At 47.1% G+C, this 69,433-nt stretch overlaps 6 protein-coding genes and 1 non-coding gene across 7 annotated transcripts in view; 6 read left to right on the forward strand and 1 right to left on the reverse strand.

The window, feature by feature from the left end:
* Nucleotides 1-25,403: 25,403 nt before the first annotated feature.
* samsn1b (SAM domain, SH3 domain and nuclear localisation signals 1b) lies at nt 25,404-30,707 on the forward strand. Its single transcript, XM_068744252.1, has 7 exons — nt 25,404-25,709; nt 26,654-26,764; nt 28,242-28,335; nt 29,578-29,729; nt 29,849-30,049; nt 30,138-30,288; nt 30,532-30,707. The coding sequence occupies exons 1-7, from the start codon at nt 25,404-25,406 to the stop codon at nt 30,705-30,707; spliced, it is 1,191 nt and encodes a 396-aa protein (XP_068600353.1).
* A 1,599-nt stretch (nt 30,708-32,306) lies between these two features.
* gdpd5a (glycerophosphodiester phosphodiesterase domain containing 5a) lies at nt 32,307-41,018 on the reverse strand. The gene is made up of 16 exons (XM_068744769.1): nt 40,902-41,018; nt 37,896-37,999; nt 37,704-37,797; nt 37,572-37,631; nt 37,376-37,474; nt 37,156-37,249; nt 36,925-37,070; nt 35,962-36,044; nt 35,674-35,824; nt 35,207-35,428; nt 34,707-34,852; nt 34,358-34,505; nt 34,085-34,167; nt 33,513-33,527; nt 33,231-33,343; nt 32,307-32,398 (listed from the first exon to the last, which is right to left on the reverse strand). Exons 1-16 carry the CDS (start codon nt 41,016-41,018, stop codon nt 32,307-32,309), a joined length of 1,767 nt encoding a protein of 588 aa, XP_068600870.1.
* A 7,994-nt stretch (nt 41,019-49,012) lies between these two features.
* LOC137900456 (serpin H1-like) lies at nt 49,013-51,130 on the forward strand. The gene is made up of 4 exons (XM_068744546.1): nt 49,013-49,610; nt 49,692-49,790; nt 50,515-50,747; nt 50,828-51,130. The coding sequence occupies exons 1-4, from the start codon at nt 49,013-49,015 to the stop codon at nt 51,128-51,130; spliced, it is 1,233 nt and encodes a 410-aa protein (XP_068600647.1).
* Nucleotides 51,131-52,548: 1,418 nt separating this feature from the next.
* On the forward strand, nt 52,549-55,934 carry acer3 (alkaline ceramidase 3). Its single transcript, XM_068744900.1, has 11 exons — nt 52,549-52,651; nt 53,897-54,007; nt 54,199-54,251; nt 54,447-54,499; nt 54,591-54,672; nt 54,757-54,792; nt 55,230-55,288; nt 55,382-55,483; nt 55,565-55,669; nt 55,742-55,787; nt 55,881-55,934. The coding sequence occupies exons 1-11, from the start codon at nt 52,549-52,551 to the stop codon at nt 55,932-55,934; spliced, it is 804 nt and encodes a 267-aa protein (XP_068601001.1).
* Nucleotides 55,935-58,307: 2,373 nt separating this feature from the next.
* Nucleotides 58,308-58,389, forward strand: trnas-uga (transfer RNA serine (anticodon UGA)). Its single transcript has one exon. It is a non-coding gene; the product is annotated as a tRNA-Ser (tRNA).
* A 2,273-nt stretch (nt 58,390-60,662) lies between these two features.
* Nucleotides 60,663-67,631, forward strand: LOC137900192 (collagenase 3). The gene is made up of 11 exons (XM_068744255.1): nt 60,663-60,666; nt 60,770-60,792; nt 64,572-64,831; nt 64,933-65,081; nt 65,181-65,306; nt 65,731-65,896; nt 66,581-66,703; nt 66,788-66,924; nt 67,031-67,199; nt 67,278-67,372; nt 67,513-67,631. Exons 1-11 carry the CDS (start codon nt 60,663-60,665, stop codon nt 67,629-67,631), a joined length of 1,371 nt encoding a protein of 456 aa, XP_068600356.1.
* Nucleotides 67,632-69,409: 1,778 nt separating this feature from the next.
* mmp13a (matrix metallopeptidase 13a) overlaps nt 69,410-69,433 on the forward strand; it is a 3,036-nt gene continuing 3,012 nt past the window's right edge. Inside the window, exon 1 of the mRNA XM_068744485.1 lies at nt 69,410-69,433. This exon is cut by the window's right edge and continues 75 nt beyond it. Within this exon, the coding sequence (XP_068600586.1) occupies nt 69,410-69,433 (24 nt within the window).

The raw sequence follows: 69,433 nt of genomic DNA on the forward strand, positions 1-69,433 counted from the left end.
TGGGCCCTTTCTGAAGGCGTCCTGTCACGATTTAATGGATGTGTTCTTGTGATTTAACACCTTCAAAAGCCGTTTCGCTGGAGGTTTAACCAAGAGGCCGGTCGCAGTATTTGTCTTCATGCAGCTGTGGTTGGTAATAAAAGAGATGAAGAAGCGTGTGTCGCGCCATGAAAGGGAGGCTAACGGGCATTTTGCCCACTGGGAAGTGGACTTTGCTGTTTTGTAAAAAGGTGGGCTTTGTAAACTCTTGTAAATGCAACATATTGCAGGTGTGTAAAAGAGCTGGAAAGCACAGCAGTAATGAGAATCCCAAGTGCTGCTTCTGTAGCGCCCTTTGCTGTGGCGTGCACGAGGAGGGAGCCGTCGTTGCTTTTCAAAAACCAGCATCATTGAATAAAAAAGGAACTGATCCGTCCTCCCATCCAGTTACAGAATAACCTGACCAGCGCCCTCTTTGAAAGTATTTTTCATAGTATGAAGTATTTCAAGGCAAAAGATTACCCTGCGGTGGTGGTGATCTCATAGCTCAACAGCCCCAACAGAAGAGTTGGGACGCAGACGCCTTGTTGTCTCAGAGGGAGGGAACAGGAGTGTCACCAGACATTAACCCTCCACCTTTGACCCCTAACTCCCCTAATTTCTGCAGCGTCTCCCAATGTTCGGAGTGACGGAAGGTCCTGTCGGGGAGGAGGCAGGTGCAAGCTGCAGGAGGAGGAGCCTGCGAGAAGTCACGCCATGCTGTAACCTTTGACCTGGAACAAGTAAGGGATGGCTGTGACATTCCTCACATACATACAGCTGCAGGGAAGGTCGTACTAAGACGACATGATGCTGCACACCCGGCCCGGAGAGGGACGGATGAGACGATCCGTCGACTGCTTGAGTTTGAGTCAAAACCCGGCCGAGGCCGCGTGATCAATTTAGCAAAGGCGGTACGAAGCGAGGCGGTAAATCTAAATGCATGTCTGCGCTTGGGGAGTGCTTGTGAGCGTGAATCTTTACGGGCTCGGCTGCGGCCTTGTGATGAATTGATTACTCATTAACAGGTGGAACCGTCTTTATTGGCGCAACAAACTACGGAAGGGGAGAAAAATGCACGAGCCCTGTTCAAAATAAACAGATGAGAGTGATTAGGGCCGGATTACGGCCGACATGCTAAACAGCCAGCTCAGCTAGCTCGGCAAAAATATTCCACTTTTGTCCTTGAAGTGTGTTAGAGAGATGAAACTGCGTCTGATAGACAAGACTGATAATTCCAGGACAACGACTCCACGCTAATGGATGAGATAGAAGAAAGCCGCGGCCGCCGCTGTCAGGAGACGGCGTGCCGAACCCCTGATTCGGTTTGATGACCCCATCACTCCTGTTCCACGTGATCTTTCCATCAGACTCGCTGTGAGTTATTTATGTTTGGGAAAGCTCCGGGAAATCAACGTTATATTTGACCGAGGCCATCGGGGGGGGGGGAACCCAAGAAATGTCTTCTGGGGGTATTGACGCTCTGACAGCTGATACCACGATCACTGCCCCGGTATGTCGGTGTTATTTAGTGCAGCATCAACGTGTTGGGTTTCCCCAACGGGAGCCGGCGAGCGGACTGAAAGGATCCGCACGCAGAGCCAACGGATATCATGACGTTGTCTCACAATAGGGACGGTGTCCGCTTCCCCCCCATTCAAGTTTCTGGAGTCCCGCTCCTGGCAAGGAGAAGAATAGACTCCATGAACGCCCATGCTTTCAAAAAAAAGAAAAAGAAAAAGAAGCTCCAGAACCACGCAAGCCCGGGGGTGATTTGTTAAGACGTGAAAACGGAGAAGGGATATTCAATAGGCTGGATGACCCGACAGCGCACGGCGGCGAGCGCTGAGAGGCCTAACGACGAGGTCGCCTCCAAAAAAAAAAAGGAGATAAAAATGGACACCCTCATTCTTCATCGTTTCATCGTTTCGCTTTTATTTTAACCTGACGAAGCAAATGTTCTGCCAGGGAGCTAAATGTGAGGCTGCTGACAGCGGTGGGAGCACTAACGCCCCCCCCCCCCCACGCCCGTCCTCACATCTGATGCTTAACCCGAACCCACTTGCTATACGAAATGGAAAAATCAAGAGGAATTTTGGAGTTGTTTTTGGATGTCTGTCAAAGTAAGAGGAAAGCAGGTCACTGCATAAGCGAGGCCGCCTCCATGTGAGAGCACAACATTGGGTTCTTCGGAGCGACGGTTCACCCGTGTGAATAGTCAGGACTAGGTCGACTCCTGTGTGGGCGAGGCAGCCTCGCGTCCCATCCGTGCACTGGCCCCCGCATCTTGTTGACCTACTTGGTGCTGTTTGACTAATCCCTGACGGTTCTGCGGGTGGTCTGGGAGGAGTTCTCCTCCAGTTTCCTCCGCATTTGAATATCAGATGGCAAAGGCGGGGCTTGTTTCAAAAAAAAGAAAAAATCTCTGAACCGCCAAGGGATTTGACTGGAGCGCCTGCCAACACAACACAGATTTAGCTTTTCTTTTTCTTTTTTTTTTTACATCTCTGTACCTCCTCTCTCCAGCGCCATCGTGGCTCTTCTATTTTGTCAGACATTAGAGGCATCCATGTGTGTGTGTGTGTGTGTGTGTGTGTGTGGTTTCCTGCCCGAGGCCTGATCGTGTAGCCATCGGTGCTCCTCTCTCACATGTAGCAGGAGTAACAGGAGTTTTCTCATGGCTTGACATGATGCCTTCTTGTATGAGGTTTTATTACTTATGTTTGTGCGATCCAATTACTCTTTCACCTTGTGGTTTATAGCTCCTCTAACTCCCCCCCCCCCCTTTTTTTATTTTGGCTATTTGCAAGCGTGATGAGTGCTGCACTGTCATTTTTCTTTAAAGGACAAGTTCCAGCTAATGTTTTGATGCAATTGAGCACATACCTTATTTGAGTTTGAGTTTATTTAAACAGGGACAATACATATTCATGAACGTTTACACGTAAATATGTAAGATTGTAGCCAATGGCTAATTTCCATCTTTAGTCCCTTTTACATATTTAAATTGCATATTTGTTTTGTCATGTGTGCGACGGATGAGGCAGCAGAGCGACGACTCATCCGTCGAGGCGACTGCATTGATGTTAATTTTACACTGAATGAGCTGCTTTAGTATTTTAGTATTTTAGTATTTGTTTAAACTGGGACTTTACTGGGAGGGGGCTGAGCTAAAGAGTCAAATATCAGGGACGGAGACACCTTACTGTCTCTGCTACACGCACACACACACACACACACGCGCGCCCTCGTAGAGATGGTGGTTAGTGAGGACAGTGAAATCCGCTCAGCCCCTGGGCCCATTTCTGCCCTCCACCCATCCACCAACAGCCGTTCCCACGGGGCCGTTAACATCCTATTGACCCCGTTCACTCATTATCAGATCAGCATGGAACACACTGGGGCAGTTAAACCTACTCTGTATGCACGCACACACACACACACACACACACACACATCCTCCCACTCCCCGGTAGCAATGGTTGCGGATTACTCAGTTCTCAGAATGGTATTTTGGCCTGCTGGTAACCCTCCCCTCAAAACCACAGTGGAAGCACGAAGCTCGCTCCCCGCGACTCATCCAGGAGCGCCGCACCTCCACAGATGCTGGCGGGCCTCGTGGGATGGCCGTGGCTTCCCAGCATGCCCTGCCGATTAGACGCAAAGCGTGTCAACACGAATGCGGCGGCGCTCCTAATGAGCTGTCAACTGGCAACCGCTGCCAACGCGAGACAGTCGGTGATTTTAGCTTATTACTCCCAAGATGTCCAACAGTCGATTAAAGCAGGACGCACGGGACGGTTCATTCACATGGCGGACTGTCTCACAGACGCCAGGCTGCAGCACGGACAAGTCGCTGGCGTGACAGCCCCTCGCAGCAATTGAAATTCACGGCAGGTTCGACATAGTGCGATGCCCGTGTAGGCACGAAGCCTGCACCTCTAATGTTTATTGATAGCAAAGCCTACATAGGCTGTTATTATTTCAGGGCAGTATGGGAAGGCTTAGCTTCAGCGCCCGCACGTATGTGCGTGCACGTCCCGCCCGCCCGTGTGCACGTGTGCACGGCCTCAGTGTTTGTTTGTGTCACACAGAAAACAGATTAGTGAAAACACTGAGGTAAAATAAGCAGCCTGACCTTGCTCTGAAACTGAAAGGCAATCCTCTGAATGATCCGCGGGTCAGTAGCTTCGTCCTTCAGACAGTTAAAGTCTATCCTTCTCACCCCCCCCCCCCCCCCCCCCGGCTGTCTCACCGCTCCCTCCTTCTAGCTCCCTCTCATTTTGCTTTTCTTCTGCAGTAGTTTCACATTAAATTGCTGCATTTAATGTGAAACTTATTCTCCTCTATTCTCCATCGACTGCAAACTGTCTGGATGAGGCGCGCACGTGCACACGAGCACACACACACACACACACACACACACTCAGAACTCTTGATTAAGCATGCCATCTTTTCATGTCGGGTCTTTGAACACGGCTGTTTGTGTTATTTCAAGGCTTGATTGTTCTGGTGACAAGCTGCGATGGCGTTGATGGGCCTGATCCGGCGCTACGCCTGAAAGGCGAGACGAGCAAAGACGCACGCGAAGACGGCGGCAGATACCTCCAGCCATATAAAAGACTTCCCCCGCAAAGTCTTTCAGCTGTGAGACGTTTGGCGCTTTAAGTGCATAACCAAAGCAGGTTGCCAGGTGAGCGCTGGCAACCCCCTCTTCCTTTTCCATCGCTTCATGTATAGGATGCCTCGAGAGTTTCAGCAAGTTTCAGATGTCAGTTGTGCAACGACTATTTACAGCGAGAAGCGCCGCTGGTTGTGTTACTTAGAAAGCATTCGAGCTTCTCAGAGTGCGTCATGGTACACTTGTGTGTACGTCATTGTACACTTTTAGGTTTCAGTTGATGCTTTAAATTGACAGGCTTGTGTTATTGATTTCCATTTGTTGTCCTGTACTGTTGTGAATGACATGAAAGTTAAAGAAAAGAGGACCAACCAATCCCCCCCCCCCCCCCCCCCCCCGACTGAGATGATGAATATCCGGACTGGGGCCGAACCCACAGGATACAGGAATCACCGCAACATCTGGGGTCAACCTGGTCGAACAAATCAATAAAGGCTTAATCTGCAAATTAGAGTGACCGAACCAACATCTGACTCCGGATTAACATGTGATAAGACCTGCTAGAGATGGACAGATAAGACGAGACGGATAGCATCGCCACTTAGCGTCATGTACAGGTACTATCCGAGGTGCGACTTGTGCGATTTACGACCACCCGGACTTACCTATGGTACCGGTCCGTGAGACATTTCTTAACGGGCCGCACAGAAAGGAGAAATAATTTGCATGAGTTCCATTATATCGATTACTAGTGAGAATGAGTAAAAAAAAAAAAAAGAAAAAAAAAGTGTATGGCGAGCTTCTTTACCAAGGGGAAAAGTCAAACTGAGGAGGAAGAAGAGGAGCCGACGACCTCCAAGAAAAAAAAAAGCTTCCTTTAACAGACAAACCTGGTGTCATACTTAACCCCCCCCCCCCCCCCCCCTCATGACACTGGTCCTTGGTAGGAAACAGGTTGTAGACCGCTGATGTACAGTAAAGTATATCCCTCATGTCGGCCATTTTGCTTGTATTTGCTTGTGTTTTTTTTGGCCGGAACCGATCTCGGTCGTAACTCCGATAGTACCTGTACTTTATAATAAAATAATCTGGTCATTCATTTCTAGCTATATGCTCATGACAGGTGCGTCATGGCTATAAACACGTCCCAACTCAGGATCAGATTATAAACATGGTAAACATTAACACAACAGGTAGTCTTGGAATTAAGATTTCTTTGATTAAAAAAGAAAGAAAGAAACTGATGGAACATATTTCCAGTCGTTGGGGACGGACAGCCGTGACTTAGCCGTCCCTCCTGTGCCGGGCTGACAGAGGCAGACGCTTTCTCTTCTAACTGTGACCTTTAGCTTCAGCCCGTCTGCCTCCCGCCCGCAACACTAACCACGACAAACAGGCGGCATCCATCACTGCGAAACGCCAGCGACAAAAACAGGCGCATATAAAGCAGGCATGTAACGCGCACGGGAGGAAAACCTGGGCTGGAGCTTCATGTGCCTACGAATACAGCCATGGTTGTTATGCTAAAAGCGGCTATAATGTTACGAGAGCCCCCCCCTCTCTCTCTCTCTCTCTCTCTCTCCAATCCTGGCAGACCCCCACCACCTCCACCTCTGCCACGGAATGCCGGATCGATTGGAGAGCGACAGCGGCGAGGAAATAGAGATTCAGGATTTACATCGTCCTTTGACACACTCATATACCCCCCCCCCTCATGATAAAGAGAAGACACTCTGACAAGGACACCAGTCCTCGTTTAGCCGCTCACAAGTTAAAAGATTTGCCATCTCCCCTCCCTTTTCCACTCACTTTCTGCCCGCCTCTTTTTCTTTGAGCCCATTTCGGCGTGGAGCGCATAACCTTTGTGAATTATTTAGTTTATTGACCTCTGCAGGGATTTAACGTGAAGGTCGTTTCCTGCTGGCAGAGCGAGCGAGCGAGCGCCGACGGGGTCCTCAGGTGACACGGCCAAGGTCGCCCGTCTCCCTCCGGTTAATAATATATTTGTCAGACGCAGCGTGTTGGCCCCGGCGCGGCGCTCCTGCCTTCCACTTGATTAGTGCAACAAATAAGGACTGCCAAAGATAATAAAGTAGACGTTGGCTTAAGGAGATGTGTCAAATGTCCACAGCATCCTTTCTATCTCCCCCTGCACAGATACTCTGTGCACGAACACACACAAATTCACACCCTCACCCCCCCCCCCCCCCCACCTCCTCCTCCTCCTCCTCTCTGTTCTTGTTTTATTGTTTCACAGATGAAGGTTAAAGGGAGATGCTGAACACACAGAACAGCCTGAGGGCCAAGGAGGGTCTGGATGCCCGGCTGAGGGAGGCGGCAGCCAGCCTTCGAAGCCCCCCCCCCCGCCATCCCTCCATGCAAGTCCATGCAGTGTAGTGGCATGTCACAGGGGCAAGAGGGTATGTCAGCCTGAGCCACAGGGGCAAGTGGCTTAGAGCGTAGCGGCGGTGGGGAAGGGGCAGGAGAGAGCTGCTGGGCCCTGACCGGGCCTGTCACTGATAATAATCCCAGAGAACTATGGGGCCTTATTAGCGCTGCCGTTTGGTGTCGACAAAATGGCGCCCCGTAGGTGAAACCCAGGTGAAATATGTCGGGGGGCGACATTACAGCCAGGGTGGCAAATAGATCGTCGCACACGGCTGTAAAGAAGTTGGTGGAGCCGGCGTGGAAGTAGAGCCGGTTGGTTTAAATCTTTAGAGGCCTTCAAGCCTTAAGTGCAACATTATTGATTTGATTATGTGAGCACTGGTGATAATGGAGCTGCAGGAGGCCCGGCGATGGCAGGAGGAGGAGGAGGAGGAGGGGGGGGGGGTGGGGGAGAAAGGTGTGGAAGTCAGCGCCGAGCTGCAGTCGGACCCCTCTTTGCCCTTTTATTGTGATAGACTGCAGCAGCATTAGGTTGTACATGCCGGCAGTATGCGTTAGAAATAACAATAATACGTACAGTAATACGTAAATCAGAAAGTAATAACTGAATACTTTGGGGGGTTAATGGTAAATAAGCGCTGCCTTATTTGTAGTAAAAGCTCTCGGCTATTAGCGGCCCTGCAGCCTCAGCGCTCCATACGTTAGTTACTCCGTGATGTCGCTGTTGCCCCACCCATGAGCCCAGAGCGGAGGCAGTAACAGCGCAGAATCGATGCCCAGAGGAGTCAGCTGGTGGATCAAACGTCTGTATTTTGTGCAGAGTCAAAAAAACTGAAGTCCAGTGGCTCCTGAATTCAGGAACTTGTTGGCCCGGTGCTCGGAGCGTTCGTTTAAAGCAAGAATTGTCCCCACAGGGATTTTAAATATGTCTAAATGTGAGGGGTTGGGGTGGGGGGGCAGCTGCACGGTGTCTTTGGAACACAGATATTACAGAAAGATCTTAAATGTGAAGCGGTGACCCCATTTTTTTTTTGTGTGTGTAAGTTCCTCCGGTAATTTCCTGCAAACCAAGACAGAAAGAAATCGTCTTTGAAATCTCCGGGATCAAACTAAAGAGCGGAGCGCGAGTGGAGACGGGAGGTGAAACGTGCCACAGCATTTAGCATGATCTATAATTTGCCTGGAGAAGGGCCACAGCACATTCTCACAGAATGAATGGATTTGGTGAGTCTATTAATGGCCTTCTATTCTGGACCCTTTTCCTCTATTATCTGAACCCAGCGCATCCCTAACTCGGCCGAGTCCGACCTGACACATCAGCGGTTCACGTCCTCATCTTTGCTCTATCGTGACAATTAGGCTCAATGCTGGGATTCGTGTTTGCTAAACCGCAATGAACTGATCCAGGGTCTGTATCTACAGAACTCACGAGGAGCTTAATGGATGCAATCCGCTCCATTATACATGAGACCGTCTTGTGTCTCAGGGAATTAACATTAGCAGCAGTTCATCCTAATGCCGGGAAGAGGCGCATTTATCAGTTCTGACATGTCAAAAGAAAGTTTTAAAAACACTAGAATTATTGAGCAACGTTTGTTTGCCTGGTGGATCCATGAGATGAGTGAGTTTTTAACTCCATTCAGGTCTGAGAATTAAGATTAAAATTATAATACCTCATGAATGTTAGCTTTGTCAGTTAAGGCAACAAAGAAAGTTACTATATGGAAACTATAGGAAATATGTTGTTTTTTTTGGGGGGGGGGGGTGAAATGTGATTCCTGTCAAAAATAATTAATACAAATAATAATAATAATAATTAGAATCAAGATATGGAATGATAAATCATAGAGTTCACCGATTGGACAGATTTGTGTAGCACAAATCACCAGCTGCCACACTCGGCCGAATCGAATCGGAGTTGGCGGGAGACTCCTTTTGGAGGCCCCCCCTACCCCCCGCCGGGCTCCCACAGGTGTGAGAGTGGGGAGGTCACCAGCGCAGTCACCTATTGGCCTATTCATTAGGGCAGAGCGGGGGCAGAGGTCGGGGGTAAGGTCTCCGGTTCCGGAGCAACTCTGCGGCCCAGACCTCATTTGCAACCAGACGAGCCTATTGTAACAGCAAATAAAACAATATTGATTGGGCGAGTGGCAACGGGGCTGTGCATCTTATTGATCAGGATCAAGCACTTATCACTCTGCAGACCCGGAGTGTGCCGGTGTTAAGTGCACGTCTCAGGTCTTAATTATGCTGCTGGCCTTTACATGCCCCCCCCCCCGCCTAATGATGCTCCAATTACACCGCTGCGTTTGACCTTCCCCATCGGCTGGGTGCTGCTCTCGCTGCACAGGAAACATTTCTTTTTGCCCTTCAATCATTTCGCAGACCTGCGTTTGACTCGTTTGCCGCTCTCCGTGTTTTATTTATTCTCTTCGGTCCCTCCTTGTTATCGGATCTTCTGACATTCCCGAGCTCAATCAGTCTGCCGGGAGAGATCCATACAGATACCTGTGAGCCGGCGAGGTGGCAGGATGACCTTGCGATGACCTACAGCGGTCCGTAAACGGACGGTCACAGTTCGTGCGTCTCGCCTGACCCCGGCGAGGCACGCAAACCCTGAGGTGGAAAGAGAATGAGTGCATTTACCCAAACCAAGAGCGCATGTTCCAATGCATCTATCCTCCAAAGAAGCTCGGCGTCGTTAATGATCATCATTATCATGTAAATGATTATTTTAGGGCAGCACGGTGAGGTAGAAGCGATGGGCCCCGCTTCTTCCCTGTTTGATCATGTTTATTGATTTGTAAACTTAAACGGTGTAAATTCTGTCTGAACGTAACAGACTTGGTTTGACAGTGTCGTATGCTGAAATGTGATTTGATCTTACTCATCACGGCGCTCCGCCACATTTCAGGGTAAATATCACGCTTTTTACTCAAGTACATTTATCTGACTGGAATGCTACGCTTCAGATACGACGCTAACGGCTTTAGCTTAAAGACAAAGCTGGAGATACCACCTTATAAAGAGTGTAAATATTATTCTTTAAAGTCAATTCGTTAATCCGACGGCTTCTGGATGCTTGTTTTTAGCCGTACGGGTGTCAGGACCAGAACTAGGATCTGAACTAGGATCAGACAACGCATCAAAGCCCAAAGTCCGATACAGCGCGGGGCGCAGGAAGACACAAACAATTTATACACCAGGTAGGGGAACACAGGGAAATCAGACGACGTATCAAAGTCCAAAGTCCGATACAGCGCGGGGCACAGGAAGACACAAACAATTTATACACCAGGTAGGGGAACACAGGTGGAACCAATCGGGGCGTGATTTACAATCACACAAAGGAGGGAGGATGGATGAGCGCCAAAATAAAACAGGAAGTGGGGAAAACACGTAGACACAAGACAAAAACTAAACAGAACTTAACATGACTTCCTGGACATGAAAATGAGCTGCATGGGGTCATTTTATATTCACTCACCTCCCCGTCACCATCAGGCGGGGGAGATAACGACATGTTCCTCATCCTTACTTACAGGGTAATCTCTGTGTGCCGATAATTATTTCATTCTGGTGGTTTGCCCATATGACGATATTGGATCGACCAAATTAACGCTGCGATATCAGAACTCGTGAAAACTAGTCAGATGAGAACAAATGGGTTCTTTTGAAAATTACTGCATGCAAACTGCTTAGAGTAAAGAGTGACCTCTCGGTTCAAAGTGACACTCATCCGTTCGTTTCTTACACCGCCCTCGTCTAGCAACCGACGGAAATGATCGGCAAAACCAAGAAAGGAGAAATTCGTGTTAATGTAGACTCACAGAACGAATAATGCTTCAGTTCACTTCATTAAAAGGCTCGATCGTTTCCACGATCCGCCGTCGTTTTTAGCTCAGTGACTCAAACGGCAGACATTGTGCATTTGTCCGGGACTATTTCCAGTGGTGCATTAATCTGCATTGTTCGGGCCAGCGAGTATTTACTGCAGCATGACAGCGTATTTAGGGCCGACTCAAAATAAACCGGGATGACACTCAGTGGAGCGCATACCTGCCCCAACGCGGAACAATGCTGCGTCTCGGCTTCGCTTTGCTGGCCCATTTCCTGGCCCTCCTTGTGGGAAAGGGTTTAGTTGTTTTTTATGTACAATCAGACAAATGGAGGCCGGGGGGGGGGGGGGGCACGGCCTCATCGACGAAGACAAGTACAAGTCGGTGGAAACCGTTGCAACGGTGTGTTTGGATGGCGATGCAGCGCAGAGGGAGGAGATGCATGAATCTTCACGAGACTGTAAAACGATTACAGCGTTTGTTTTTGTCTTTCCTCGGCGTGGACTTGTCGGCGGCGGCGGCGGCGCGGCCCATTACGAGGTGCATCTTTTAAATTGTTCACATAATAGGCTGATAAGGCGTTGGAACAGACCTGCAGACACTCTCCGCCTCCGTAAAAGCCTTTAAAGGTGCAGCTGTCAGCTCAGCGGTGAATATTCACGCGTTCCCAAGACAAATCAAACTGTTTTCCACGCTACGACCGTCGCCTTGTTGCGTCCCTCACGGGAGGCTCCGCAAATCATCTCCCGCGCCCGCCGCTGAACCTTGGCACATGATTGCCTGCAGGCTGCGCTGAGCACGATGATAAAAGCAAAACGATCCTTTAATAGACAGTTAGCCATTACACATCGAAACCCTTTTGCAGCTGGCGGCAATGGCAGCACGGCTTTTTTTTTTTTTTTATTATTATGGGCTTGCCTTGGTGGGAGCCCGGCTAAAGTCGCCGCGATGCTATCTGAAGGATGCGTGGCGTTATGAAAGCATAACGGGCCATGAATTCATACAATGGCTATCCTTGATAAGAACGGGAAACACAAAGTACAGCGTGCAGGAGGCGGGAAGCATTGGGCGTTTGCTCCTCGCGGCGCGTTAGCGGGATGCTGATGATCAGAGCCTTTTTTGTCTCGACATTTATTGAACGACATTCGTAGATTCCCGCTGCCACTCAAGGTTCTCCTGTCAATCGCTGAATCTCGTTAGTTAGGGTCAATCAATGGTTCTTCTGCCGGCCTCCATCCTTCCCCCCCCCCCCCACTCTCAGATCAGTGGAGGAGGAACAAAAATCAATGGAGTAAAGTAATCACTCGGCGGAAGATGCAGCGAAAGCCCGGCTACCTGAGCTCCATTTCACGCATCGGCAGCTGGAACACAAACACGCAATGCTCGCCTGTACTTCCCAACCGAAACAACAGGAGCGGCCCGACGCCGCGTGCCCCTTGTGACCGCCCCCCCCCCCCCACCGGAGGAAACTCCCAGACTGCACTGCAGCACACCGCCGCTGTCTACCCAATATTCCTATTGATCGGCAGTCCTCCACGCCCAGAATCTGACAGCTCTAGCCTCACCACATTTCCAAAATGCCAAGTGGCAAAAAAAAAATGCCTCCCCGCCCCTGACATCATCGGCCGATGCGATGGCGAGCCCATGTGGCTCCTGTTCGATAATGCAATATCTGTAGCAGCTCGTCTAGGAAATGGAGCAGCGCGAGCCATTTAATAAATGAAAGCGCTCTATTTGAGTCCTTTGCCATCAGGCCGGGGAGCCGTGCACGCTGCTGAAGCTGCACGGCTACTGAAACTTTGATGCGCATTGTTGAGTATTTCCTTCGTCTCTCTCTCTCTCTCTCTCGCACTCACTAGCCAACCTCCCACCCCGCGCTCCCCGGCTAACGTTTGCAGCAGCCTCCGCGTCATGTCCGCTATTCCCTTTGACTTGTCTTGAAAAGAGGGTGGGCGTAGGGTCACAGCGGGTGGCGGGGAGAAGAAGCCACGGGAGGCTGTTTGTTTAACAGTTTTAAAATGCAAATGGAAGCAAACGGCGAGGAGCTGCTGTACTAACAAAAGAGCCAAGGGAGAGGTCAGCTGCGTTCCAGGCGGGTCAGGCAAAGATGGGATGGCCACTGCATTAAATCCTAACCAGGGAGAAATCAGCGTGTTCCGAGGTCGCAGCACCCGAGCTGTTTGTGTAAGGGGTCAATATGGGACATGGGGGGGCGGGGGGGGGTCCATCTATTAAGCTGCCCTTTAGCTTCGCTTTAGCGTCACGACTTTACATGGGAGCAGAGGGGATGGAGCTTCAGCTGCGGAGATTGCCAACGTGGTCACCTTCAAGGCAGAGTCCCCAGGATGTTGACAGAAGAGAGATTACCGGGAGGCAAACTTTAGGCGTCTCCTTTACCTTATAGGCAGAACATGTTCCTGCATGGCGCAGGGTCACCCTGATCTCTGATGACTCTCCTCCTCCTCCTCCTCCTCCTGCTGCTCTCTCCCTCGTTCTTCCTCTCCTTGTCTGTGTTTTTTTTTTGCGATGTTATCTTTTCACTCTCCTCCCACTCACTGCTGCTCCCTGAAGCTGTCTCGAGGATGAACGCCTCATTGTTTTTGTCCTTGCTGCGTTCCAAAAGTGCATTACTGGACGTGGAGCAGTTTCGCACTGTGTTTGACCTTTGTCAGGAGGAGGGGGGGGTCACGTCTGGGCCAATTACACTTCACGCAATTACATACTTTTGAACACGTCCGGATTCTGTCCCGTTCTTGAGGTTTAAAATCAGACGGGAGCGGCTCTGTCTCGTGTTTCCCTTCAGGAGAAGCGAGGATAGAACGGGTTCAGAGAACACGTAACAACTGGGCGGGGGGGGGGGGGGTAGAAGAGTTAACCATCTCACACACGGAGAGAAGACGTGGAGCAGGTAGCGACGGGATGAAATAATATCCGAGAGGTCAAAGGTCGTCTGGCGGCTGAACACGTTGCTCTGAAGCGGTGCAGAGCAAAGCTCTACGGTGGCCCTGAAGTGCAAATCACAACAACAAATCGTATTGCACACAATAAAGAAGGAATCGCGCAAACAAGAATCGAAATCACGCAAACAAGAATCGAAATCACGCAAACAAGAAAGCTCCAAACCGGCAATGCTAAATATCGGACATGAGGGGTCTGGTTGCTGATTGGACAGAAGCACTGTCAATCATTCTGACTTTCGCTACAGGTTTCCCGTAATTGAGCAGCAATTTGTAGCAATTGAGTAGTAGGTAAGAGAACAGCGTGAGATACGAAAATATGTTTTGCCGTCATTGTGGTAAAAAGTTACCCAAAGAAGAACGGCCGAACTATTGCAGTGGTTGCGGCAAGAGACTTCAAGGGATTCTGGACAATGAACCAACCGCATGTCAACTATTGCATCATAAGTGTGTCCCGCATCAAAATAATTCCTGATAATGTCTTCGGTGGCAGCCATAATTACAAATGAACTTTCTCAGCAATCAGCATCCGGACCTCTGCATGTCCGATATTTAGCATTTCCGGTTTGGAGTTTTCTTGTTTGCGTGATTTCTCTTCTTGTTTGCGTGATTTCAATTCTTGTTTGCGTGATTTCAATTCTTGTTTGTGTGATTTCGATTCTTGTTTGCGTGTTTTGTTTTCTTGTTTGTGTGATTTCATTTCTTGTTTGCGTGATTTCGATTCTTGTTTGTGTGTATTCTATTCTTGTTTGCGTGATTTATTATTTGTGTGTGTGTTTTTTTCTTGTTTGCGCGATTCCTTCTTTCTTGTGTGTTTGTTGTTGTGTTTTGCACTTCAGGGCAACCGTAAAGCTCCGCCCCTTTAACACACGTGCTTGCAGCCATCTGGCACAGTGCAAATATTAGATTATGGAAACGCACTGTAAGTAAGACTTTAATCGCGCCATATTGTTTTTGACAACTGTCAAGTTTCCTTTCACCCCCCCCCCAGTTGTTACGTGTTCTCTGAAGCCGTCTAGCGCCACATGTTGGGACGCGATCCATCTGTTTACCCGAGTTGTGTCTGTTTATTCTATATTCCGATCATGCACAGTTCCAGTTTTCACACCAATCAAGTGCACCTTCAGTTGTCGTTTCTCCACGGGGGGGGGGAGGGGGGCTGGAGTGATCGAAGATGAGAAGCGGCGCCTCCTCACAGGGGGGGGGGGGGCTCTAAAATTGATGTGCCCTTTGGTTCTAGTGAGGGTGACCTTAAAAAATCAGAAAGGCACAGCGAGCGGTGCAGTCGCTGTCCCGCCGCTGATCAATCTCCTCCTCCACTCTTCTCAGAACACTCTGAAGTGCACCTGCGCTTAAATCCCTGATGTTTGGGGAGCGCCATGTTGCCGCGCTTCGCCTGCCTTGTTGACTATTGAGCGAATGTCTCGTGGATACAACGTCATTGTGTCAAATCGTGACACGGCCCTCAAGCAAAGAGAACGTTATTACGGAGGATGTGCGAAGCAGCAGATGGTGCCAGAATTCAAAAGTGACGGGTCCTGTCACAAAGCACGACAAAAAGCACGACGAGCTGCAGGAATCTGTCGTCTCAGACGTGGCGAGAGTGATTAAAAAAAAACAAAAAAACAAAAAACAACGCCGCTGTTAACCGAAGGAGAAGCCGCGATCGACGCGTTCAGCGAGCTGCGGGATGGCGATCGCACTTTGGCTGGCTGTGCGTTTATCCGCTTGATAATTACAGCCGTCCCTGCAGAGTCCTCATTAGGCCGCTGACCTTGGTGGTGGGGGGGGGTGCACGCACCATTGACATCTTAACGGTAGAGCAGAACATCCTTGCGTAACGCACATGCAGGGACACTCTGATCACGTCGTCCGCTCAGAGCCAACTGGAGCGGAAAAGGCAGTGGAAGTTCAGGAAGCGTGGATAAAAAGTGAATGTGATGAAGTGCTGCAAGGGCAAGACGTCTTCAATGACCCCCCCCCCCACTCACACACACACACACACACACACACACACACACACACACGCTGGTATTTCAAATGCCAGGACACACACACACACACACTCCCAGCAGCCCATTACCTCCACCTCCCTCTGACCCTGTCATCCCGTCCTCCCCCTCAGACGCATTACTCCCTCACCGCCTCTCCGCCGTGTCTCTCCAGCCCTCCACCTGTTCTCTCCTTTCGTCTCGCTCTCGCCCGTCCCCCGTCCCCCGCAGGTCGACTCTGTTGATGTCAAGGTGGGCGGCGTGGTGAGTAATTCTGCCAGCGATGCCGAGCTCCTGACCTTTCATTGCACCTTAAGGAAAGAGGGATTTCTCTCCTTCCTCGCCGGCGTCACTCCTCATCTGCCTTGATGGCTCCTGGTGCATTCTGGGGCTCCAGCCTGGCCCTGGACTGGGGGGGGGGGGCTGTCATGGCGCAGAGTGTCAGGCCTGACCCCCCCGGGTGGCCTGGAGGCTGACAGCAGACAGACCTGCTATTTGTTACCTGAAACACCTCTGAGGAAGACGTCAGGTGGCATCAGAGCCCGACATCACCTGCCCCCCCGCGGCCCCCCCCATGGACTCTGCCTTCACTTTTATGAACCCTCCATCCAAACACGGTACACCTGACGTACATAGCATCCCTCATGTCTGACAGAAACTGTCCGTACACTTGCTGCGAGCTCCTGAGCTACGGCTATGACATCATCACATCTCTATTTGTTCGTTAGTTACCATAGCGATGCAGAAAATGAACGAAACCCAGTGAGCTTTGCACAAGATGAAAATTTGCTAAATAGCCAAAAACCACACGTCATTGCACAAAATGATGTTTCCTAATTCGCTCTTTATATTCTAGCGGTGTTGGATTTATCATTCAGTCATCACGACTCTCTCCAGATCAACCACCCCCCCCCCCCCTTTTTTTGGTCCACCTACGTTGTACATATTATAATATATATGTGTCTTTTTAATTTATTGTTTTTCTGCATCAATTGAGTAATATTAGTTTTATTGGTATTGTTACAACGGAAACAAGACCGCAAGGCTTTTTTTTTTATGTTCCTCTTAGACAGGATGCTTGACTTTATTTGTACTGTAATACATGCTACTGTTTGACTGTACTTGTACTCTAACATTCTATCTAATAAATATATTCATCATCATCATCATCATGACACAAAACAAATTGATGAACACTTTTTAATTACGTCTATTTCTCCTTTTTTATTTATAATTTGGCTCCTCACAACACAAACTAGAAAAAGCACTCAGAGAGCGCAGACCTCCCCGGAGCAGCTCATTTCCCCCCTAATTGGATCTACACCATCCACATGGTGATCTGGATCATCATCAAAAGGTTCTAGATTGTTCTTGGTATCTCGATACACCAACCATGAAAAGTAAAACTGAATCAGAGTTTATGTCTATTTTTAGCTGATTTTTGAATCCGTAAATGGAGTATTCAATTACAAACACACAGTGCTGCCGCTAACGCTTGAAATCACAGGTGGGGGGGGGGGGAGATCTCAAAATTAGAAGTCACAAGAGGATGGAGCAACAGGCGGACTGAGGGTGTAGCGCCACGCTGCGAAACAGAGCAGCTCCAATGCAACAGCTCTCGCCTCCTATTTTGGTGCTGGTAGTTCGGGCCTCTCGCTCAGGAGTCCTAATTTCCTGACGGCCCCAGAGTGTCGACCCGTAATCAGCGACGAGGGCTTTGTAGATATTTATGAGCCGAGGGAGAGAACATTTTTTTTCATTATTATTCCAAACAATGGAGCTCACGCGGGGACAGAAATGGGTCACAAATGGATTATCTTTTGTTGTGTTTGTTTGTTTTCTGACACCGCTTTCAGGGTACGCTATATTTAGATGTTGTAAAGGAAGCGTTTCATTATTGGGGCCTTTTGATAAAGCGCGACTTAGTCTGCGCAGCGACAACGGGACAGTAAATGAAAACGCAGGAAACGCTTCTGATCTGAGCTTTACAGCGACGAGTAAACTCCCTCGGCTGCTGTCAGAGTACCGAGGGAAAAGATACAGACCGAGGAGAGAGAGAGAGAGAGAGAGAGAGAGAGATCTGTGAATATCTGTCTGTCTCCGTGACGATAATTAAGAGAACACTCAGTTCTTTATGTCATTTGCTTCTGGAGACAAGAGGGAGGCGTTACTACGATGGGAGTAGCTCCCTTTTTTTATAAATACAACTTCAATGACAATCCTGGTCATAAACACACATAGAGAACAAACGATGAGCCTTTGCTTTGCCCCAAGATGCAAGGCTTGAGGGTTTGGGGGGGGGTAACTATCGGCCCCGTGTGCAGGATCCATCAAATATTAGTAATTGTGATTCCACTCTCGCATGATCGGCCGAGGATCCTCCGCATGATCCCGTGGGAACGCCAAACGGGGCGGCTTCACCTTCAGGAGTCCTGCCTGTCGCCGCGCGTCCTCGCGTTTCTACGGTAGCCCAGAACGGACACAACTAAAGGTCGGGTCTGAACAGACACTTCTGCACGTTTCAGGATGAGGCATTTGTTTAAATCCCACCCAGATTTGTGTTTCTGTGTGCCGTGGGCGTGGCTCAACACACCTGATCCCCCCGTCCACTCATCAGGCAGGAGCGTATGGCCGCTGGCTCTCCTCCAGCTCTCCTCCAGCTCGTCGAGCTTCTCCCGAGTGAAACGTTCTCTCTCTCTCTCTCTCTCTCTCTCTCTCACACACACACACACACAAGCTGCAGGTAATTAGCTTTACTTTCACCACACTGGAGGTAATAACACAACCCCTCGTGACCTCTGGGTCACGCGGGATCAAAGTTCCAGCGGTGAGACGGGTGCGACCGGGAGCCCGGGTCGCGGCGCGCTTTGCTCCTCGCTGTATTTCCCAGCGTACCTTGAGCTTGCTGACCTGCGGTGACACAGTAGATTATGTAAAAGAGGAGTAAACAGGAGACGGGGTCTGAGCGCCCTCCTCTCTTTGCTGCATTACTGTAAGGTTGAAGCGGGTGAATGCGGCCCCCGGGGACACGAGCACAGCGGACGGGGTGACATTTAAGATAGAAGTGACATCAAGCGGGGGCACCGCTGTGCCCCGTGGCGAGCTAGCACATGCAGACAATGTCAGCATGATCCAACTTAACCCTCAAATACTGCAGCCCCCCCCACCCACACCCACACACACATATCTCTTACACGTGTCAACTGCTTCGCATGTCACTGGCCTGTAACGGGACCTGCCATCTTCCAGATGTGGATTTGCCGTTCTTGCCTCGGGGTGGATTTGACTGCATGAGATTTAAATGAAACAAACAATAAATTAGTTTTTGTTAGCATCGGTAGCATTAAAGCTAAATCCTTGTGATCTGTGCCGGATGCGCTCCTCCTGGTCTTAGCGTAGCTTCCGTGTTTGAGGAAAATAGATTTCATATCACACGGGAGAAAGCGGAAAATAAATGCATTTCAGTTGTCAGGAGGAGCAGATGCATCACCCGGCGAGCGCCCACTATCAGCCTGCTTCAGAATCCAATTATCTTCTTCATACATGGCGCAATGACCTTTGACCCGTATTTCAAATGGTCAATTTTAGCCGAACTCACAACCACAGAAGGCCTGAGAAATTGTTTCTCCTATTGCGCAAAGCTCATCTTGAACTGTGGCTGTGTTTTATTAGAGGTCTGTTTTGTGTCCTACATAAGTCATCAGAACTACAACTCCCAAGGAGAGCGGCGATCAGATAGGGAGGTCCGGCATCAAGGACAGGAAAGCCATTTAAAGGTGACATTTCAGTCAGCGCAGCAGATGCTGCCAATCTGTCCTCCCTCGACGCTATCTCCCTGCGCCGTTTTAAGTCCCTATCATTTCTCTCTCTCTCTCTCTCTCTCTCCAGCTTTCTCTTTGCTTTCCTCCTCTTTCTCTTTTTGCTCCCCGCCCCCCGCTCTGTGACGTGCTGACAAGGCAGGAGGGAGGAAGCGGTGCAATAAAAGGAAGCGCTAATGAAAGGGTGAGCGGGGTCATCGTGCTCGCATACCTTTGTCGGACAAGGGGAGAGAGGTCATTTATTCCAAGGGGACGGAGTGTTTCACTTTTTGACTGGGTGGTGTCAAAAGTTCAAAAGGTCGCAATAAAGGACACCAGGTCGCAGCCTCTGGGCTGAGAGCCTGCGAGACCCGGGGTCAGAGGTCGTCGCAGGAATGCTGGGTAAACGAAAGGATGGGAGGTGGGTCAGAGGTGCAGGTCCCTCCCTCTGTTTGGACGAGCATGTCCGGGAAAGTGTGACTCGTACTCGGCGTTTCACTGAGCGAGGTCACGCCGTTCCTCCGGCAGCAGGTTTAGGTGCAGCTGATTTAATATTATAATTACATGGTGTATAATGGGAACGCATTATATTCACACTGTCAAAGGATGAATAACAGCGTTCAATTACACATTTTAATTATAACTGTTGCTGCATTGGATAATATTTATGCGACTCATATAAGATCCCACGGTGGCCATTCTTCCCAGACTCAGAATGAATCTCGCTGCAGCACTGCAACAAATGAAACAGGAGGATTCTAAATAATTCAAAAATAAAGACGTGGGTAAAATTTATCACGAGGAGGAGAAAAACAAATTAAAAACACATCTCTTCTGCTGTATTTAGTACGGACACGAGCTGGAAATCAGTTGGTGTCACACTGCCCCCTACAGGAGGGATGCTGAACAGCCAAATATTTAATTGAACTGTTTTAATTATACGCAAACTATCCTCTTAATCCTACTTTGTAAGATCTATGTGAAGGGACACGTTTAAAAAAAACTGCAACTCTATGTCGAAGAGGCAAAATTATACACGCAATACAATCATTTGTCGTAGCTGATAACGTCATATAAACGGGGAACCTCCACTCGATCGGGATCCGAACCCTCTCTTCTGACCTGATATTCTGGAAAAGCACCAGCAGGGGGCAGCACTCACTGGTCCATCAGGACCACGACTGGACCTCGACTGTTCTGATGGTCTCATCTATAATTAAAGAAAGAGAAGGACAGATTTTATTTCCCTTGTTTTGTTCCAGAAAAAAAAAAGGCTGCAATGCAATATAATTTTTTTTTACATTTTTTTACGTAGGATATTTTGGGGCCGTGACATTTGAGGCAGGTCTTTGTTTTAATTCGGTTACATTAAAGTCAAATCTCAATAATGAACCCAACAGGAAATAAGTCAAAAAAGGCCGACAGGCATGAATCCAGACGGAAGCTTTCCACAGACTGTCCTGATGTGTGACGTCAGAGTCTGGTTGAGGCGAATGTTCTGCAGCAGCGATCACCATCCAGCTGCCAGGCCGTGTTAAATATGCAGCCTTGACATTTTTAATATGCTGCAGCGCTAATGGCTAACAGCTATACTGAGAGGGCTGCGACCAAAGACGGAAGAGCTGCAATGGCCTGGAAGGGAATTTCACCCAGAGGAGCGTTTAACCCTCTGCTGCTCAGGGGCCCCAGAGAGCAGGAGCTTATAGTCACATGGATGTAGCATGTAAAATGAAAAGTCACATCACAAGTCATTGTTTGCAAATTTAAAATTACAAATGAAACTGTGTGACATTATGCGTCAGCAAATGATTGATCGGTAAGTAAAAAAGGAATTGGAATTGCCTACTTGGAGGCTTTTGATAACATAAACCTAGAATTACTGTTTGATATTAGACCAGATGAAATAATGATAATATAATCATTAATGCCCTGCGATGGACTGGCGGCTTGTCCAGGGTGTACCCTGCCTCTCGCCCATTGACTGCTGAGTTGAATGAATAATCATTTAACATGAGGATGTTTTTTAATCCTCTACTCCTCTCCAAACTTAATGAAAGTGTATATCAAAATTCTATCAGTGCTTGATGATGATTTTTTTTTAACAACTTCATGTTGTTTGACTTGAAATACTAAATTAAACTGTCTTTAATTGAGATATTTAAAGATTGGAAGCATGTGAAGCGTTATTTTTCATGTTAAACCCCTGCTGCAGTGAAGCCGGAGAAGACTTACTGCACATGTTGATCACTGCAACATGAAAGCGCTGCTTTACCTCTGGATGAGAGACCAAAAAGACAGTGGGACAGGAGGAGGTGTGGACGCCTCCACGGGGAAGGAGACGGCTGTGTTCACCGGGGCCGTCGCCTGGAGAGAAGAAGCGGAAGAACTGATCTTTATCCGCCGGAAAGATAAGAACTAAAACAAGAGATTTATTACAAACTGATATCAGTTCTAGAAAACAGGTCAAAATCCTCACTTTTGGAAACGGATTTTTAAACAGGTGAAATCGTACTTCTGCCTGACAGACGTGCTGCAGGCTACGAATTGACACAGAAATCATGTTATTTTACTTCAGCAGGAGGACGCCATGTATTAACCCTTTGTAGTTGTGTTACTCCATGAACGCAGGTCTGATGGTCCCACAAAGCATTTAGGTTTTATCTACAATAGTTTCTCTGAAATTACTCAAAGGAGCTTGAGTTCATATCAATTACAAGTGTGAGGGACAACATACCTTAACCTAGCCTAACTCTTACCTAACCTAACACTCAATTGAACCTAACCCTTACTTAACCTTCCGAACCCTTACATCTAACCCTAATTTAACCTAACCCTTACCTAACCTAACCCTTAATTTAACTTAACCTAACCCTTACCTAACCTAACCCTTAATTGAACTTAACCTAGCCCTTAACATAACCCTTACTTAACCTAACATAACTCTGACCTTATCTAACCCTAATTTAGCCGAATACTTATCTAACCTAACCCTTAATTTAAGATAATCGAACCCTTATTTAACTCTTACTTAACCTAACCCTTAATTTAAGATAATCGAACCCTTATCTAACCTAACCTAGCCCTTAATTTAACCTAACCTAACCCTTACTTGCAGTGCTGGAATGCACGCCTGCTGGATCAGGTCCACCTGTGCCGACGCCGACAGACCAAAACCTCCATCCTCAGAGAATCGTTCTTTTACTCACACTGTTAATGTTTGATTAAAACCCCACAGACACATTCGAGGGTTAAACTTGTTCACCGTCTGATTACAGCTACGCAAACGTCAGGTTCAACACACACACACACACACACACACACACACGCTAACAACGCGTTAGGAGTGTGTGATGCATTTCTCTTTGTTCATGTACATTTGTTGTGTTTTTAGAGTTTCTTTTTATTACCTGCTGTGATAAGAACTACCCAGTTGAAACTTGAAACTTGAACTCATGGATGAAATAAATTTGAACCTCAGCTATTGATTACTTCACCTCCATCCTCTATTTATTTGCCAAACAAAGCCAGCTGTGTTGTTTCTTGTGTTGTTGTCACGGGTGGGCCGGCTCTTTGTGAGGCCGGCGTTGGCCTCCCTGCATCTATTGGATTAGGCGAGGGATTTGGGAGCTGGGATTAGGCCATCGGGCTGCAGAAACATGGGGGCTGCATGAGCGTCTGAATCACGGGGGGGGTTCAGGGCGCTCGCGAGGCTGTGTGGGTGAAAGTGTGTTTGAGCGTACCGCAGCGTCCCGCGTGTCTCTGCTGGCTCCAGATCTTTCTTCAAACATGAACCTGTTCTGCTTCACTCTGGTAAGATTCGTCATCGTCATCATCCTGTGCAGGAACCTGTTAGCCTCTGGATCTGGTAGCAGGGGAAAGTCTTTGTGTCCTGTGGGAGAGCCTGGTTGTTGTTGTTGTTGTTGTCGTCTCCAGGTTGTTACAGATGTTTAAAGTGCAGAACTTGCAGGACAATCAGACGTGTTCATTGGTTCATTCAGGCTTTCTTGCTGAGTCTACACAACAGGACACATGTTTTCGTGTTTAAAGCGGACGATGACAGTTTTCTCCCCCCCCCAGAAGGGCTCCACAGACAGCATATATGAACCACCCTACAGCCAAACGCTCAGGGAAGCAGTGCCCACGCACCAGAACAGCCCCGCTCCTCTGAGGCGTAGGCTGGAATGGGGGGGCTCGGACCCATCCATCGGTTCTGTACGTTCATTATTTTTTTATCTTTTATTTTCACGGCTTCTTTGCTTTTCTTTGTTTTGCTCAAACGACACTTGATTCTTTTTTTGGGGGGGGTTACTGATACTGGCTTTTGTTTCCTGATCTCAGAGTACAGTGAAAGTAAAAAGGAACCATCGGAGGTATGTGAGTTTTATATGTTTATATACTTTTAAACTTTATTTCTTACTTAAAACTAGTGATTATTGAATGCAGTGCTCGTTCTGCAGCTTGCGTTAGCTTTGTCAGCATGATCTGTCATTTCAGGTCGTGCGTGGCGACGTCACCCGTGGATGATGGCACATTCGGTTTGACAAAATCATCACCCTCACACATTTATTTATTTGTTTTGTCTGTTGTTATGACTTTAATGTTGAGTATCTCCAGGCTAACGCTACATTTAAATCATGAAACCTTTTCCTATACAGTCACGTGACCTCATCGTGCCCCCCACCTCTGTTGCAGACAAAGATCTGAACTACTGCTGGATCTCGTCACGTGACGGGACGGACTCGTCTCATCCAATCACAGTCCAGAACGCAGGTAAACGAGTGTGTGGTCCTGAGAGCTGCGGTTATGTGAGACCAAACAGTGTTAAACGAACGGCCTCTTTAGCGTGAGGTGTGACACTTAGCATCCATGCTAATGCCATGATCTGGTGTGTGTGTGTGTTCGTTCTATACAGACGTGTGTACATCTGCCCGTCATTGCTGCAGCCAGCAGACAATCGGTGACTGCACACACCCACACCTACCTGCTCAGGTAAAAACACGTTATCTCATATATCACATTAAAAACTGATGATGGCCGAGCGGTCTAAGGCACTTCATTAAGAGTCTCCCATGGAGGCGTGGGTGAGAATCCCGACTCTGACAGACGTTTTGGGCGACAAGGTGGCATAGTGGGCGTATCTGGGATATGCCCCCGCCTCTCACCTGTAGTCAGCTGGGATTGGCTCCAGTAACACCCGCGATCCGGTGGAGAAAGCAGCTGTAAAACCAAAAAAAATGGATGGATGATTGAAAAGTTTATTTACAACATGTAAATAAAAGGTCTTTTGCACGGGAGGTCAGATCCTACACTCGCTTTAATCTGCTGCGTAATCTTTAATCTGCTTTATAAGGGCCCCGCCTGCTTCACAACACCTGCATTGGTGCTCTGTTTGATGCTTTTCATGCCCACAGCTGAGAGATGATGAGAGAGAGAGAGAGAGATAGAGAGACATCCCAAATGGAGTGCAGGAGCATCCATACCAAAACATGTGCAGTGAATGCGCCTCATTGACAGCCTGCATGGTTTCTTAATTGCAGGCTGGCGAAGCTGCAGCTAATGCAGAAGAATCAGTGCGAGGCACAGGAAGACTAAAGAAGCTGCAGGATGTGGTGCAAACAAAGAAGGGGCATCTGGGTAAAAAAAGGAGGCAGCGCCGAGGGCAGTGGTGAACGACACGCAACCATGTCCTTCAAATGTGTCACATTGGAATCGCTATTATTGACTGTGGTGGTTTCCGTTCATCCTCAGAATCGAGTGACTCCAATTCAGTATTAACCTGTATTGGGCTGGGGATGAAACCAGAGAAGAAGAAGACTCCTGAAACTGCTGAGTCATCACAGGAACAGCAGGAGGACCAGGATTCAGAGGAAGGGGTTTGGAGCCCATTTGAGCGTCCTCAGCCCTGGACTCCCTTCCACCACGCCTGTCACCAGCCTCGCCCCGGACCGGGGGTCTGCAGGGGTGAGGTCTCGTTGCCCTGGGCGACGGAGTCGGAGCGTTTTGAGAGTTTCATATGGGAGCTGGACAACAAACAGTCCGATCCGTCTCCCCCACAAGCGATCAGCTCCGGCACAGATCTGCCGCTCCGGCAAAACACCGTAAGAACAAGCTCACCGTTAGCATCAGAGTCTGACGCCAGGCCGGCGGGCGTTTGGCCACATGAAATGAGTAGTTTGAGGCCGTGGGAAATCCTACAATTCATTCATCAAGCTATTTTAAAGAGCTTTTAATAACACATCATCCCATTAATTTATCTGATGGCTTTATTTCAAATGATGGCCAAGAAGTACATTTATACTTCAGGTGGCGCCAGGTGTGGCCAATCATGTCTCAGGGATGGCTACAATACGCCCCCGCCCCCTGTTTGTAACTCCTCCCAGCCCCCCAAAAAATAGAAATCTAAAGGTTTTGTTTAGTGTATGAATTAAACATGGAAAAAGGGAGGAGGCTAAGCTAAGTCACGTTTCTCAAAATGACTTGCAGTTAGAAATTTAACTCACATTTTGGTTGCGATGGAATTCTAAGAAACTAGTGTGTTAAATGACAGAGAATGTAATCTCGTGTGTTGGAGAGGGAGATCCGTGCGCGTCATCTGTTTGCAGTACCAACAACAATAATAGTTTTTTTTTCCCGTTTCCGTGACGGCGAGGCCTCGAACGGTCAGAGCCAGTGGAACGGACGGAGCGAGTTGGAGACCTAATGAATATATGAATGGCAGGATTTAACCTAATTCATCACACAAACGTAAACAACCAGCCAAGGGTTCAAAATGTGGGGTTGCTGGGGAACACACACACACACACACACACACACACACCTACACACCTACACACACACACACACACACACACACAACGTGTCCATCTGTCACAGGAGACACACATTTTAATCTCTTTTACCAAAACAGTTGACCAGATTCGGGAGATTTGAGGCGCCCAGACAGCCTTTAATGAACCCCCCCCCCCCCCCTTCAATCTCTCCATCCCGGAATCCAGTTTTAATGACTGGCAGCTCTGTTTAATGTGTTGAGTTCTTAAAGCAGGAGCAGAATGGCGATCTAACCGACGCAGAGCCGCAGAGCCGAAAGGTGGAGACCTCTTCAGGCGACGGACGGAAACAGGCGACGGCCACGCTGGAGAAAACGGCCTTCAACGTATGCAAAGCTCTCGCTCCACGGCAGTGTGCATTCAGCGTGGGTCGGACCCGATGACATGCCCCCCTGGTTGAAAGTTGTTGCAGCATGAAAGCGTGCTGCTAAAGAAAGAGGGGGCAGAGCGGTAGAGAGATGGGGGGGGGGGGGTATGGAAACGTCGGTCAGGAATGTGGGCGGAGCTTTACAGGGGTGAGAAGACATTTCTTAGGGATGCGTGAATAATGAATGAGTCGTGATGATTTAACGCACGAGTGAGCGCTGGGTGAATGACGGACCTGCGTTTATCTCGGGCTCCCAGCGACAGCATCCGTGCGTGCAGCTCACTAAAACCGCATCCAAGCCACGTGTGTTTGTCTAAAAATGACATAAAGCCTCCGGAGGGTCCGGATGAGCGTCAGTGAGCTGTCGCATTATGGAAAGAGGTTAAAAGAAGCAATGGCACATTACTGATATCACCTCTGACAGGGGTGGGCAAACCTTTTGACTCGCGGGCCACAATAGGTTCTAAAATTTGAAAGATGGGCCGGACCAAGATCAGATGGATGGAGTATTTGTGTGAGCTGATATAAATGACACATGAAAGCTATTGCATGAAAGGATTTGGCCTTTTACAGGTAGCATTACAGCGAAAAGGTCAAATGAATGAGCTTTAATTATAATAAAATTTAATTTAATGATATAATTTGGACAAGTTTGGCGGGCCGGATTAAAAAGACCGGCGGACAATTTAGTGTAACCAATCCACCTGAGCCGCATGTTTTTGGTGGCGGGAGGAAGCCGGAGAACCCGGAGAGAACCCACGCAGACACGGGGAGAACATGCACAGAATGGCCACAAGTCGGAGACTAACCTGTGACCATCTCGCTGTGAGGCAACAGTGCTTACCACTGCGCCACCGAGCAGTCAGACAGCGGTGTCACAAATTATAATCTTGGCTCATGTGACTAGTCGGCGCGTGGAATTATACAATAGGTTCCGTGCATTCAGTTAAACTTTAATAAATAGAAACATGACATCGTACCTCATGATATTAATGACCATCACCTGCACGCGCCTGCAGGACCTCGTCACATCTAAGACGACAAGTGTAGCCGTGCTAATTGTGTAGCTGCCGGCAGTAACAGCGAGGTGAGTCAGTAAATGAGGGTTGATGCAGATGAGCCAAGGTGTGAAAGTCACTGTTCAGGTTCAGATGTGAGCAGATAGTTGGGGATTAAACTCAGGAAACACCTCCCAGGTTGCCGCTCTCAAAAAGGCAACTGTTTCAGGATTTAATATTTTGCCTTGCCTCTGGCTGCGTGTCCCGGAATAACGTAACGGCGAGCACGAGGAGTCAAACCCAGCGGCTTAGAGCCCTGACTCAGCCGTGTGGTTGGGTGGCTTTCCCTTGGGTTGAAATGACAGCGAGCCAAAAGCGTGTAGGACGCAGAATCAAAATGTGCTTTTGCTTTTTTTTTTTTTTTTTTTTACTGCACAGAACAGAGGCGTGAAAAGACAAGATGGTGATGACGGGCAAGTCAGGAACTCTCTGGAAAGCCTCTACAGCCTCAAGAGTGGGCAAAGCTCCTCGAGTAAGAGCCTCCAGACATTCAGCGTCGCACCACATCCGGATGAACGGTGCAGCCGTTATTCAATAAAGAAAATTCCCAGATTCTGCTATTCAGAAAGGCCAAGGGGTCGGCAACCTAAGACACGCACGTCATACCTGCCACGCGAGGCTATGATGATGATGCGAGGCTGTTTATGATGATGCGAGGCTGTTTATGATGACACGCAGAGAGGATTTATTTGTATTTTTACGTGATCGTGATCGTCACCTGCCCTCGTGGCAGACCAGCCTATCATGTTTTGTTAAGTTCTATTAAGAATACTTTAAAGGACGCTTTCCTATCGACTCCATTAAAGTTATATGTGTTTCCTACACAACACTGATTTATAGACTAGTGTACTATTATACAACGATAAACTAAGCCAGCGGTCCCCAGCCTTTTTCCTGCCACGGCCCGGTTTCATGCTAGACTATTTTTTATGTTATTTTTTGCAGACAGGGGGGTAATTAAATCAAACAAAGAGGAATATAATCTAACCAAGAAACTTTATATTATGCACTTGCAATATTAAACATTTATTACACCAAAATCTACTCATCATAAATTGTAAATAATTGCTTCTATCCTTCATGGTCCAGTTTCTTTTTTTAATGAATTCCAAGTTCTTGTCTTTTAATCCAGGGTTCTTGGTCTCCATGTGCCGAAGATGTTTTGAAGGCAGAGCGGACTTGGTGTGGAGTCAGCTGCAGATAAATACCTGTCTTAAGTCTGACTCTGGTTTGTCTGTTAAAAGACGCTTTCTTTTTCTTGGAGGTCGTCGTCTCCTCTTCCTTCAAGTTGGCTTTTCCCCTTTGAAAATAAGCTCTAAAAGACGCTTGTTTTGTACTAATTTTCACTAGTTTACGGCTGTTGTTTTTAGTAATGTATCATGTGACCAAGAAAATTCACTTGCAAACATTACATTACAGAAAATTGGGTCATTTTTTCAAAATAAAATGTTTAAATTTTTAATCGCTACAACAGAAATTATATAATTTAGTTCTTCTTTCTGTGCGGGCCGGTAATAAATGCCTCGCGGACCGGTACCGTTTTATTAAATAAGTAAGTGTTGGCACTGGCCTTCAGTATATTGTAAAGTGGCATGCGTCACCTACCCCTGCGCTAGGGTAACCCCTGAAAAATCAAAACTCTAAATTAGAAAGAGACAGAAATGGAGGTAAGACTCGCATCCACTGAATACTCTTGAATGTCTTGTTTCCCCAGGTGGAGTCACCAGTGGGTCTGATTGCTCCAGTAACAGAGACAGTCTGAGGCTGGAGGACAATCTGTCCTACACAAGACAATTCTGTGGAAGAGCTAGAGTCCATACGGACAATGTGCCGAGTCCATACGACACCGAGTCCCTCAATCTCAAGGTACGAACGTCTGGAAGGTAAATGGGAATGCTGTGCTATAGCATGGAGCTTTATTGCCCCTAGGAATGGCAGAGGTGAACGTTCTTAAGGATGATGAGTCCTTTTAAACCCTCATTCAGGTGGGAGATGTGATTGAAGTCATCGCCAAGCCCCCCATGGGGATATGGACAGGTATGCTGAACGGCAGGATTGGAAAATTCAAATTTATTTATGTGGATGCGCTGACAGAGGAGAGTCCTGGCACACACGGGGAAACACAAACGCACAAAGTGAGGCAGGCGTCGACAGTCCGGGAGCTGTTAAGGCGCATCGGTCTGGAGGTATCGTGCTTCACCTGGCTGCTTCTTATTCGGGATTCTTAGTGGTCGAGCTGATGAACCGCGTTTCGTTTCCCGCTTCCTTCCCCAGGAGTATTCCTCGTCTCTGCAGCTGAACAGCTATCAAACGGTGGATGACTTGGCGACGCTGAGGGAGCATCACCTGACGGGCCTGCGTGTGACTGATCCGGAGCACCGGCGTCGTCTGCTCGCTGCTGTCGACTCCCTGCAGCAGCTCCTCTGTGAGTAGCAGATGAGCTGTGGCTCATCCAAGGACGCCAACGCGGTGGATTTCTGCGATGTGATAAAACTGACACTTTGATTCAGAAAGGAAAAGTGGAACAACGGCATCACGCCTCAAAGAGATAAGACTGGAGGGATGTTCGGGCCGCAGCTAAAGAGTTATAGCTGTGGAGGATGACTCAGTCCTCATCTATTCCACCCTGACGTCGTACTGCACCCACCCCCTGTTCTCTGCTTCACAGTTGATAGTCGCTTGGAGGCCAACCGGGAGGGCGAGAGCCTGACGATGGAGAAAAACACCTGCCCAAGAGACTCCGGCTGCCACTTGCCTCCGTGTAGCAGCCCTGTTAGCCTCACAGAGGATGCAGGTCTGTCCGGATACCCTCCGGCAGGGGAAGCGACAGCCTCGTGTGGTTGATGCGTTTTTCTCAACGCATATTTTAGGATTTGCGATTCCACAGCTTGCTTTTTATTTCTTGCGCAAGTTCTGATTTGAAGAGCTTTTACCGCTGCTCATTCTCAGCCGCACTGCTGGACGTGTCTTTCCATCAATAAAAGATTTTATGAATCTGTGATATCTACACCACTCTTTTATTGATCCCAATTATTTTAATTACTGTGCATATTTATACTGTTATAAAGTTTGGAACACTTTAGCAGTGAATAAACCCTATTCACCCAATTCATGAGCACTTAACATTAGTGTAACCATAGTAACAAATGAGGCGACACAGAGGCGTGATGTGCTGGCGACGCGTCTGGGGTGTACCCCGCCTTTCACCCGTAGTCAGCTGGGATAAGGCTCCAGCAACACGTAGAGGCAACCGGAATGGCAGCTTTACTACAAGCATTAGCAACGGATTTTAAGATGTTGTACCTCATGCATAAATGACACAGACAGCATATTTACGCTCTCCGCTCCTGGGGGGGTTTCTAAAGGTAATGGAACATTTCACTCATGGGATGGAAGATTATTCTTATTGGTTGAATTAGTGAGACACCACAATCTTCACAGGTAAGACACATGTGAAGAATGTGGTGTCTAAAAAAAATCCATTTCACATCTAGTGCAACGTGCATTGCACGATGTTTATGCTCTGTTAAAAGAGCAAAGTTGGACAAACCATAATTCAACTTGCGCTGCAGACTTTACACAACGAGCTAGTTTTGTCACCTAATGTAACGAAATACAGCTTTTTTTAAATTAGATTTTAGATATAGATATAAATTTAGATACAAATTAGATATAGTACCGGTATTTGATTTTGATTTATGTGTTAGAAATATTCCACCAAAGATGCTGAAAACATTTTACAAAATATATTTTTTATTGAACAGCAGACAAGCCTGCGGGAAAAGAAAATCTGCATTTCTATTATTAAAGACAAAATATAATCTGTTGCATTCTACCAATCCATTAATTTAACAAAAAGGCAGTCATGTGAAAGTTGTAATTACTAATACAGTTAATCAATAATGGCATGTCGAAAAAGAGGCAGAACAGTCATCATGGATACTCAAATCTGCTTTTCACATCGTATCAATAATGAATACAAACAAAATATCGGTTGAAAAAAAATACAAATGTCGAACAAATCATATTTACATCATTTTATGACACAGAACATCAATTTCTTCTGTTATAAAACAACAGTTTTAAATAACACGGAACAACATTGCAGCCTTTATTAACGTGTGACACGGGCGCTCTAACACAACTCCAGCTTCGCCAAGTCATCGGATAAAATGTGTGCATTAATACCAGCCGAATCATCGTATTTGTGAGGGATTTTCCAATTTGTCAGTTATAACCCAGTTTAAAGTAACAACGGCATCGACACAAACCATCAATGTTTAAGTGTCGCAGCCTCACATTGTCTGGTCAAGACATTATATCAGCTGAAAGTGGTTTTAGCGTTGAGGCTGTTGGAGTTAAAAGTGATGACTCTTTGTCGTTAGTTGTGTATCCGTGCTGTCGCTTCCTTGCCGGACCGATTAGCTCGGTAAAGCTGTGGCATTAACGGCCGAGGCCTCCGTGAGAGCATCTCACATCGCCGTTCTCAGGAAACAGGGAGAGCTCCTCGGTACTGCTGACTCCGTTGTTAAGCTCTGGAAAAGTTAAGAAAACATATTGATGATGTCATCATGATGCCCTTGAATGAACAAATGCATATGCACGGCACCGTTAGATCTTAAAAGGATCCCTGACTATAATGGCATGTTAGCTCGATATTATAAAATAATAACCATATGAGTAAAATGCCATAAATATTTTCCATTAGTTACATTTTTGAACAAATGCATTTTGCATGTAGGTAGCCATTATATGCATACCTCTATATTTGCTGTGCGTAGCTAGGGCTGCAACCACTTGACGTCATCAACCCAGAATGCATTGCGCACGTGAAAACATGGCGGCCACCATGTATCAATATATGTTGTTTTATAACTTATAGGAAATGTTTATTTATTTTTGTCAATGTATTTACATAGTATAGGTCTATGGTTGCATGTTTAGACCGATTGGGAAAAACAGTCAGGGTTGGCGCCCCCTAGTGGTCCAAAAATCATAACACGACACTCAGATCAGAAGTATCTTGTCTTACCAGTCGAGTACGTGCGAGCGTGTTGAATTCACGCATGCAAACGTCTGACCAAGAAGAGGAAAGTAAATACTTCCCCTGGCTTTTTTCAGATTTTTCTTTTCCCGGTCAGCATCTGATCTGCCTCATTTGTCTTCTACTTCCTGCTCTTCTCTGTTACATAATGTGTAGTTCAATTCAGGTAAAACTACATTTCCTCCTTGCCTATCCTTAGATCTTAGAAGTCGTGGCGAGGCAAATGAAATTAAACTTTTTCTTTCCCTTTTGATTCATGACAGAAAATATTGCTTGAGGCTTTGATCATTTATTTTGGGGTGTGATTATAGTCAAAGCTGCACCGGAAAATATGAGCTTCTCCTTCATGATGTTGACGTCCCGGCTGGACTGACGCGTCATGGCGCTCAGCATGATATGCTCCGGATTACAGTTCTGCATCCCGCTCATCCTCCACCTGATCCGGAGCACACAACAGCACAAATGATCCTTTAAATGGAACGAACAGCAATGAACAAGAGGTTAAAAAGCACGGGGAATGGAATGGAGTGGGGCCTCAGGCAGAAAAAAAGCACAAGGACGGACAAGGAAGGAGAAGCAAATGCCGAGGCGGTCGCAGCAGTTACCTGATGGTATGATAGCTGACAGGTGCCGGGGGCGGCGGAGGAAGGTTGCATGCAGATCAGGCAGAGAACAAGACAAAGTAAGGATGTCAACGGAGAAAGCCGCCACCCAGAGAGGACACAGAGAGGTTACAGCGCGGAGGACAAACACAGAAACGTTCAAACAGAAGCAGCAGACCAGACCGGATCAGGTCGGATCAGACTCAGAGGGCCGGGAGCCTCTTCACACAAGGGTCAAAGGTCGAGAGTAGCTAAAGAATATCTGACTGATGATGAAATCCTATCTGTGTTCATTAAAGTAGAAATGATGTTTAAGCCTACAGAAAACACGACAAAAAAAAAGCGAATTAAACACTGACATTTAAATATTATTATATTTTAAAGTCATTTATTACATACATTATAATTTAGAGAAAATGAAAAGCTCCAATGAAATGCATGGCAAACAGTCTGAACATGCTTTTAACTCATTGAGTGCCAGCCATTTTCAGCGATATGCTGAGTGCCCCGGTTTTCACGCATTTTCCCCCTCTGACGGGTCGGAGGAGGTGCTGTAGCTACCGGGCAAAACTTACTTCTGAAAACAGAAGATCCCCACGACGACAGCGAGGGAGACCAGATCTGAGGAGATCCAGATGAAGTTGTACGCGCTCCGGCTCTGCAAGACGAGAGAGAGGCGGCAGAGGTCGCCATCAAAGCAACGCCTGCTGGACGGCCGCATTTCAGTCCCGCTCTGTTCTCTAGACCTGCCCGCTAGCCGGGGGGGGGGGTCGTTCTCCGACGCCACGCTGAGCTGGCTCACATCGTGTGTGTGTGTGTGTGTGTGTCAGATGAGAGGAGCTGCTTACCATGAGCCAGATCGGGTAAGGCACCTTTCGGAGGACTTGGGGGGCATCGGAGGACACGGAAGGCACCCCGCTACACCACAGGATGGAGAAGAGCCAGGGCACGTTCACCGGGTAGACGCTCACGCTCACGTTGTTGGCCAGATACTCCCTGAGGAAAGGAACACACAGCCCTTTGTAATGCGAGGATGCTATTCACCGTAGCCACGATGGCGTGAGCGGCTACACGGCAGCTGTAGCGCAAATGGAACCATGCCAACGGAAAAAGCAAGGCGAGCCGAGGAGGCACCGTCAGAGCATAGTAAGTAAGAAGCTAACAGCAGCTACAATTAGCACCTTCCTGCTAGCTTACTGCATGTCGCTACGGCTGGCCTCGCCGTAGCGGAGCGTCAGGCTCGTTATTCCTCGCTGCCTTAGCGCTTCCATCGACAGCTTCTCGTGTGCCGTCTGCTGAAGGCCCCGGACCCTCCCTCTGTCTGTGTCGGGGGTCCACGTCACCTGACACACACACACACACACACACACACGCGCACGACACGGGAAACCAAAATTAAATGTGGATCTGCATGAAAAAAAACCTAAAATACATCAACCTCCGACGACAATTCTAATCCTGTAGGAGACCACGTCAAACTGTATCATCTCTACTGCAAATCCAAATGATAATCTGGGTGTTCGCCGACATTCGTCAGCGACGTCGTTTTACAGTCACTGTATGTTGAGAAATGCCCCCCAGAGGGAACGTCAACGCCCAGGAAAGGTATAGAACTTCTCCTACACGTCAAAATGCAAACAACAAAACATATCCTTCTTTATTAAGTGTGTTGCTATGGAGGGGCCTCCAGTCCTCACCCTCTTTGGGGAGATCCCTGCTTTCTGCACAGCCCACAGTGTGTCCATGAACCAGTTCCGGGAGCGTGGGTGCTCCTGCGGAGGTGTGCGGATGTTGAGCAGTGCCGAGCTGTTGGCCCTGGCCGCCAGACGGAGCATTTCCACCAGACTGCACACCGTCTGATTCCCGATTCTGCTCCGGTCCCTCGCTGTAAGGGTGTCGGCTGTCCAGTAGGGGTCGCTCTGACGGGCACAGGAAGGAGACGGGGCGACGAAAGTCCGTAAATCTCCTCGCTGGTATTATTGGTCAAGCTCAGGAGATAAAATTCTGTCCCCTCTCTGAAGAGGATTTTTGATCTATTACAGAAAACATCTAATTAAAGTAGAAATAGTTTATTCCCCGCTGGAGCATCCTCAAGCACCCCTGTTGGACCCAAAACTCAAGTAACCCCCCCCCCCCCCCCCCCCATCCGACCGGATGGACGTACCTGCAGAAACCACTGGCCTGCGTTTAGAGAGCGGATCTCGGTCCAGTTGAAGAAAGAGGAATCCTCAAACTGTCGGCTTGGAAATATCTTCCTGACGTCTGTGGTTCTTCTCAAGGTGCGGTCCCGCATCAGGAAGGGAACCCCGTCCACACTGCCAGAGAATAAGCAGCTGTGCTTAATTGGTGACAGGAAAAAAATTACCTTGTAAATAAACTATATACAGATATAAAAAGTAACCATCACGTGACTAGCCCAGGAGTGAAAGGAGAGGAGTGTGTGATTGATAACCTGATAGTGACGTCTGCCTGCAGGGAGCTGGCTCCGTGCTGCAGGGCTCTGCCGAAGGACGCCATGGTGTTCTCCGGAGCCAGCTGCAGAGCAGAGACAACAACAGCAGGAATATAAATTGCCTACGCCGCATCTCATTTTCCAGATTGAGAATTAGCCCAAGTATTAAAGAGCAACAATGCTAACCTGGACTGCAAAAAAATAGAAGATTCAAGATTCTTTATTGTCATTATGCTAACATAACACAATTGTGTGAAGGCCCACGGCTAAGGCACACAAAAGAACAAAGAACATACATGCATAAAGATCAGATTATTATTATCGTTTGTTTTTACTCAATTTGTTGTAAAGTATAAAACTAGAAGACGTATGTCGAAATAGAATCTGAGAAAAATGATTTAAATAGTAAAAAAAAGAGAAATAAATAAATAAAATACTTGAAGAAACCAATTATGAGATGCACAAGATTACAAAACATTTGTGGCGTTTGATAGATTATTGTCCACTGATACTCGCGCCATCCATCCATCATACATTTATTTAGACACTTAAAACACAGATCAGCTGAGGGGTGTTGCAGAGTCCCGTTGAGTGATTTGAGTGCATTAGCAGATGTTTGCCTCCAGGGGGCAGTAGAACACATCTCTGAACATCCGTTCACAGTCAGCCCTCTGAAGCAGTGATTGCTCGTTCAGCTGTGAAATTATCTCTTACTGAGCCAAATAACTGCAAGCGCATGTACTGTAGATGGACCCCCCCCCCACACACACACACACACACACACACTGCAGGGTGAAATACCGTGCATTCAACCTTTAATGAAAAATATTTAATCCAGATGGAATTCTGAAGGGGAAATAATATTCTATTCATCGGCAGACTTTTCTGGAGCTGGAGCTGCACACCATCCGTTTGAGCCATTGACTGGATCAGACGGCGACGTCTGGTGGAAAACCGGCTCACCATGGGCGCCCCCCGACGGCCGATGATGTCCGGTCGAGGTCTGAGGCTGTGGCGGTCCATGATGCAGGGGCAGGAGAACAGGAGCGGCGCCAGGTAGAGAGCCAGGAGGAGGAGGATGTAGATCAGCAGCACAATCACCTGGAAAGCTGAAGGGAAGGGTTTTTTCTTTTTGTTTTAAATCCAAAGACGATATATACTGTATATTTGGTAGGAATTAAAGTCAGCATTTACCGGTTCTCTCTCGGCGCATCACATATCCAGCTATTAACCAGCTGATGATGGTGACCGTCAGCAGGGCGGCGAGGTGCAGGAAAGGTGCCGTGGCCTGGAAACAAGGCACAGCGTTGAATGGGAACGGATTCTTCCTAAATACGTGGCAGAGATTTGTGGCTCTCTGCGCACTAATCATGGAATACAAACAAAATGAGAAACACCCGGTTGTGGCTCTAACCTGCAGCGATACGAGCAGGATGTCCCACTCATCGCCCCAAATGTCATCAATGGAGACGACGCCGGAGATGGTGGAGAGCAGCGCAGCCAGCACGCCGATCTGGGCACACGAAACGGAAGAGGGCGAGTTCTGAAGTTATGGCGTTTGTGGAGCAAAAAAAAAAAATGAATACAAAGTCGGACGTGATTCACGGCACCTTGTGAAGCCAGTAGAGGTTCAGCTGCTGGCCCAAGGATACGTGGAACAGTGCTAGAATCTGAGGCAAGATGGAGACGGTTAAACGGGAACCGAGTGACGAGCAGCATGAGCGCCGTTACGGCTTTGTCACCATTAAGAATGCGACGTAGCCGAATCCCACGGTGGTGGACGCCAGGATGGGGATGGTCTCGTCTCGCCATTCCCCAGAGAGGTTGTATACGGACCTGCGGCGTGAACGGGTACGTCGCACATGACAGTTTAGGACGGGTCGGGCCGTGGACGGGCCCGACAGACGAAATGAAGCTCGGAAACGCTGACTCACCAGTTAAACTCGTTGAAATCATTTTGAGCCACCAACCAGAAGTAGGTCCAGAAGAGAAGCAGAAGGAACGAACTGCACAAGAGGAAGAACCACGTGCACTCCCACTGCGAAGGAAAGCACAATCACGGGTTGACCCTTATAAGACAACTTCAAACTGTGAATACTGGACCCTGGGAAGAGTTCAAACGCCCAACGGGGTTAGGTCGGATTCAACCTTCTGTCTTTTGACTTTTCCCCAACTCGGATAGACTCGTATGATGATTCTAAGTCCATTTCTCGTGCAGCATCTCGTTCTTCTTGTAGCTGTGGTTGCTTCCACTGTCCAGACCGTCCAGACCCCCCCCAGAATCTCAAAGCACACATCCTGTCCCACCAGATAAGCCGAAGAGAAGGTCGATACATCCTCTAGAGCGCAGTACCCTGCGCTCCAGGGTAAGTTGGATGAAGCGTGAGACTTTTCAGGCGCTGTGAGGGCAGGAATGGCGCGATGTGGTCTGGCACTACTTTTTCAGGAACCACATTGTCGCGTGAAACGTGACAAATGGATCGGTTAGAGGGAATCATTGCTGCGTCACACAGGCCAAGGTGCCCATCACGTTGAAGACCGTACAATCGGACGTCCAGGCGGCGTCCACCCAGCGGAGGAGGTGCAGAAAGGTACCCGACACCAGACACAGTCAAGTCGGAGTCCACTCTGCGTGCCCAGAATCCATCAAAGTGTCTATTCTTTTGTTCAGTCCTCTGACATGTGGGACACCGGTGCAGAGAGGAGAGCTTGTGCAGCGTTCGGGGACTCTTCCCTTCGGTAGTTAACGGGATTAGGCGTTAATGCCATGCGAGGGGGGGGGAGGGGGGGTGCGGCGTACGATCGGTCGCTCGACAGATCCTGTTGAGCATTGATCAGCTTTACGCCGCACCGTTCCTGGACTCGCGTTTCCAGCCAGAGGCTGCAAGACAATGAGATGCGCAGGCTGGTGTAAGAGCAAACGGCTTCGCTCATGAGCCGTGGAGTTAAAGATTTCACTTCTTGGGAGGGATGGAGGGGACTTGAAATGTCCGAGCTGCACGCTTTGACACAACAGCAGACGTGAGCAAATGACAACGCATACCGAGAGGTCCGGTGGCACAGAACCAAATCATTTTTATCAGGCATTTAGCAGACCGCTGTGTCACTGCTGACCTCATCGTGTGACAAACCTCCACCGGCTCTGTAACCCATCCAACAGGCTGATCCATCCCGGAGGAGGAGGAGGGAGGCGGCCTCAGCAGGACTCTGTTTGATTTAATTCATCTTGCAGCCAAAAAACAAAACCTTCAACCTTTCAAGTACTGACGACAAAAAAAAAAAAAAACTACTGACGACAAACTCTTTGCATCTGGTCGGACACTCAGCAGCCAGACTGTCGGTTACATCTGAGGACGTAACCTGTTGTTAGTCACAATGAGACCAGGCCACACACACGCGCCTGTGTTACAGCGTGAACACAGTAATTCAGACGCTCCTGTACGAGTTCCTGAAGCCTGTGAATGAAGACCGAGGGGGGGGGGGGGGGGGCAGCTGAGTTTGCATTTCTTCCTTCAGTAAATCAGCGACACACATTTGCTAAACGGACTGATTTAGGGCCGAGCCGCCGGGTCCCTGTGATGAAGGCAGCAGCTGGTACCACAGCGGGACGCCTGGCTCCGCTTTACCAACCCACAGGATCTAGCGTTTTTTTTTTTTTCCATAATGGCATCGGTCTGGATTAGCAGCAAGTTAGGATTAAAGTAAAAAGAGAAAAAAATGGACCGACAAGCCTGAAAAACAGACCGACCTTCAGAACCACTAAATGGAAAATAGTTCCTTAAATCCCCGTCATCAGTTTCCCTGGAAACATCAACCGAGAGTCAAATCACAGCGACTCCCCTTTGAAGGAACTTACAGGTTTATCATCAAAGATCTTCGGCCTAACAGGACGGACGACTCTGTTGACTTTAGATCTTATCCATGCACTAGATAATAAATGTAATGTAATGTAATGGCAGCAGGAAGCAAAGCTCTGAAGCAATAATGCAGCGTACGCAGGATGAGAAGCCACCCCAGCGGACGGTAGGTAGAGCAATGCCTATCAGCAGGGCAGCGTCGCACTCGCACGCTGTGTTGAAAAGCACAGATACTATTGATTGAATTCAAACTTAGAAGGTAAACAAATGCATAATGTATGAGTAAAGTACTCCTCAGCGAGTTAAACTCTCTCTCTCTCTCTCTCTCTCTCTCTCTGGTTTTGCTGCTGAGTGAATTAACGTCACTACTTTTCCATCGGTCATGTCTAATCAGTGTTTGTAGTTTTTTGCCGCAGGGGGAACGTGGGCAGGAAGTGAAGACTGGTGATCGGACGGGCTGGAACGGGGGGGGGGGGGGGGAGTATCAGGTGCGCTCCGTGATAGGAGAGTGTCAGCGAGGATGAAGGGAAAGGTCTACAAGACAGTGGTGAGGACAGCCATGATGGACGGCTGAGAGACAGTGGCTCTGAGGAAAAGACAGGAGGCGGAGCTAGAAGTGGAGGAGATGAAGATGCTGAGGTTCTCCTTGGGAGTGATCAGGTTGGATTAGAAACGAAACAATAAGAGGGACAGTGAAGGTTAGACGTTTTGGAGACAAGGTCAGAGAGACCAGACTTCGATGGTTTGGACATGTCCAGAGGAGAGACAGGGACTATATCGGTGGAAGGATGCTGAGGATGGAACTGCAGGGAACAGGACTAGAGGACGACCCAGGAGAAGATACATGGACGTAGTGAGGGAGGACATGAGAGTGGCTGGTGTTGGGGAGGACGATGCAAAGGACAGGGTGAAGTGGAGACAGTTGATTTGTTGCGGTGTCCCCTCAGGGGACAAGAAAAAAGAAAAACAAAAAGCTGCTAGCAAAAGTCAAAATACAAAAAAAATACTGCTATGTTTCATTAGTACACCAATGAAACATCTTACAGAGACATCCTCACTCAATGAGGAGAAGCATCGTCTTACCCAGGAGCTGTCCTCTTGGGAACGCTGGTAGCGTTTCCAGCGGCAACCGTAGACCCCGGTGACAAAGGACAGGAAGGGCTGCTTCTCGTAGACCTGCAAGGGTTGGTGCTTCACCATGCTCCCTCCGCCTCACCGCGCCCCCAGGCTGCGAGCATCCCACACAGGACGGGGGAACCCTGGAGGAGAGCCAAGCGTTACCACAAAGCAAGCCTTGGGTCGGCGCGATCGCGCGATTACGTCCTCCAGTCAACACGCAGGTCGGCGATGCGTGTTTTCAGTCAGCGCGGCAAACATGTTGACGGGCCGGAGACTCGTTTGCAGAAACGGCAACTCTGAGAAGAAGTCGGCGCTCCGTCCGGCAGCGAGTCACGTCTGGGACCGACATAATGACGCGCTGACACGCCAACTGATGCTGAGGAGTCCCGAGGAAGACGAAGCCCTGAGAGTTCTGTGTTTAGCTCCAGACCTATCCTTTTCTTCTTCTCCTCCTATTACACTTTGAACAATGCACATTTTCAGGAAAATAAAGGCCATTAATCCGTCATAATCTGACGTCTCTAAACAGAGACCTGTAGCAGCCGAAGCCGTGTCTGAGTCTCCTCTGGTTCTGTTTCTGGTCCTGTTCTATCGAGGGAAAGAAAGACCTCAAGGGGGGGGGGGGGGGCTGCGTCTCTGATGATAGCCGACCCACTGAGAGTGTTTCCTGGTCAACATTCTTCAAATGCACAATCTGCTCGATTGTTCGTGTCTCTGAGGCGACAAATTACAGCCGGGCGGCTCCAAAAGGTCCACGAATGACGCAACAACGTGTTCTGGTGTTCCTGTTCCTCACGCACAGGAACGCTTTCAGAACCACATTGATCGGATATCGGTTTCACAACAAATATGTGATCTTATAGCAGCTAAAAAATCATAGCAATTAATGAAACATCTAATTAGAAACGTCTGAGGGCTTGGGATGAACTTTTTTTTTATATTATCTGTCTGGAAAATAGAGTGTCTTTAATTTAAAAGAATAAAACTCCTGCTGAGGAGGAGTCGACAGACTTCCCGGTATTCCCATCTCCTAAACAAGCAGCTGGAATTCAGGACCCTTTTTTGTCGCCGTGGCTTCGTGCATCATCAGGTGAACAAGGTAAGGCCACTCCGAGCCGCTCCGCTCTTCTCTTCTCTTCCTGCTTGGCTTCCACATAAACCAGAAAAAGGACGCAGTTCCAGACGGTTTTATATAACCTTCTTTCCCAGCGACTGTAAAACATAGCTTGGGGGGGGGACGCTACGTGTACAAAGGCCAAAGGCAATGCGATATTATCACGGAGGAGATGATTTCCATTTATTCCAGGATTCCCACTAAGAATAGAGGCGTTCGCTCCGGTGGATGTGCAGCACGAGCTGCCGCGGCTCCGGAGGAATGTCTTCGACCAGCTCTGTTTGCAGTCGAGCCGCGGGAAGCGACCGCAGACAGACGGCTCTGAGGAGACGAGACGCAAAATATTTTTTGACCTCTGTGAATGTTTTCGGCTTCGCCTGAAGGAACGATGCATCAGCAGTCAGAGGCTCAGCAGGGCCGGTGGAGCTTGCTTGCAGCTCATTGGCTGCTACGACTCAGGAGAATTAGCTGCTATTGCTACAACGATGGGAACTTGCATCTTCCATTTTACCGTCACATCTAAAAAAAAATGTTTTTATGTGATTTCTAATTGGTTCCTGTCGTTTCTCCCGCGTGATGCACAGAATCCCGATCCCGCTCAGGAGCGGCCTGAGAATCCTGCGTTGTAGTTTAACGCAGGTTCACCTCCAGAATCACGAAGCGCTCGCCGTCCGGCCGCTTTTCAGCCAGCAGACATCTCGCCGTGCCAAGGAGGCGACTGAAAGGCAGAAACATATGCTCGTTGAATAATTCAGCATTAATCCGCTAGATCTCAGCCCACCGATTGACTCGCGCTGGCGGCCATATCGTTCTAATATTAACCTTTGATCTCGGGGCGCTGTCGACTCGTCGCAGGCTTCCACTCCCTCATGAAACTTATATGAGCATTAATTAACAGTATCCTGAATCTTTCAGCAGATTGGACCCAAAATAGAGTTCCCCTTAGCGTCGTGGATCAATCAGGCGTCCAGAAAATGTCAGGCTCTGCTCGTTTGAGTACTCGAGTACTCGCTGCTGGTCATCGTGACAAGCAGCCGCCGCCGGTCCCGGTTTATTAACGGTGACGTAAAAGCCTGGAAGCTAATGTCAACGCTGAGGGAAGGCCAGGGTACGGGCAGAGGAGGAAACCGGTAGTCAGCTGCTAATCACGTTTAGGAGGACAAATGGACAGGCCGATGACATCACAGCGGGAGGTCGTTTTATTTACCCCTTTGCATATATGATGACATCACCGGAGGATTGCTGTTGTTTAAAACAGATCAGAGATTACAGGCCGCATAAATATTCAGTCAGAATCCAGCCAAAGAGGCTCTGTCAGTGTTTCATGTGACAGAGAATGTATTGCATGATGGGAAATGGAGTCAAAATAATTCAGTTCAACGTGTGTCAGCGTGAGTGAACAGTGGGGAGGTAAACAGGAAGGGGTTCTGTTCTGTTCTGTTCTGTCCGTCCCATCCATCCACGACATTCAGTTTCTGGAGCAGAACTCAAAAGAGCTTTGATTTTATTTAATTTTATCTATAAATGGCAATCGTGAGATGAAGTGGAGATTTTTGATTCATTTTTTTTCTTCCATGGTTACGGTTAGGGCTGTAATACTATTCCCACAAATCTTCACAAACGTACCGAAGAGGTGCCTTTTGATCTTTGGGAGCATTTCAGGAGTTGTTGTTTTTTTTTTTTATGTAGAAAAGTTTACATTTTCTCAGATAAACAATTAATAAAAGAATATCCTGTGAAAACTTAAACAATAATGTTCTATTTCCTTTAAGGAGAAAACCCCGAATGCTCCACAGATGGAGGAGGGGACTGACCAGACACTGAACCCGATTATAATAATAACCCGATCTGAGTTTCGGATCGGATCCGATCAGACCGCGCCGTCCGGTGAGGCCACCGGTTGCTCAGATTATGACAACAATCCGATACTCACTTCGCCTCCACGGCAGCCCGTGCGTCCCCGTTAGCTGCCGGTTAGTCGGTTACTCCCGTAGATGCCGGCACACCGACGTCTCCTCACTCTTTAAAGTTGCTTTGCAAGCGGGTTGCGTGAGACGGACGCGCGCACCGGCAGCCGGCCGGAAGAGCGACTGTCGGCGTTAACGGAAACACTTTTAAGACAATAAAATGTCTCGGTAACGGGACCGACCTCCGGCGTTCACGGAGCGTTAAAATCAATAAAATGCTGTCGGCGCGGTGTGGGCGGAGCTGAGCGCACACTGCAAAAAATAGTCTTTTTTTTTTTTTTACAGTGCACGATCGCTGTCAGGTAAAATCAAGCTGAACCCTTCAGCCAATGAAGGACAATTCTTTATCTGCCAACAAACACATCTTATCGGTACTTTCTACATCCGCGCTGTGTTTAAAGACCTTTAAAGGGTTTATTTATTATTCATAAATTATTGATTTCCAGTTTATCATCCAGTAATTAACAGACTGCTGCATGGTTAACCGCGTCATTGTGGGAAGGATCATCAGAGATCGATTTCTACACAACCCGCAACCCAAATCGTTTCTCAAGAATGACTTAAAGGGGATTGAGTCTAGTAAATCATTGATACATTTTTGTTGCCATTTTAAAGGAACATTTCATGAATGAGAATTCAGTCAGTCAATGTCTCTTCACCCCAAAGCCAAATAACTGTCAGGTGAAGTTTAAAAAAACACAAAAATCCACAAGATATAGGATGAAAGACCGTCAGTATTACGCATTTGCTTTAGAAGTTCTCTTTTAGGAGAACATTGAGTGTCAACAGACTCCAGACGTGGGCAGACCCCCTGTCAGTGTTTTTTCAACGCGTTCGGGTTATTTGCGTTGACCTCTGGATCGTCGAGCCGTTTGCCGTCCCTAACTGTTTGTCTCCCATTGTTAAGACACTGACAGACGCTGGAAGATGTTCAGAATGGCTTTTAATGAATTGGGAGGAGGAGACCAAATGTATTTAATTAAGCTTCTCTTCGGGGGGTCTGGAGTTACCCAGGAGGGCTGGCATGGACCCCATCGCTGGGAAAGATTAGAACCTCTTGGGATTTACATGGCAAAACTACAGGGAGTGAGGAGATTTAAATGCACTGAATACCGCACTGTTTCCATAGAAACAGGCTTAAGTAACGATAGAATATGCGATTCAGAAATGAGTAAATAGCACATATTAGATTATGGGCCTTTTACTATGATGTTGGTGGGTAAATGTGACCACAGAATAATTACTATCTTCAGTCACTGTCCAACGCGTACTCTGAAAACGCTGCATCATTTGTTTTCCCCCAGCCTGCTTGTCTTAAAAAAAAAAAAACATTTGATACACGGGCTGTAATTTCATCCACTCCAAAAGAACAAACATTCTGACATTCACTTTGCTGACATTACATTTCTGACAGCATCCGATCCGTTCGGATGGTTTCCTTGAGACTGATGGTTCAGAAAATATCCCAGTTGTATTGTATTGTATTGTATTGTAATAATTATGCAGCATTCAGTTGGGCAACGCAAGGCCCAGGAGGCTGTGCATTACCCCGCACCCCCCCCCCGCACCCCCCCACCGGTAGGGCAGATGAGCAACGTCTTGTTGGAGATCTATTCCAGGCCTGACACTCGGAGATTAGCCCTCGTCTTGGGATAATTACGTCACACCCCTTTAATCCCAAACAATTTAGCAGCAGCAGCCGTTATTCCTCGGATAGAAGTTCCTCTGCAGATGATGAAGCATGTTCCTCCCGTCGTGCTTTCAGGAGTGGGAAAGACAAGCACAGTAAATCATGACAAGAACAAAAAACAACTTCAGTAAAACCTGATCCTAACTAACTCAAAATTAGTTTGGGACTGTTTAAATTAGTCAAACCATGGTAGTTTAACTAGTTTAGTTAACGTCTTGTTAACAAAACTAGTTTTGTCGTGGGAATTAACCCCACTGCTCAGCTGCAAGTCAGCAGCTCAGCCAGCAGAGGGCGGCAGAATAAATGAATCAATGGAAAAAACAAGACACTGACGTCACTGCTGTCCATTCCCAGGTAGGACTTGAGAGGCAGATCTGGTGGGTGAAGCACACCTGTAAAAAAAAAAGAGGGGATCTACAGAGAGAAGGTGCTGGATGCTGGTGATGGAGTCGCTCCGGAGGGACGCTCTGGAGGGACGCTCCGGAGAGACGCTCTGGAGGGACGCTCTGGAGGGACGCTCTGGAGGGACGCTCTGGAGGGACGCTCTGGAGGGACGCTCTGGAGGCCGTTGTCAGTGCAGCAGGCCAGGGAGTCTAACTTGGGGGTAAAACAAATACTATGCTAAAATGAATAAAAGGTAACTTTACTGCAGTTTCTGGGGGTAAGGTGCACAGAGGATTTTTTTGTGGGTGATAAAATGTCAAATCGTCTGTCGGCGTGCAACAACAGCTGAATAGATGGAGAGGATGAGAAGAACCGAGATGGTGTTAATCCGGATGTGTATCCGGAGGAGGGGGCGGGGGAGGCACACAACACCAGGGAGAAGTGAAGGATGCATTCATGGGGGGGGGGGGGGGGGATGCAACTGGACCATTCTGTTCCCACAGGCCCTGCTCCTCCCCAGTGGTGGGTCTAGACTCTAGACCAGGTTTACTGTGGTGGTGGTGGGGGGGGGGGGGGGGGGTGAATAAGTATTACAGCTGCAGTTCAGCTCTATTGAATGTTAGTTACATTTTTATCCAATATGTCCAAAGAAATGAGGAAAGAAACCCTCTTGTCTTTAGCAACAATGCAGAGTTCAAGCCTTCAACATATTTAGTTCAGTGTGAAGCAGTAAAATAAAACAGTATTACTATTTGTTCCTGCAACAAAAGCAAAGAAGACAAAATAAAGCAAAGAAGCATCCTATGGCCTTGACGAGGCCAGTGCAGACGGTCTCCGCGCCCAGGCTATTTATACCAACTGCATTCTGCGGGTTTAGAGATTTGTAGCAAACCAATCAACAAATGAGTCAAGATTAACAGCCTTTGCCCTCTGAGACTGAATGCTCATTACAACCCAGACTGCTGAGTGTTTACAGTACAATCGAGCAAATGAGTACACAGTTGTGTCTTTCAGAGACGCATCTTTTTAGGGTTTAGAGCCTGGCTGCTATTTATTATGTCTATTTGTTAAAGCATTTGTTCTCTAAAGAGGAACAGAGAAAACACAAATGAGACTCTGTCTGTTGAACTATGAGTTCCAACCATAAGGAGGGGTCACTTTTACGGAGGGTAGCTTCTTCAGCTGGCTCTAGGACCTGGAGGGGGAGCATTCTTCTCCTGCTATCCCTGGATACCATGGGTGGGACCGGACTGGAAATAAGATTCCTACACAGAGACTTTCGTGCTCTGAGTATCTGGCAGGAAAGGGTTAGGGTTAGGGTGTCGTACCCACACATTGTTTCTGACTGTTAAGTACGTTGACATCACACAGAGGACAACAAATCTGGGGATATATTTCTAAGTGGCCTGTAAACCCACTGACTCACTGGAAGAGACGAATAAGGTAAGACAAGTGTGAAAGAATGGAGGGGCAGGGAAATTATCCCTCCCCCTCCATGCCCCGGCATGTGAGAAGGGGCCAGAAATTTAGATCTGAGAGAGGCAAGTCAAAGAATCCATGCTTACAGCAGAATGATTCTCTCAAGCTGTTGTTAGGAAAAAGAGAGAAAACACAAAAGGAAAGTAAGAAAAAGTCGTATAAAGTTGGGATTTTGTTCAAACGTTTGACCTGATCCCATCTGCAAATGCAGAGACAATTAAATAATATTCTTAAAAGCACATGTGACGTGGTGAATACGGGGCTAATCGACGGTCGCCAACAACGCCACTTTAGGACCTGCCCCTAAAGATATAGTTTTTCCTTTTGGTCCCCAGCTCGCTTTAGCGGGTTTCCCCACCCGCAGGTCCGCTCACAGGGATGACCAGCACGGCATTAGGAATTCAAAACATTTATTTACACTCTAAAAACAAAACTAACAAAAGACAAGGAGAGACACGGCAGTGACAGTCTGTACGGCCAACCTGCCTTCGAGACGGGGAAAAACACAAAATGAGGACGCCGGAACGAGGGAGGGGAAGCACCTATATACGCCGCCCCCCCAATCAGTGGTAAACGGGCCACAGGTGCTCCCTCCCACACCTGCCTGCCCAATTAACCCCAATCATCCGGTTACACACATAAAAGAAATTTCCGATGGTGAATACATAAACCTTCCAATTCATCCCACGGTGCATTAACATGCAAAAAAAAAAACTGAATTTACATCATTCACTCAAAGAAGGGAAAGCCTCTTATCCCGTTAGCGAATATTATGAAAGGTAAAGTTCTACGAAGGATTCTGACCATGAATAGAAATACATTCATTCGATCCATTTACGGAAGAGGTCTCAAAAGGTCAAATCCAACGACATCATCGGCATCGGAGGAATGTACTGAGCCACAATTAGTTTATTCTAAACCGGCACAAAATTACAGAATTACAAATAGTCATTTTAAAGCATTTTTAAACATTTGACTTAAAGAACGTTGGCTAATGTTCACACAACAATGCAAATTGCATGCACGTCTAGGAGCGCTAGTATAAACATGGAAGCTGCGGAGAATGATCCTTCTCTGTCAAACAGCCCAAAGTCTGTTACAAACCAACCAAGCCGCGTCAACAGAGCCCGATGGAATACTGGAGAGTATAAGTATGCATGGATAGAGAGAGTTCAACAGCTGGCCGGTATTTTGGCAAAGATAGTCTGCTTCCTGCAGCGGCCATTATGTAGCTACGTCTTGCCTTGCGGAATTGACTGGAATTTAATGTGCGGGCCGCGGCTTCCTCCTGCTGCCAAATCTAAATATGCCACAAGATCAGTTTGGAAAAGTACGTTTCATAAACTGATGATGAACAGACATCAAGAGTTTATCTATCTGCCAATAATGACTGATATATGTCTTTGTGCCTTCTCCTAAGTCTTCACTGCAGTATTGCGCCATGTGGGTCACAAACCTGGTAGTCCTAGTCCTCCTGATCACTTCAGCCTCAGCTGCCACCTCGGCCTCAGCAGACAAAGTCCTGAGCAGCCACGCCACCATCCTGGCAGACAACAGTGCAACACTGGCGTTCAGTCTCTACCAAAACCTGGCTAAAGAGAAAAAAATAGAAAATATCCTCATCTCACCCGTGGTAGTGGCCTCCGCTCTGGGTCTGGTTGCTCTCGGGGGCCAGGCCGCCACTGCATCTCAGGTCAAATCCATTCTGAATGCCGCTAAATTCAAAGACGAGCAGCTACACGCCGGCCTGGCCGAACTCCTCACGGAAGTGAGCGACCCAAAGACCCGCAACGTCACCTGGACGATTAGCAGCCGCCTATATGGACCCAGCTCTGTCACCTTCGTTGATGATTTTGTCAAGAGCAGCAAGAAGCACTACAACTGTGATAGTGCCAAGATAAACTTCAAGGATAAGAAGAGCGCCGTAAACGCCATCAATGGGTGGGCGTCCAAGTCTACCGATGGAAAACTGCCCGAGGTTACCAAGCATGTAGAAAAGGCTGACGGCGCCATGATCATCAATGCTATGTTTTTCAAACGTAAGCATGTGGTTTTTTTTGTGCACTAGTCTCCAAATGCCACCAAAAGTCATGTTTTTTCTTTACTCGCATCCATCGCAGCTCGCTGGAATGAGCAGTTCCATAATCAAATGGTGGACGACCGTGGCTTCATGGTGTCCCGTAGCTACACGGTCTCCTTAAAGATGATGCACCGCACAGGTAGGAAGGCCGTCCTGTTGCTCTGCTCCGAAGTATTTCGGAACCACTTTGCAATTATTATCCTCGCCGAAGCGGAGGCGAGGGTATTGCAATTGGGTTCGTTTGTTTGTCTGTTTGTCTGTTTGTCTGTTTCTCTGTTTGTCTGTTTGTTTGTCTGTCGGAGCGCATAACTCAAAAACTAGTAATCCAATCAACTTGAAATTTTTACACAAGCAAGGTTCTGTCCGTGGCTCAGTCCTCCCCGAGAATGGCGTTGATCCGGATCTGGATCCAGATTCTAGAATTATTTTTACATCTGGAATTGTGCCTGTGCTGTAAACTGCCACTTTAAGAGGGAGGGACACAAATGGGATGATGGGAAAAAGAGTCCAGAAGGAGTCTTGTAGTACATTCCGGAGCAGCAAGCTAGAGCAGGTTTGGCCCCTCTGATCCGGAAGCCCTGTTTACTGTCTCACAAGATCGAATAGTCTATTGGAGGCGACGGTCTACAATCTCTGATTGTCTTTCTAGTATATTGTTGTTTTTTATGGGAAGTATTATACTCTGCAGAGAACCAAAGGGGAACCGGAACATTTCAGGTTCTGTTCTACCAGATAAGACATTTAAAAACAACTTGACTGCAATAAATGACCAAATAGTTACTTATTAACCCAGATTGTTGTCTGCTTGCACCCCACTGTCTTTTTTCCCAGTCAGTCCTGATAGATTTCATTTCTTTCTCTAGGCATGTATGACTACTATAGCGATGAAACCAACAAGCTGACCATCCTGAGCATGCCGCTGGCGCACAAGAAGTCTACTGTGGTCTTCATCATGCCTCACCATGTGGAGACTCTGGAGAGACTGGAGAAGATGCTGACCAAGGACAAGCTGGATGCGTGGATGGGCAAGTTGCAGCAGATGGCAGTGGCCGTGTCTCTGCCGAAAGTTAGCATGGAAGTCAGCCACAACCTGCAGGTAAACAATGCAATGGTCTGAAGGAGCTTCTGCCTCCATCCTGCGGTTTAACTGAGCAGCGCTGTTCGCCTTCCCTTCAGAAACAGCTCGGGGAGCTGGGCCTGACAGAGGCTGTGGACAAATCCAAAGCCGGCTTGTCCAAAATCTCTGGGAAGAAGGACCTTTATCTGTCCGATGTATTCCACGCTTCTGCAATGGAATGGGACACTGATGGGAATGAAATTGACTTGAGCGTCTTCGGTACAGACAAGCTGAAGAAGCCGAAACTGTTCTATGCTGACCACCCCTTCGTCTTCCTGGTGAAGGACCTGAAGACAAAGTCCATCCTGTTCATCGGCAGGATGGTCAGACCAAAGGGAGAAAAGATGAGGGATGAGCTGTAAGCGTGCACGTGGCAGCGTGCGTGTGCAATCTGATCACGCAACAACATTCCACAACATGAAGAGATATGCTGAAACATTTTTGCCCCATGTTTCATCGAGCAAAGCCTTTATGTTTGTCATATGGACTGAACACTTGTATTACGTATGTATATTTTTTGGTTCATGTCTTAACCGCGTAAATCTGTGTAAATGCACAATTGGAGCTTAGCTGTCAAATATTTTGTCCATACAAAAAGAATTATGTTTTGTACAAGCTATAATTTCGGGAGGTGGTGCTTGTAGCTTAATTAAATATTTTTTTATTTGGTCGAGCACAGCTACCTCTAAAAGTCTCGGGAATTTTTTTTATTATTCTTTGCACTGCTTTCCACATTTTTTTTACAACAGGAAGCTACATTGTAGTTTGTCTTTGTTGTTGTTATTGTTCTTCCCCTTAATACACTGGTCCACACTGGCAAAGAAACCAATGTAAGGCCGATTTAATAAGAACAGAGCATAACAATTAATGCACAAATTATTTTGACAATTTCTAAATTTGACTGTTAAAAAATTCCAGGGATTTGCAATGAAGGTGAGAAAAATAAACTGCTAGTGATCTCCTTATCTACGTTTTATTTATTTGTTTATTTTTAAGAAGACTGTGCCACCAGTTTGCCTCTAAACTCTAAACTGTTGATGGCAGCAGTTAAAACTTGGGCAGGTCTTTGGAAGGCTGGCTTTAGTGGGACTTTTCTGTGGAATAACAAACTCTATGGGGATTGTACGACCCCTCGACAGTTCAGCGTCAGCAAGGAATGCTGTCGCTGTGGTGGGATACATTTAGAATTAAAAACACATCTCTAAATTGACATTGCTGATAATCTCTATGTTAACTCGTCACACAGGTACATACGAGTCTGGTCACTAGAGGGCAGGCAGCAGCAGATTGTCATTTGAGTGTTTTCTCTCTTAGTAAGTGAACGCATTAAGAAGGGAAGGTTTTTTTTTCGAGTCGTGTGACGTGTCACTCATGCTCAGTCTTTACTCCCGACTCTCATAGTCTGACTAGGAAATCCATTATTATGATTCTGAATATTATTGCTAATATTATCAGTAGCTGTGGTGTTCTTTGTTTATCATCATTGCAATAGCAGGAAGCTGTTTGTTTTGTTTGCAACTGAAATACAAAAAAAGAAAAGAAATAAAATCAAAGTCATCGGCCACCGCCACCACCGCGGTCCAGACTCCAGCAGGGGACATTCGTGACGTCACGCTGCCCTTTAAGGCATCATCGTACGTCATCTGCTGTAATAATCAATCATCACACTCCCCGGGTGGGAGGAGGAGGAGGAGGAGGAGGAGGGTGAGGAGGAGCGCTCCTGGAGCGATGGGACTACAAATTCGCCAGCGCGCCCCCAGCCTCCTCCTCCTCTTCCATCATGGCTCCGTCTCTGGACAGGCTGGGATACTGGGGACGGCCGACCTCCACGCTCGACTGGTGCGAGGAGAATTACGTCGTCTCTTTCTACGTCGCGGAATTTTGTAAGTAGGAGGCGTCGGCGTCCATTTGTGCTTAAAAAAGAAACGGGATAAACACGGAGCAGGAGCCTGACGCACGGCTAGCCAACGCTAGCGGACCCGGTCAGCGTTAGCTCGGTGCTAGCTCTGACGTCACGGAGCCGAGTGTTCTCAATGCAGTTTAAAACAACAACAACAACAACAACAACAACAACAACTCGTTCCTCGATTGAAACTTCCGCAGGTTGTCACGCAGGGTAATGAACGTGCAGAGCCCCCCCGCCGCCGCCCCCCCCCCCCCCCGAGCCGTGACGCGTCCATTCCGCACAAAAACCACGAAGAGAAAGTGAATCAGTGGAAAGATTCTAAATGAATCAGCGATCCTGCTCTGATGGCCGTCGCCTTGGTTACCAAACAATCAGCCCCCCCAGCTTTGATCCAAACGTAAACATGATCGATTAGTCAAACATGGCCGATCAATCGACAACATTTTAGGAACCGTGAGTGTTTTTATCACGGCTGATTTGATCCCTTCCAGGTTTATATAGTTGTTATAATAAATATTATTGATTTGTTTACTTTGGTATTTATGACTTGGATTTTGTTGTTCACTCTAACAGTCTCAAATAGTTCCTCTGCGGGTCTATAACTCTCTTATCTCATTGGTTGCTATGACGACATTACATTCTTTATTGCACGTTCACACTGCTAACCTCTGATCACATTACACACCTGCTCAGGCGACGGAGCCACGCAGAGATTAGTCCAAGGTCACCACAGAAGTGGGTCAGAGTTCATCTCCGTCGCTGCAGTGCAGATTATAATCCTGTTTATAATCTGGCAGGCCCAGACGCCGTCGGGCCGGCCGCCGCCCGACGGTTAATCTCAAGGTCGTTCCGAGGACGAAGGGAAACGCTTCGTTTTGAAACCACCTGCTTGTATTCCACACCTGAGTTTGCGCTCGGGCGTGGCCACACCCAGAAAACGACAGCAGTCTTTGTTATTATGCACAGACAGGATAGTAATTACACTCCAGCGGCCTTTATTACACCCCCACTCACACACCAGTTTAACCATCGGAGTCGTTTAAAGGTCAGCCGTAGACGTAAACGTTGCTGTCGCGTCAGGTCGCAGCCGCCCGGTTCTGGAACAGCTTCCCTGATATTTCTCCTGCCCAAACAGTTTTTGTACCGACAGCTGCTCTCGAGGGCAGCAAAGGTCGCGGAGGTCGCTGCGCCCCGGATCTGAAGCCCTTCTCTTTTTCGACAGGGAACACGGTCAGCAACCTGATCATGATTCTGCCGCCCATATGCGGGGCCATCCAGACTTTTCGTGACGGCCTGGAGTTTCGCTACGTCTGCTCCTTCCTGGGCCTGGCAGGTCAGTCCCTCGGACCCCCCCCCCGGACCACCCCCCCCCCCCCCCCCCCAAATAACTTCAGTTCTTATTTACTCTGAACTAACGGCAGCCTCTCTTGTTTGCGTTGTCTGCTGGCGGCCGTGTGACCCCTGAGGTCGCCGTGACCCCCTCACTAATGCCCTGCGGGTGTGTCTATGCGTTGTTGTGCACAGCTGTTGGTGTCGGTTCCTGGTGCTTCCACATGACGCTGCGGTATGAAATGCAGGTGGGCTGCAGCGTTACTCGCATCTCTTTCGTGTCAGCAGGAAGCAGATGCAGGAGGATTGCTCCTTGCTGACACTGCATGAATCAAACTCGTCCTTGCTTGGGGAGATATTTTTGAAAATGCACTTTTCTTCACGCGGCGTTGAAACAGTCTCGTTGTCGTTGTTGTTTTCTCTCTCCGTGTTTTCATTCGCAGCTCCTGGATGAGCTGCCCATGATCTACAGCACGTGCGTCTTCGTCTACTGTCTGTAAGTGGCTTGGTCTTACTTATTGCCCTTTGAAGACAGACAAACAGACAGAAAAACAAGGTGCGTAAACCGTAAATCTTTGCCTTCTCAGGTATGAATGCTTCAAACAAGAGAAGAGCATCAGCGTCTTCCTCATGGCCGTGTTGTCGGTCTTCAGCGTCTCCGTCACTGTGGTGAGTGTCCATTCTGACCCAGGCGGGCGCCATCGAGCCGGAAAGCCCGGCGCCGTGTGACGCGCCTCCGCTTTCTTCCCGCAGGTGTACTTGCAGTGGAAGGAGCCGGTCTTCCACCAGGTGAGGGAGTGTTCCGCTTCACATTGTTTCATTGTTTGCCATCAGGGCTCAGCCGTGAAACTTCAGTCGGAGTTTTCTTTTTTTTTTTTTTACGTTGTGCAAACATGATTCATCATCGTGCTTTCGCTAACTCTTGTGCAGGAAGTAGATTTACCCTCCGGAGCTAAATGTATTTACCGACCGCGCGTCTCTCCCGGGGTTCTGAGCTAGATAACGCCGCCCTTCTTGTCTTACCTGCCTCACCTTTATTTGTCTGCAACCTGTCAGATCGGTCTTTCCGGCCCCCGGGCCGATGAAAGAATTTATCGGCCTTCTAAATTACGCCAACCTTTAATATAATATTGCTTCATAAATATCTTGGACGATGAAAAGCTTCCGCTCGTGCGTATTTTTCTTTCGGCCGTTGCCGTGCTTTAACCAGTCGTGCTTCCTTCCAGGTCATGTATGGCGCTCTAGTCGCCTGCCTCGTGATGCGATCCATCTTCATCACCACATGGTGAGCTTCGGAATGAGCAGCAGCATATCTCAGTGGCGATTCGTTCAGCCGTGACTCACGCATCTCCTTCGCTGTTCCCGCCCGCCGCGCCAGGGTCTACCCGTGGCTCCGGCCGCTGTGCTACACCTCCTTAGGAGTCTTTTTGTTGGGGTTCCTCCTGTGGAACATTGACAACATCTTCTGCGACACGCTGAGGTGAGTTCCCCTCCTGGACGAGCCAAACAGCTTCAGGTTTGTCTCTAACTTTTTAATCGACCTCTTTATTGGCTGTCTCAGAGCCAGCAGGCACACGCTTCCCTCTGGCGTTGGCGTGGTAACGCAGTTCCATGCCTGGTGGCACATCTTCACAGGCCTCGGATCTTACCTGCACATACTCCTCAGGTAAGCTCCATGAAGTGACAGCTATGTTTTATTGTGAGGACGCAGCCTCGCCTAATGTTCGCCGTCTGTTAGCCTGCAGATCAGATCAACCTACCTCAAGTACCGACCAAAAGTGAAGGTAACGGTTTTCCTCACCAGCGTTTACATAGTTTTTCCTGACCCCATTCATTTATCGATTAGTGATCGTCACTTCCTCCTTATTTTTTTTAAGTTTATTTGTGGAGTTTGGCCGATGCTGCACGTCGAACCACAGAAGACCAGCTGAACTGAAGGGACGGGGGACAGACGGAAGGACGGCGGACCTCCACATCCTGTCACTATCCTCACAGAGACCGACCAGTGTCCACAGCTGGGACTTCAACCGACAGCTACGGGGGGCGGGTGGGGGCCCCTGAACGCCACACTAGGCGGTGTTTGTAAATTCCCACATTGCAGAGCCAAAGTACGGCGGAGTGTGGCTCGGTCCAGTGCAGCCGGCTTTTCAGAACTGGAAGAGAAGTATCTTTCTTCTTCTTTTTTTTTTTTTTGACTAGCGTCTCTGTAATTTCACTGAAGTGTCGTCATTTTATTTGGTCCTTTATTTTCAATGCAAATGTCGTTGACTGCAGGGTGACTGTCAGGGTGGGATTAGGGGACAAAGGAAACGTCGTCGTTACAGAATTCACATTAGCATGTTTATCTTCGTAAGTAAAATCCGAAACTGAACGGATTCCCCCCAAAAAAGGACCTGAGGGCCAATCCCAGTTCCTCTTTTTTTTTAACCCCACATTTCTTCTGGGCTCCTCGCTTTTTTGGCTTTCCCCTAAAGAAAACATGAAAGTATTATATGTTAGTTCTGTACAAGGATTTTTATTGCTGCCGTTGTCAGCGAGTGATAAATCTGACATTTACAATTTGACAATATGGGGACTTTCTACCCCTCTGTTTTGAGTCTTCGTTTGACCACTGCACCTCTATCCCCTAAAGAAATGGCGTCGCGCTTCCCTGAAGAGGAACGCACCAGTAAACGGGAAAGATTGGAGGACTGGGATTGAGCCGAAGTCTTTTGCTTTTGTCGCAAGCTAACCAGTAGCTTCGGAGTATTCTGGCGCTTTGGGTTGTTCTCACTACATTCCGAGCTCCTTTTTAGAAGCGTTTGCATTCGGTGCGTCGTAGCCTTCTTCATTTTTTTTATTATTATTATCTGATTTTGGTCTGACAGCAACATGCCAAGCCCTGGAATTATGCATTTCTTTGTTTTTATTGCCAAAGTTGCTCTGGGATTTTAACAGTAATGTGTGACGCATATTAGCCTTTCTACCTCGTCATAACAATCAAGCCGGAGATGCGATGCGTGTGCAGAACCTCATTGCACTGGATTTTTATTTTTTTTTGCCAGTCTTGACCTCGTCTCACGGCTCTGTGGACTTAGAATGAGCCTTGGAAGTAACACGTACAAATGTTTGTCCTCAACGGGTGAGAATTTTCCAGCCACGTTTTGAGCCCACAGGATGTGTTGTTAGGAAAAGCCCGTCCTTGGGATTTGATCGCCAATCCGGTGGGTTCAAACGAGGCAACTAATTACAAATGGGCAGAAACAATGGCCCCTGGGCGTAACATCATTGTGTAGCATACAGCTAGCTTTTAGGGTAGGTAGAGGTGACATGCTAACAGCTGGAACAAATAATGAAGCCGGCTAACAAAACGACCTTTTTTAAGAGGGACATTTTCTGTTTATGACTTAACCTTCACGTTGACATTGAAGTCAAAGGACTATTATTTACAAGTAACCCAGGAGATGGCCGAAATGTATTTATTGCGTTCTTATTTATTATTCCTTTTGACTTTCACTCACATCCAAGCACCTCCGTCACGGTGAGGAGTTGAATGGCACTTTGCACTGTTCTCCTCAGACACCGAGAGGATCTCAAAGGGAAGCAGTGCGCGCAGCGACCTCTAGGTGGGGCTGTTGCCCAGCTTGTTTAAAACGTTGCCATGCAAACCACAGCGTATTGAAGCGCTTAGCTCCCCTCTCATCCTGGACCTGTGGTGGGACATGAAGGGCTTTGTTATTTCCGATGTTTGCTTTGCTGCTGTGAGTTTGTGAATGTGTCACGGTGACAGCATGTGGTGAGGAAGAACATCGGTGGCATGGCGCTCTCAAAGCCGCTGCTCGTCAGGAGAGGTGAGCAGATTTCAAAGCGGGTGCCTTATTATCCTTTGCAGGGTAATGAATCCAAGTTGCCTCGATGCTCATGCGCAACCATTCGCTACGGCCCGTTTGTTGCGCCCCTGATTTTAAAGCCCTTGAAACACGAGGATGGCACAATAGCAGCTGATGTCCACGCCTGTCCGATCATTTCATGATGGAGGTTTATGTGATCACACCCATGTGAAAAGGGAACTCTGCCAATCATCAACTCTGTGAAATAAAAGAAAATGTGTCGACACAGAAGACTTTGCGTCTTTGCTCGTTCTCATAAAAAAAAAGGCGTATTTCTAATGTGAAGTTTTAGGGAAGTGAATTGTGTACTGTGTAACTTTATATATAAATAAAAGGACTCCACAGTGTTAGATTAGCTACACCTTATTGGTTAAAGAATTGATCACATAGATTATGCACCCATCTCAGAAAAGTTGCATTCAGGGGTGCGAACGTGCTGCGATGGCTGAGTGGTTAAGGCGTTGGGCTTGAAATCCAATGGGGTCTCCCCGCGCAGGTTCAAACCCTGCTCGCAGCGGAAGGTGAACCTTTTGTCCTCCTCCTTTAGTATAGTGGAATGTATCTCCTGCCACGAAGACGACTAGGGTTCAATTCTCTGACAGGGAGAGCATTTCCTTAAATTGTAGGCCGGCAGTGGCCCAGTTGGTTGGGATTTGAGCTGGTGACCCTCCGGTTCCAGTCCCTGACAGATGAAACACGGATATGTGGACTGGCACTGCCCATGTGTCCCTGGGCAAGGCACCCCCCACACACACACACAACTACTCTGGGCATGCCATCCATGGTGGTAACTTTGCCCCAGGCTCCCCCATCCATGCCGCGGGGCGTCAGGAAATCCCCTGCGTCCACCTGTAAAAAGAGACTAAAACTATTTAATATATGCATGTACAGCACTTTGTGTCAACTACAGCTGTTTTATAAATAAAGTTAAGTTGAGGGCCCCTAGCTACTGTATATGCATTCTTCTTCTTCTTCTTCGTCTTCTTCTTCTTCCTCTTCTCTTCTTCTATATAAATACTAGAGGACGCATTAAAAGGATTTTTTTTATTCCTTTTGGTGATGTGGACAGATAATGAGTTGTACTGGAATCATTTAGTGTTTGCTTTTTTGTGCTTTTTTCTCCTTCAGTTGTTCATGTAATGTTTTGATGTGAGAATCCAGAAATGTTTTTTTGGACTGAAAATCTTCCGCTGACTTTCCATCAGCATTGGGGTGAATAGAAAACGACTGAACGTTTATTTGAACTTTTCCTTATAGGTATAGGTCTAAATACGTGTTTTGTTTAAACTGATGTTCAAATGACCAGATGTGGAATGTGAAGTTTCAAGCCGCTCTTTAATGATGTTGCCCACTCGATGCAGATGTTGAGTGAACTGACCAAGCGTTGCCCATTTTGCACTAAAACAGAAAGCAGAAGTCGTTTTCTGGAGTATTTATGAGTAAGACAGCTCCGAGCGTCATTCACAATCACATCAGTCCATGGCAAGAAGCTGCCCACAGAGAGGATGACGATGCTGTGTGATGTCAGAGTGCAAAATCACATAATCTACCCTTTAATCCACATTTCACTCCTTCAATAAAGCAAATTAAGATGATCTAATTCTAACAAAAATTAATTCACCCACACTGCTGTTGTTGATACAGTCTGATTTTAAAATCACCCTGGGTCAGGTGAAGACTTTTGATTTCACTGCCAAACTACAGAGGAATATTACATTTGATTTATCTGACTAAAATATTTTAAGCTATATATTTTCAACACGTCAATGTGGGAACGTTTCGCGTCATCAGCCAGGGCAAGTTGAGACAGAATAACTTCTGGCGATGAGGTTCCCTGCATTCCTCCCTGGAGTCCCTGGGTGTTATATGAGGGCAGCCGACGCAGACGCGGCGCTTTGTTCCTGTCAGTCACTCTCATCACAACGCGCTTCACGTTTGCCAGATTCTCCGTGTTATCCGAACAGAACGGTCTTTTCATGAACGGATCGTGTTGTTTTTGCTCCAGGCTTGCACGTCACTCGGGTGGAGGCATCCTAAACCGAGTGGAGCTCCAAACTGTCTTTTCTGAAAACAGAGCAGTGGATGAAACCCTTCAGGGTCGCCACGCCTGGATCCGTGGGCTTGTTTGAGCTCCATTGGGTCAACAGAGGAAAACACCTCCTCAGTGCGGTGAACAAACTCCAAAAAGTCCCCTTCCTCTTTTCTGCTGGCTGAGCGAGTCTTTTTACGTCCCATTTAAGACATTGAACAAAAGCCAGAAATAACATCCTTCACACTAACACACAGGCGATGTGACAGTAGTGTGTCACATAATATTTCAATAGAGAGTTTTAAATCCAGCTTTGGCCTGTTGGAACAACAGGAAGTCAACATCAGCTGCGTGTAATGCAGCCAGTCGAACGCTTACCGTTCCGAGCTTCCTTTGACTCAGCGCCGGCTGTATCTACCGGATGTTGAGATTAGATTGCATTTGGAGCACAGAGGTTTGGTTCCGTTCAAGGTGTGTGTCCTAGGACGGCTGTAAAAGCAGATTTCATCTGGGTGATGCCTTCCCAGCACTGGGCTGACTCATAATGGAAAGGTGCAGCTCAATGGCAGGGCCTGTCATCTGAAGGCTGCTTGACGGACTTGGCGGGATTTTTATTTTGAAAATAAGTTTGTTTGCTGAAAATGCTGGAGGCATTAAAGAACGAAGAGGGATGTTGTGTGCTCTGCTCCCATGGTTTCCAAACAAATCTAACGCACACACACACAAAAAACATATATTGTGTGTATGATATTTCTGTTTCCATGGGTACGTTTAATTTAACTGTAGACGATCTTTAAGTTGAGTCGGAGCTGAACTCTGTCCTCAAAGTCTGCCGAAATTCCATCAACCTTCTTTTTCACCCCTGCAGCAAAAGACGTCACGGGCTTCCTGGTAAGTGATGTCATCACCGGGACGAGGAGATGGCGATGCCTTCACTGATCCTTAGAAGCAAAAGAAATCTGCTGCAATCAGGAAAACGCAGAAGAGCAAATGATTCCAGTAATTCTATTCTAAATGGGGAAACATCTTTTATGGATTCATAATGAAATATTTCAAGCCTGTCACATTTATAAAATATAATTTTCTTATTCAACAAGACAGGTTATTTCCCATCTTACATCACATTTCTCATCCGTCTGTCTATTGCCACTTGATTATAGTCTTGAATTCATTCTCTTAACCAGATTCTCTATTCAAACTGCTCAATTTTCCATGATTGAAGTGTTTTATTTCATTAGAGTTATTAGGCATTCACTCCTGCCCCTGTGACCAGTGAAGAGAATCTACAGTTTCTTTCTCATGACTTTGTCATGAGGACATGAAAAAAAAAAAGCTGCTGGAGAGGATTACGGAGGGGCAGACCCAGACAGGAACTTTCTGAATGCTTGACCCGGTTGGGCCACGTGAGACATCTGCAGGAATGAATGATCTAAATCTAAAAAAGAAACCAATCAGCTGCTCAGTTTGTGTATAAAAACAAATGTTCACAATGAGATACTGAACATTTCATATGAGATTTTATACAGGGAAAACTCATGTCAGCTTTTCTGTTTATCTAAATGCTGTTGAGAATAAGTGCTTGTGAAAGGAGAAACTATTCAGTTGTTCAGTTTTATTGTAAAATAAAATACACGCCTTGAGGAAATCCTGAACATTTGACATTTATGTCAGCCTTTCAGTTTTCAGATTTTATCTTACATAACACATTAGAAAACAGGAAGAAGAGAATCCATTCAGTTTGTATTCACTTAAAACCGCTAATTTGTTCAGGGTGCAGTAAAATATTCACAATCACGGATGATCCAAGTCACCAAATCGACAGAGGAGAAACCCTTTAGTTGCCGTGTTTGTGATTATTTCACTTAGCTTTGCAAACTGTACATTTTAAATGTTTGAAGATAGAAATGCTTCTTGTTCCTGTTCCACCTGAACCAGGCCGTTAACCTGACTTGTTTTGCTTCAGCCTGCATCTCTCAGGCATTGTAGAAAGCAATGATTGTGACTCCGTGCTCTGTTTTGCTGCTGTACTGTTAAAGTTTGATATTGATTGGCAGAGCGCCTGCGCTTCAGACGTCTTTCATCTTCTACTTTTCAATTAGTCAAGTTATTCCGTCAAACTACATCAGTCTTCAGCTGCATTTGAATTTATTGGTGCCCAAAATTCTTACTTTGATTTCTTCATTTGAGGAGTTTGTGGAAACCAGAAATAAATGAAGAACACAGAACGCAGTAAATCAGATAACACCTTGCTGACACCTCAGTGAAGGTAAACAGCGTAAACGTCCTGGATGAAAGCCAAGAGCGACTAGCTGTGTGTGTAGCTTCTCAATTATCCGCAGTCATAAGATGGAATTATAATGCTCTTTTTCCCCTTCCAGTATAAAAAGACGTTGCCAACTCATTGATCTGTCGTAGTTTACCACTTGAATAGAACTTTAAGGAGCTCGCATAATTGCGTTGATTCGCTCTGCGATGTCACACGAAGCTGGATTCCCCATATAATTATATATATGAGACGTTGGAGCTTTCTTATATTACATTAAAGAATACCTTTGCTGTGTGCATAGCCTCGTTTTGCTCTTCCTGTTGGGACAGGAGCATAATTAGCAGGTTGTCCCCACTGCAGCGTTGTATACAGTCCTGCATATCAGAAGCTTCAGATCTGAAGACTGACTTTGGTGGGACGACCTGTCAAAAATGAAGACGCTCTGGCTCTGGACTATTCTGATTTTTAGGATGCAGGACGAGACGCCTTCCTTGGCCTTGCCCCTCGGAAGCCCAGACCTGCCTGCGGGATGGTCGCACACTGGACCGTCTGAAGCTGACCGGGCTTTTGCAGAGGTATTTCTACATCGATGCATGGGACTCCAAACCGAACACGGTGAAAGTGCTGTTTTAATCCACAGAACATTCACTATTAACAGCTTTACAGCTTTAATTCCTTGGTGGTTGCTCAATTATGGTATCTGATTTAATGAGATATCTTATCTGATCAGGGGTCGGAAACCTTTTTTTTTACCTTTACAATAATCTCAAGCCCAGAGTGCCACCACTTGCTTCTTTCATAAAATCATCTGTAAATGATCTGTTTCTACAGTTGTTTGCAGTATTTAAACATGTTCACTGAACTGAGAAGTGCCTTAGCTGATTGTCGATAAATCAGTGTTGTGTAGGACAGATGAAGATGCTGAGGTTCTCCTTGGGAGAGACCAGGTTAAGTAGGATTAGAAATGAAGTGATGAGAGGGACAGTGAGGGTTAGACTTTTTGGAGACAAGGTCAGAGAGACCAGACTTTGATGGTTTGGACAATTCCAGAGGAGAGACAGGGACTATGTCGGTAGAAGGATGCTGAGGATGGAACTGCTGGGAACAGGACTAGAGGTCGACCCAGGAGAAGATACATGGACGTAGTGAGGGAGGACATGAGAGTGGCTGGTGTTGGGGAGGACGATGCAAAGGACAGGGTGAAGTGGAGAACGTTGATTTGCTGTGGCGACCCCTCAGGGGACAAGCCGAGAGGTACAGTAGTAGTAGTAGTAGTAGTAGTATTGTCAAAATGCCGGCCCATATTGGCTTCCTCATCGTCCAAAAACATGCGAAACGGTAACTATAAAAGGGGAATGCTTTACAGAGCTGATGTTATTAACTAAATTTAACCAACTTAGATTAACCAGAATAATTTGTGTTATTTTTGCTTTAAGACAATAATTTTAACCTTAGATGATCTGTTTGAGATTAAGTCACCGGGCGTTGAAGTGTCTCTCCAGATCTTCGTGGTTTTCGTTGACACCTGCAATTACAGAACTGTTGCAATGTCTCTGTTTGCGATCAAAGGGTTAAAAAAAATATGCTTGGAATGGTTCCCGGATAGGCTGCAAGGTGAGACAAGTTTATTTGTTTCACACTTGTCAACAATGCAGGATGTAAAAAAAAAAGACTTTAAGGAGGCTGAAAGTGTGCAAAAAATGATCAAAGAATTAAAGTCAATATAATTGCAAATTAAACCTTAATTAAAACCAAAAGATCCATACACAAACCAATTCATACGGTTGATTTATTTAGTTTCTTTTTTTTAAACTTGTTAAATAAAATTGTTTTTTATTGTTTAAATGTGGCTCGTGCGATGTGGCACGGTTTGTTTTGTTTTGTTTTGGTTGCTTTTGTCATTGCCTGAAATAAATAAATACCTAACCTAACCTAACCTATAAATGACATGTAGCAGAATTTTAATTGCAGTCAGTTAAACTATAAAAGTGTTGCAAAGCAAAAAGAGCCGGGGGGGGGGTAGAGTTAAATAAAACTGGGTGAAGATTCAAATTTAATGCAGTGCATCATAGAAATAAAGACGTTTAACTTGTTGAAAATAAAGGCCTCTTTTTTTTATTATTATTACATTAGATCATATTATTGAATTTTATAGTCGTTGTTTGCTGTTTCCATGGAAACGTGTCGTTTCAAGTGACTCAGAAGGGTTGGTCATTTTGTCCGAAGCACACGTAAACAAACTTTATTAAGCTTTTAGAAATAATTTAACACCAAGTAATAGTCTCTTTAAACGTTATTATTTACACTTTTAATCGATCGAGGGTTTTAGTGGGATGCGACCCCGCCTTGTGGAGGTTGTGTGGCGCTGTCTTCAGATGCTCGTCCTCTGGCGTGTCTTCTTCAGGAATATCTGCACCACTTCTACGGCTTCTCCGGGCCGAGATCGGCGAGGCCGAAACGGACTGCTGCCACAGACGCAGGCGCCGATCGGATGACTGGATTCTGCGATAAGGTTGAACAGATGCAGCGCTTCTTTGGGCTCCCGCCAAGTGGGGAGCTGACCACGGAGACTCTGGCGGTAATGAAGAGGCCTCGCTGTGGCCTGTCGGATGTTGAACAGTTGGGCGAGACGGTTCGCTGGGAGAAGAGGAGCCTCAGCTACAGGTCGAGCCCGCCGATAGGAGACCGATGGATGCCCCTCAGAAAGATTCTTCTCCTGCAGAACCAATTTCACAGATTAGTAAGAGAATTCTGTTGTTGCTCAGGATCTCTCGCTACAACCTTGCCATCCCGGCATCCAAGGTCCACAAGGTTTTCAAAAAGGCTTGGCAGCTCTGGTCCAATGTTGCACCGATGACATTCCACAAGAGGAGGAGGAAGGAGGCCGACATTGTCATCTCCTTCCACAGTGGCGGTGAGCCCTCAGGGGACGGGGGGGGGGGACGGGGGGGCTCTAATGCTAACGCCTCATCATGAAGCCTTTACCGAGGGAACGCTTCACTCTTCGCTGCAGACCACCACGATGGCACGCCGTTCGACGGCCGGGGGGGGATGCTGGCTCACGCCTTCCAACCTGGGTTTGGCATCGGCGGAGACGTGCACTTTGATGCTGATGAAGACTGGAGTTTTAATTCTACCGGTACTAAAGTTAGCAACCTGCCACTGCCACTGCCTTAAAACGTTTTAATGTATTACCGGTTAATATCAACTTTGACACTTAAAAAAAAAAAAAACGTAAAAAAGAATTGTTTGTTATTTGTTTTCAGAAGTAACACCATATGTTACCATGGCGACAGTATATGGAATTATCTCATGTCGCCATTAAAATTCCACTTTGGGTGATGTATTCTAGATTTGTTAAATTATGCTCATTTAAATAGGTTTTTGTTATTTTAATGAAATTACCTTGAAAATAATAATAATAATCACTCGAGTTAATGAACGTAAATGATTTAAGGGAGTGGGTTTTGCAGTGTGTGGTGTTTTTTTATCCCATTCTATTTTATTTGCCTCCTCCTGTGTGTTCCATGACGCCTCGATAAGGTTTTGTGCTCCTGCCGCAGGCTTCAACCTCTATGCTGTCGCGGCCCATGAATTCGGCCACGCTCTCGGCCTGTCCCACTCCTCTGACCCGGGAGCCGTCATGTACCCGGCGTACAACTTTGCCCCGAATTATGAGCTCCGGCTCTCCCTCCGCGACGTCAAAGACGTCCAACGCCTGTACGGTGAGTTTCAGCTTGGATGCGAAGGATGAAGAACCAGAACGGTCGCTGAGTCTTTTGGCAAAACAGTCAGAAGAGATGCTCTCGGTGCATCAGGAAACAACATATCCTGCAACGCCACCATCATTTTGTCACACGTAGCGTTTGTCGGTGAATATTTACATGCCACTTTAGATCTGGAGACACACACAGCGAAACTTCTGTATTCCTGTAACTGTGCTTTGATTTCAATATCACTGAACAAAATGGGCGAGAACTAAAACCACAATATCCTCTTTCTAAAGATCCCTCATCCTCGACTGTGTACGCAAGGAAACAACCGACATCAACAACCGATATCGTGACTTTAATTTCTGGGCTTCTCGGGCCGTGAATGCAAAATATTCTATTATTCTTCAGAATGGCTTCTTCTTTTTTATTTTTTTTTATTCCATACAGTTAAACATCATAGATCTAAAAGAAATACTACAATGCCATGCTCCCCCCCCCTTTACTTTTTTTAATGATCTCCAAATACAAAGTCTGCTGCATCCATTGATGAACTGCCGGGTCTAGTGGGGGCTGCAGCGTATCCCCGAATCACAGGTTCACATAGAAAAATCACTCCTCTGGGAAATGTAATGAAATATTTGAAAATGTTTTCATTCTGGGCAGATAATTTCTTACAGCTTTTGTTTCCTGCAGGGGTTAGTCCTCACTTTGCCTCACTATTCTCAACGCATCCCCCCCCGCGGACGCCGGACAAATGCGATCCCGATTTGTCTTTTGATGCCGTGACAAAATTAACACAGGAGCTCCTGTTTTTCAAAGACAGGTACAAGGTTTGCAACACGAGGGTGACGGACCAGACGAGCGCTACTGAAATGCTGCCTGAGATCACGTCCTGTCCTGTTCCTAGATTCATGTGGCGTAAACATCCGCAGTTTGCTGAAACAGGAATCACCATGATTAGCAGTCTGTGGCAGGACAGTGTTCCGTCCTACCTGGACGCTGTCTACGAGAATGTGGAGAAGAACACAAATCTGTTTTTTAAAGGTAAAATCAAAAATAAACACATCTTTAAAAAAAAAGGTGCCTCTCTAGGAACAGGAATATAATCAGATGAGCAGTATCGCTGTGATGATGCCGATTTTTACTGCAGGTCAACAATACTGGATGCTGATGCAGTTAAATCTGGAGGAAGGTTTCCCAAGAAACATCACGGACCTGGGTTTCCCCTCCAGGATTAAAAGCATCGATGCTGCTCTTCACTTCAGACATGAGCGCTGCACTCTCTTCTTCACCGGCCACGAGTGTTGGAGGTATTCAGCGTCCTTCTGCTGTTAGATTTCATCGCTTCAGCGGGAGACCTGACTGTCGTGCTGATGTGTACAATCACGTAGGTACAGCGAGAGGCGGGAGAAGATGGAGGGACCGCCGACGCCCATAGAGCAGCAGTGGCCGGGGGTTCCGACCCCGGTAGATGCGGCCGTCGTCTACGATGGTACCGATATCCATTTCGTTTCCTGCCACACAGTCAAGGGTTGCACCAGCAGCCAATGCTGCCCTTAGATGCTATCGGTGGTTCAACCTGTCGCACCTTCGAGCCGCCGTGATATTCATTTTAAGCGTCCCTTCCTGCAGATTCCGTTCACTTCTTCCGGGGGAACGTCCATTACAAGTTTGACTTCGCCGCCAAACGAGTCGTCTCGACCGGCCCGGTTAACGACCTGCTGGACTGCAAGGAGGAGGCGAATCTCTGACAGAGAGAGAGGAAAGCTGGTGGTGCAGCGTGGTGGGGGGTGGTGGGTTGTGGAAGTGTTGCTGAGAAATGCGTCATAAGAAGAGTAATGAATAAATCTGTGCTTTTTGAAATACGCCGCTGTCTATTTGACTGTTTCTTACAATCTTCACATTCATTTCTCCAACAATTACAAAATGCATCCCTGTTATAACTGCAATACAACGCAACGATAGAGCCAACATATTTATTGATTCGTATTCACTTTGAGTAAATGGAGAAATGTCTTTTTTCTTTTCTTCACTGTATTTCTGCCAAACTGGGCGTTCTCTCGTGTTGATCAACTTTCTCAAGACCATACATACATTGCACCAGATGTTGCTTTTCCTCTTTGCCCACTCTGAGGTAACATCCTTCACTAACTCCGTCGCTTGCAACCCACAATGAGGCACAGAGTGGTGCTAAATGATCAGAGACATGAGATTGGAAAATAACAACCAGTAGCTGAGTCCCACAGCTTCTCTACGAAGTGAGAGAAATCCTTGCAGTAGAGTTTGTTTTTTTTATAATTTAATAGAACCCAGCAAGGAATCACATCCGATTAGTTAGGGAACAAACTCTGAGACGCTGCTCCTGACATTAACATCTGATGATGTGTCCAGGGATTCTGAATCTCGAGCCAAATTTGGATAAATTTAATCCAGCCTTTAATTTGAAAGTTAAAGTGTGTGTAAGGTGTAATGTTGTGAATGCATTTTCATGAAAAAAGAAGAAAGAAAGAAAGAAAGAAAGAAACCCTTTAACTTGAAATTTCAATCCATTCATTTAGAGGTAACTCCTCAAATCAAATTGAAAAGCGTATTCAATTTACTCCAGATGTGTATAAATCCTATTTCTACTCCTGATTTTGACATTTACTTTCTAAGAGTATGAGGAGCACCTTCGATCAGGCCCCCAATCCCAATCCCAACCCACCCAAAATGATTTCTGAGTAAAGAAATGTGAAGAAATGACTGCATGACTCAGAATGTAAAAGAAACAAATGAACGTAATAGATTAAAAACATTAAAGATGATAAATGAGGATTAATCATCGTTAAATGCTGCACTCTATTCTAATATTTATGTACCTAATTTTGAATGAAAAACAATCACATGGGTTAGGGTTAGGGTTAGGGTTAGGGTCATCAGTTGTGGCTTGCACTATTTGCTTTTTGTTTTATTAGCATTATTTTTAATTCAATCTGCTGATGAATTGTGATGTGGCACCAGGAGTTGATATTTTGGAAACATCTTGATAATATCACAGGAATTTAGAAATTTGAAATAGCAAACAAAATCTACTCCATGTTTTCTCAGCATCGTGATCCCAGCTTTCGGGGTGATCTGGCTAAAAGAAGAGATTGTAAAAAATGTTCTGTCTCTTACATGTTTTATGTGATTATGAGATTACCATAAATATAAATTTAAGACGCCCTGACTCGCATTAGAAAACAAACAAACTGATAACTGAACTGCCTGAAAATTCTGCACCGCCGTTCTTTATCACAGATTCATTTGATCACTTCAATGTTTATTTCATGAACCGCAGGATTTGTAATATTGCGCAAAGACGTCCTAATTGCAGCATCACTCCTTAGGCAACGTTTCAACGGGTGAGCAATCGATGCCCAACTTCCTGTCTTAGCCATGAAAGGAACGTTGAGTCACCGAGCCGAGGCAGGTAGGAGCTGGACACGCCTACGTGAGCCTATATAAGAGCTGCCTGCGGAGCACAGAGACAAGTCGAATTCGACCAAACATGAAGACCTCTACTCCATGCATT

The sequence above is a fragment of the Brachionichthys hirsutus genome, chromosome 10 (genome assembly GCF_040956055.1).
Source record: "Brachionichthys hirsutus isolate HB-005 chromosome 10, CSIRO-AGI_Bhir_v1, whole genome shotgun sequence".
In the NCBI taxonomy this organism is placed as follows: Eukaryota; Metazoa; Chordata; class Actinopteri; order Lophiiformes; family Brachionichthyidae; genus Brachionichthys; species Brachionichthys hirsutus.

Bases quoted from the DNA above. Each gene is read 5' to 3' on its own strand.
- samsn1b (XM_068744252.1), top strand. From the start codon at position 25,404: ATGAAACCAGAGAAGAAGAAGACTCCTGAAACTGCTGAGTCATCACAG. The intron at 26,765-28,241 runs GTATGCAAAGCT...TTTACTGCACAG, and splicing joins TGGAGAAAACGGCCTTCAAC to AACAGAGGCGTGAAAAGACA. The intron at 30,289-30,531 runs GTGAGTAGCAGA...TCTGCTTCACAG, and splicing joins CTCCCTGCAGCAGCTCCTCT to TTGATAGTCGCTTGGAGGCC.
- gdpd5a (XM_068744769.1), bottom strand. From the start codon at position 41,018: ATGGTGAAGCACCAACCCTTGCAGGTCTACGAGAAGCAGCCCTTCCTG. The intron at 38,000-40,901 runs GTAAGACGATGC...TTTCCTTCGCAG, and splicing joins CCCAAGAGGACAGCTCCTGG to TGGGAGTGCACGTGGTTCTT. The intron at 36,045-36,924 runs GTGAGCCGGTTT...TCTGCTCTGCAG, and splicing joins GCCGTCGGGGGGCGCCCATG to CTGGCTCCGGAGAACACCAT.
- LOC137900456 (XM_068744546.1), top strand. From the start codon at position 49,013: ATGTGGGTCACAAACCTGGTAGTCCTAGTCCTCCTGATCACTTCAGCC. The intron at 49,611-49,691 runs GTAAGCATGTGG...CATCCATCGCAG, and splicing joins CAATGCTATGTTTTTCAAAC to CTCGCTGGAATGAGCAGTTC. The intron at 50,748-50,827 runs GTAAACAATGCA...CCTTCCCTTCAG, and splicing joins AAGTCAGCCACAACCTGCAG to AAACAGCTCGGGGAGCTGGG.
- acer3 (XM_068744900.1), top strand. From the start codon at position 52,549: ATGGCTCCGTCTCTGGACAGGCTGGGATACTGGGGACGGCCGACCTCC. The intron at 54,500-54,590 runs GTAAGTGGCTTG...TTGCCTTCTCAG, and splicing joins TGCGTCTTCGTCTACTGTCT to GTATGAATGCTTCAAACAAG. The intron at 54,673-54,756 runs GTGAGTGTCCAT...TTCTTCCCGCAG, and splicing joins TCAGCGTCTCCGTCACTGTG to GTGTACTTGCAGTGGAAGGA.
- LOC137900192 (XM_068744255.1), top strand. The intron at 64,832-64,932 runs GTCGAGCCCGCC...GTTGTTGCTCAG, and splicing joins AAGAGGAGCCTCAGCTACAG to GATCTCTCGCTACAACCTTG. The intron at 67,373-67,512 runs GTACCGATATCC...CCCTTCCTGCAG, and splicing joins TGCGGCCGTCGTCTACGATG to ATTCCGTTCACTTCTTCCGG.